Source organism: Hippocampus guttulatus, chromosome 7 (genome assembly GCF_054856545.1).
Source record: "Hippocampus guttulatus isolate MCC_2025c chromosome 7, RoL_Hgut_1.0, whole genome shotgun sequence".
Lineage (NCBI taxonomy): Eukaryota > Metazoa > Chordata > Actinopteri > Syngnathiformes > Syngnathidae > Hippocampus > Hippocampus guttulatus.
The window spans coordinates 21,240,444-21,312,532 of NC_141267.1; the positions used below are offsets into that span (position 1 = coordinate 21,240,444).

At 45.8% G+C, this 72,089-nt stretch overlaps 1 protein-coding gene across 1 annotated transcript; it reads left to right on the forward strand.

The window, feature by feature from the left end:
* The first annotated feature begins 36,114 nt into the window (after positions 1-36,114).
* On the forward strand, positions 36,115-41,752 carry barhl2 (BarH-like homeobox 2). The gene is made up of 3 exons (XM_086115625.1): positions 36,115-37,195; positions 38,456-38,681; positions 41,169-41,752. The coding sequence occupies exons 1-3, from the start codon at positions 36,613-36,615 to the stop codon at positions 41,527-41,529; spliced, it is 1,170 nt and encodes a 389-aa protein (XP_085971751.1). The 5' UTR covers positions 36,115-36,612; the 3' UTR covers positions 41,530-41,752.
* Positions 41,753-72,089: the final 30,337 nt, after the last annotated feature.

Consider the following 72,089-nt stretch of genomic DNA (forward strand, 5'->3'; position numbering starts at 1 on the left):
ACAAATAAAGAGAATTCATGCATCAAAATAAAAATGAGATGCCGTTGATTGCTTCAAGTGTTTCTCTGCCAGCCAGCATGTAGTGTCTGTGAAGGGGGGTGGGGGGGGGGGGGGGCTTGGTGGCAGCATGGGTGCGGGGGCCCGGGCGTCAGATGTGCGTCCAGTGCACCCTTTTACTCCTCAACATGGCTGCCGCAATGGTGGCGAGTAATGACCCGAAGGGCCACTTTGAGAAAACCGGGGTCCAATAATGCCGGCAGCCGCGGCCAAAAAAACCCCCGGGGGTGCATCTTTGAACACTTTGATGTTTTTCACTGCGACCGGCCTGTCATTTGTTTGTTTTGTGGCCAAAGCACAACACAAACGCACAGGGAGGCACGCGATCACGCAGAATGTCAAAAAGTTTGCGCGTCGGCAGCAGCCGCTCGCTGGCCTCCCGTTATGGTTGCACAACAAGTGGGCAGTCACTCATTACTGGCATGTGGCTGTGTTTAGAACTGACCAAAACCATTTTTAAAAAAATCCTGTCTATGGCAGTCAGCACACACCTGATGCCTTCTAGTAGGTCTTTCCTGACATTTTTTAATGCTTCTTAGCCACAACTGAAGACTTACTGCAAACAATGGAACTATTTGGAACTGCTTATAATTTGGTGGAATTTGGAAATCATGATTAAAAAAAACAACAACCATGGTTCCTTCAGACTGTAAGACATTTTACCAAATATGTGGGGGATTTCACTCGTGTTTATACATGGGCTCGGATGCTTTTCTTGGCCAGTTCTTGCCAGAAATCCCTGCGGCTCATTCACTGTTGCCGTTTGCCTCCCTGGCCGCATATTTTTCTCGTCTTTTCATATAAAAATGATTTATGCCGGTGCAAGTTTTTTTCATATGGCATTAAACTAGCATGAACAGGGGTGTGTAGACTTCTGATATGAAGTCATTTCATTATCCTTGACTAATCATAGCTATGCTAGTTGTTTGAATGCCAAGGGAAAGTCCCAATCAAAGTTTGCCGAGTGTGTCTGTTGTTGTTATTACGCCGCGCGTGTCCGTGCGCGTGCTGGCGCGTGTAAAGATGTCTCCCGCCAAAGAAGTCTCCTAATAGGTTAATTGGTGTTATTGTCCTGGTGGAACAGAGGAGGATTGTGGGAAGTGATGTCAAGCAAGGCTCTCTTTCCTTCCCTGCAGGAGTCAAACGCTCCCTGCTCGTCTGCCGCCCCCCCCCACCGCCAAAGCCTCATAACAATCAATTTCCCTCCTCGGGGTCCATGAAGCCAAAGATTTGACCTCACAAGCTTTACCCCCCACATCAACATCCTTCACACCTCAAAGAAACACACTTATTGCAACACACGGCATCAATACTGCCGATGATGCTGTGTTGTCATGGCAACTGACCCACTTTGCAAGTTTGGAAATCATGGAAACGACACACCCAAAAAGTGTAAATTATTTACAAATATTTTGAAGAAAAAATCCCTCACAAATTGATTCGGAAGAAATTATAACAAAAATGTCGAAACTATGAAAAAGAATTACAAAACAAAGTACTTTGCAAGAAGTTACAGAAATGTATGAAATGTGACACAATTAGGAAAAAATAAACAAAACACTCCCCAAAGATTGAAACAAATTCACAAAATGTGAAACATGAACTGAAAGAACAAACTTTCCAACTCAAGTTACGAGAGAATGTGAAAAAACATGTGACATGATACAAAATTCTACAGAATTTGACACAAGCAATTTAATAAATTTACAAAGAGTGTCACAAATTTATAGAACATGAAACAAATGTATATAAGCAAAAGAGAGTTATTTAGAAGTCGTTAAATGGACTCAAGGGAGTAACCTGGGCCACATGACAAAAAACGTTTGTTTTGTTATTAAATAAAAGAGATTCATCCCTCTTACATTGTGAATATTGTTTGTTGGAAACTGTTGAATTCTGTATTTTCTGTTGTCGAGTTTGTTAGCAGCTAGCATTTGGCCTTGCTGAGGGCGAGGCAACATGGAGGATACACGCGGGAGGTGCGGGGTGGCGTGGGGGACTGCATTAATGCAACTCGGCCGGAGCGGTCTACCTGGAGGGTAGTGGGGGGGTTGGCGCTTAAAAAGCGGGAAGGAAGCCAAAAGAGCGAACAGACATTGTTGCCTCGATTGATTTAGTCCATAGCCTTAAATGAGGGCACACCAGGCCAAGGGCTCCGCTCTCTCTTGCTGGACGGCCAACAGGAACCAGGCGAAAAAGTGCCAGGAAGAGGCGGTGCGCTAACTGTCAGGTTGTACAAAAGGGTGTGTATCTTAAAATGTTTTGGAAAGACTGGATTAGTCCAATACTTTGCGGTCAGGGATTCCAAACCACTGGTGTGCGTAGCATTAGGAGGGGGGTCTAAGTGCTCTGCACCTAAGGGTGTGCTCAGGTGTAAAGAGGTGCATTGTCAAAATGTAGAAAGAGGTCAGAATGGATTAGTCCAAGAATTATGGTGTCAAGATTCGTGCAGGGGAGTATATGGTGAGCTAACTGTCAGGATGTTAAAAGAACAGATCAGTCCAATACTTTCTGTTCAAACAGGCGAGTCCAAGAATAGCAAAACTGGAGTGTGTGAACCCCTGGGAGTACAGGGGTGCGCTAACTGTTGGGAGGTAGACAAAAAAGTGCATGTCTTTAAAACATTTTTTGGGGGAAACTGATGAGAAACACGGAAATTAAGCAGAAAATAAATATCCCGACCTAAGAAGCCACTGAGCCGAATCACCGGCATGTTAATTTCCCAGCTGCCGGCGTTAAATCAGGCGCTGCTAACGACCGGGTGACGACCCGTTTGCGGTCGGCAGCGATAAGCCCCCCCCCCCCCCCCCCCCCCAAAAACCCAACAACAACAAGACGATGTCATTAAAGCAGGATGTCGTCGACAAACTTCCCGATGAAGAAAGCGGGAGTTTTATTCCGCCAGGGCCTCGCGTGTCGCGGCGTCGGCTTTGTACCGCCACGCCGACGACGCTACGAAAGTGCTTGTTTGGGGAAGATTTAGCCGCTTTAGCTGCTAATTGCTGACAGAAGCTGTCAAGACGCCGGCTGATTCTTCTGTCAGGGTTACGGTGTTTAGACGGGAAAAACACAAAACGGCTTTCTTCTGCCGGAGGAGAGACAACATGACGCCGGGCTCGCACCCCCCCCTTCCCCCAGTCCCGTGTGGGATATTTACCCACAAGACATGAAACGGTACAGCACCGGAACAATGAGTGCGGGATTACAGGCCTGTCACGCTCCTTTGTCTCTCTTTCTGTCACCGAGTACCGTGTTTGTTTGAAGATGCTTGCCGTGTTTACCAACACACACAAGGCGAGGCAAGCCCTGGGAGGGGGTGCGCTAAACTGGGTTGTAAACGTGGGTACATGGCTTAAACAAGGTTGGGGAAGACTGGATGAGTCCAAGCCTTCCCCAAGTAAATACATTCGACCACTTATTTTACCTTCCAAAGAAAATGATGACTTCCCGGATGAGTAGATTAGTCCACCTGTTTTCATGATAAACGGGGTGTGTTAAATCTGTTGTATTTTTTAATATTCAAAAAGGGGGGGGGGCATAGTTAATAAATGTTTTAGGGATAGTCTGGATTAGTCCACGTCGTCATTCATAAATAGATTGGTCCGAGGACTTGTCTTAAAATGTAGCAAGTTTCATCTAATGGCTTTGATGTAACTTTTTTTTCGGGGGTGTACAGGGTAGAGGGGTGTGCAATGTCTCCGAGGTTGTAAAAGGAAGTGTGCATCTCTGAAAATTTGACTGAATATTTCAGATGTAGGGAATCTTACAATGATTTAATTGCCTAGAAACTGGATTTTTTTGTGATGCGTCATTTTGACTGTTGGGGAGGAGTGCGCTGACATTGTTGGGTTGTAAAAGGGGTATGTGTGGCGTAAAATCTTTTTTGGAAAGACGGGTTTAGTTCAACTTCCCTGGTGCGTAGATTCATCAACAGTTTTTGTTGTATTTTATTGGGGTTAAATAAAGTGTGCGCAGAAGAGATGGGTGCGCCATCCATCATGTTGTAAAAGGGGGTGCGCTGCTTTCAAAGTATAAAGACTGGACACAAACCTTTGCAGAAAAAAATGGGATTACTCCCTTGAATTAGATTGTGTTAAAATTGGATAATCTGATTACATTTAGATTGTGCGAAATATGGTGTGCACATCCCAGGGTGCGTGTGAGCATTCCTCATTTGATCATCGTTTCTGTGATGACTTTCATGACAACAATTAAGATCTGATTGTTTTTTTTTCTCAAGGTATTTTCAAAGAAGAGGGGCATTCACTGTCAGAATCTAGAAAGAAGTCTGTGGATCCAAAAAAAAATTGTGAAAGACTGGATTATACTAGGAGTTCCCTCACAGAGAGATTAGTCCAGAGATCGCCAAACTGTGTGTGTGCATCCCTGGGGGTGCGTGAGATTTAAAGGGCCTGTGATAACGATTACAGATTTTCACTTTTTGGGTCAATACATGAAACGGGAAAAAGGAACGGAACAACAAGTGCGGGATTACGGGCCCTTTGTCTCCATTTCTGGCATTGATTCTTGTGTTTGCCAACACACACATGGGCGCAAAGGGTGGGGGTGGGGGGTGCGCCCCTTCTGGATCTCAGCAACAGTAACGAGGCTTTGATTCGCTGGCAAATGAACAGACTGAGCTTTGCTTTGATTTTTCTTTGCGTGTGCGCTAATTGATGGGAGATAAAAGGTGGTGAGTGTGACTCACAAAGTATGGGGAAAAACTGGATTAGTCCAAGAATTGATCAGTCAAATGAGTTTACTGTCTATGAACAGGCTTTTATTTTTTTTAGACGTGTGTGTGTGTGTGGGGGGGGGGGGGTCACTCTGACGGTAGACAGAAGTGGCTGAATGGCTCAAAAAACATGAGAAATATTGTTCAAGACTTCTGCAATCACGAGATCAGTCAGCTAAATTGACTTGTTATAACTGCATTGTTTTGACTTGTGTGTGGGAGTGGGGGTGCGCTAACTCTATTGGGGATGAGGTCTGTGACTTTAAAAGTATGGAGAAAAACTGGAAAAGTAACTGCTCTGCAATCAATAGTCAAACCTGATGACTTTATTGGCAACAGCGGTGCTTTGTTGACTTTTTGAGAGGTGTGTGAGGGTGCGCTCACTCTGGACCTCGGCAACAGGAAGGAGTCTTTGATTTCAGTACTTAGCTTGTGCCGCCGTGGCGCAATATCCTCACTGAGATTAGCGTAGACCCTTACAGATGGCGACGGAGGGGTGGTGTGCTTGTGGGAAGGGGGCGGGCGGGTGGGGAGGGTGGGGGGGGGGGGGTTGGCGCAGCGGATCAGGCAGCCAGGTCACCCCCGGCCCGGCGCGGCGCACCCTCTGAGAGGATTTTGCGGTTATTAGACGGCTGCCAGATGATGGGGCCAATTATAAAAGAAAAGTGTCAGTCACGTCGAGGCGGCGCTGGCGTGATTAGCGGCTGGCCAGGAAATCAGGTGAGCGAGCGAGCTTCTTCCTGCCGGCGCCTTTGGTTTGCTAATAAGAGGGCGCGCGAGGGGAGCGGTCGCCAGCTGTGGCCCGCCGCTTGGCCGTGACCTCCGCCCGCTCACAAAGACGCGCAGAACGGCCCGCCGCGAATACCGCCGGAGGGGACGACCATCCAAAGCTAATAAAATGCTGCCTCGGCTGACGTACCTTTATTTTGCTCCGTGACCAGTGAAAAGTAATGAAATTTGCTTTTGGAAATGATGCCGATAAAAACTTGAGTTACATTTGAAAAATGGCCACAAAAACTTTTTTTTTTTTTCAATCTTTGGTTTGGATGCTTGTGAATGACAAGTTGTGATTGGCTATCTCTGGTCATGTGACATTTTGCTCCTTTACTCAGTCGACTTCAGTGTCACTCAGTTCGCCAATTAGATTTTTGTTTGGTTAACAAAAAAGTGCTTTAATTAATTCGATTTATTGACTGTGTGTGAAAGTTTACAGAAATGTTTCGGCAATGAAAAATAATTCAGAATGTGTCCAATTAAAAACAAGTTAAATCATTTCTTTTTTTTAATGTTGAACTTTCATGTCTTAAAATGTCTAAATGGTTGACAAACGTTGACCAAAAAACAAATAACACTGATCAAAAATATATATATTTTTAAATCAGAGATGTAAATAAAATTTTCCAAATGGAATTTCTCCTTGTGCGCGTTGTCATTTTGTATTGGTGTGTTTGAAGCACTTGTGAGTCGAGCTCGTTCCTTCAGTGCAACAGAGGCCAAACGCCGCTTCATTAGCGTTGATTGTTTTCAAGAGTATCTAGGCCGGGAGAAAGGAGGGCTTTCTAGGAAGGAAAAAAAATAGCAGTTTCCTCATTTAGCCGCCTGACACGGAGGGGGCGTGGTTGGGGAGGTGCGCGGCGTGTACGGCACTGGGACGACGCTATAATGAAGCGGGTCCAGACAGCGGCCATGACAGCTGTGGCAGGTGATGCATGGGGCCCATGCTAATTCCTTCAGCACCCCCCCCCCCCCCCTCACCCGAGTGATAGATCCTCAAATCTTGACCACACATCCCATTAGCCAGCCCCTGTGACAGCGGGATAAATATATTTTACACCCCCCTGCACCCCCAAATAAAAGACAGCAAGAAGTTGGGTGCGTGGGGGTGCGCCGCAAGGGTTTGGTTTCACAAGCAGTCAAAGGCACAAAACCTTACAAGTCTTCCGCAATATTTCCAGAAGCAAAGTTATTGATGACTTAACCTCGGGGGGTGCGGCACGTGGCTGATGGATATGATGCACCCCCCCTACACCTCCCTAACCCATGCGGAGCAGCAGGATAACAAGGCAGGCGGTGAATCACTTGCACGCAGCGGGTAAAAATAGCCGCTTGACATGCTCCAACATTCCCAAAGACCAGAAATTCACCACCACCCACCCCTTCCACACACACTATCACCATAAATACATTAGTCCAGGGATGGACGAAATTTGGTGCGCACGCCACTGGTGGTGCCCTTCAGGATGAGTAATAATGGCAGGTTGTAATAATTACAGATTTAATTACTGTATATTTCACAAAATGCCCTTTATTGACCTCTAACAGACTTCTTTTGGACTTTTGTGGGACGTGAGGGGGTGCGCTGAACAACAGGGTTGAAGAAGATGGATTAAAAAGTTTGAGAAATATTGGATGAGTCCAAGACCTCAGCTATGAAGAAATTCCCTAATTCTGGTGCGCACACCCTTATCGACAGGGTGCGCTAAAGCTCTTAAGGTTTAGAAGGGGGGTGTGAGGTATACATTTTTGGGTAGAAATGCCAGATTAGTCCAGGCAGTCCCAAATGACAGTTTGATGGTATGTTTATTAATTTTTTATTTTTTGCTTTTTGGAAGTGGGTACGTTATTTTGCTAACTCACTGGGGATGTGGAAAGGGGGTCATATCTTTGGAAAAACGTGGGGAAAATTAGGATTACCACATCAAAAGAACTCATCTCAGCAATTTTTACTCGAGTGGATCTGACGGCGCACCCCCTCAAGAAGGGAGGGGGAGGTTAAAAAAAAATGCAAAAAGAGGCGGACCAATGAGGCACTCAGGTGCGTTTATCATAAATCTGATATCGGGATCTGACAACTTTCCACCTGGAATACAAACGAGCCGGCCTGGTTGCGAGGATGCCCGGGCTGGTGGATGGGGGGCGGGGGGGTATTTTCTCTCCTCACTCACTCCAGCTCGCCTTGACAAATCGCCACAGAGGAAGCATTGGGAGGTGGTGGTGGTGGGGGGTGGGGGAGGGTGAGCAGGGTTACGGTGACAGACAAGGAGCACAATTATCATGGCGTGATGAAGGAGCGGTGGCGACCGGCGGCGGCGCACCGTTAATTACCGTCGTCCTTTTTTCCCCCTGCATGCCCGCCTCTAATGTGAGCGAGAGAAAACATGGTGTGACAAGTGTGTAAAAGAGCAAGCAGTAAATTACTGTCGGGAAAAAGTAAACGCAGGACGACGCGGCCCTGCCGGTGATTTACGGGGGCAATTAGGCAACCGCCCCGCCGAGATGCTGAGGACGGCAAGTGTGGCGGCATCGTGGCGACGTGGGCACAAGAAAGTGGGGGAATGTTCTCGGGGTGACCTTTAAGTGGCAGAGGGCTTTTAGACAACTTGCGCGCCGAGATAAATCGACGCGGCACACTTCCCATCCCTGTTTTACGTAAAGCCGGAGTGTTGGCAGGCATTACGGTGGCTTGGGGTCAGTCCCGTTTTTCCTTCATGACCACTCTGACCAGGGGTGGAGCTATATGGTGGCCAGGGGTGGCCATGGCCACACTCCTATGTAAGATTTTGATAACTGTGACTTGATGCAGGAAGGAGTTGAGGCTTCAGTCAGCAAAATGGCGTCGGCAGTCAATGGCAATTGATCACTCTGACTGGCTGGCAAATCAGCGCATGACGTAGCTTATGAAATCGTTCAGCAAATCGTAAAGCAAAGCAAAGGCAATGAAAATAGCAAGATAGTAAATTATGCTTGGCAAAATGTTGCTTTTTACTTTGACTTATTTTTGCTTGTATTATCGGATTGTTGGGCAAAGTTCTGTCGATGTGTGCATTTTATTTCATAAAAGCCCGACTGTGGGTGGTATGATCATCAATGACTTCTCTGTTATTGAGAGGGTTCTGAGCATGCAAATGGTCACCCCTCAGTGAGACAGTGTGTCACCCACTGAAAAATTTCTGGCTACTCACTTGGTTGTGACAGGACATCTCAAAGATGCAAAATGTGATAAAGGGTCTGGTTGGAAAAAAATCCAACAACAAATTGTGCTGTGATTTAACCCGAGAGGACATCAAAATCCAAATTCTGATCGTGTACAAAATCACATTTGTGCGAGATTAGCTTATGTTAGCCTAATGACGGGAAGCCAGGTTCTCTTCAGTGACTTCACAATTCCATGGTGTCCAATGATATTATGTTATGTTACTCATGCTAAGATAAGCTAAGCTAAGCTAATGTCCAGTGACACATTTCTTCTTTTCGCGCAAAGACCATTACAGTCACTTAGGAGCAAAGCGTTTGAAGCGTTCACTTGGCCTAACGTGACAAAATGTGCCGTGTCATGCCGGGACATTTTCCGAGTGAGCATTCGCACATATCTGCTGCTCGGATGCTAACAATGCCGGCGGCTAGCTGAGGAAGTGGGAGGAGAAAAGAAGGAAGCAGTCGGCGAGAGACAAATGGGAGGGGTGCTTCGCGTGGTCTATCCCGGCCATGTAAACCCGGTTGGGGGGCAAAGTGAGTGGGCTCTGTGGTTTCCAGGTCAGCGGCCTTGAGCGCCTCGTTTGGCAAAAGGTTCAACGAGACGGCCAGTGAGACATATGCATGTCCACTGTACCACTGCGCCGATACCCCTCGGGCGCCTTCTCCTACACCTCGGTGGATGTTGGACCACCTCGAGCTGTCAAAGCCCAAACCCCCCCACCACCACAACAACACTGCCAAGACTACAGAATGTGAGGTCAGGAAAAAAACTACTGGGAAAAATAAAAACACTTGATAATATTCTATAGGCATTAAATATGATGTCAAAATAATGGTGTAAATGTGTTACATTTGAGCCATAAAGATATTTAAAACATTAAATATGATGTAGCTATGCTACATTAGATGTATCAAATGATGTATATGGGCTAAGTTGGAGGTGTATAGATATTAAAATTGGCTGAAATATGTAACAGAGACAACGTACGTAAAAGGCACATTAGAGGCTAAGCTATGCTAAAAAATAATAACTGTACCAGCCCATGTTCACAAGTTAGCTTCAGCACTGTACCTGACCGCATAAATTACATGCTAAGCTCACCTCAAGAGTTTACATCTGTGAGCAGTGGCACAATATTTGTCCGAGTAGTTTACTGTCACGTTATCCAGGCAATGCGAAACCGAAATAAAAAGTTCAACAAAGGCAAATGATTTAGTGTGTATTTTCGCAAGTTACCCGTGAGAGTTGATAAAGCTAAGCTAAATGAAAGAGTTGAGCCGTGAGAAACAAGAGCATTAAGTTGTTACCTTTCCTTGGTACAATTTTGTTACATTTTGTGAAGCTATGCTCAACTAAGGGAAGATAAATTAAAGAGCAAGTTCATTAGCGAGCATTAACACATTGCCTGTCGAAGTATGTTATGTTACGTTATACTACGCTAAGACAAACAGCTGAATGTATCGCTCAGCTTTTTCTCTTTTTAATCCCTGCTGGCGGAGTGAAAGAAGCACATTGGTCCACATGGCTTGCTTTTTGGAGGGGGCAATTTTAAAAGGCTGGCGTGTGCGATAAAAGCGACAACAACGAGAGTCCGTGAACAAAATGGGCCAAACGGGGGAGAAAGGCCGAGTGTCATAAATAAAACAATAACAAGCCTCGCTAACGAGATAGCTCCCTCTACACGAATCCCGGCTAATCATCCCGGCGAGCTGGCGGATGATGAAGTGCCGCCACCGTCAGCCAACACCTGCACAATTAAATCGTCTACCGTTCTTTCCGTGCCTAGCGTAACGTAGCATTAATTTCACTCCTAAAAGGCCCGATGAGCGCGCTAATAATTACAGCGACTTGACTCCATGTCCGTTGGAAACAGAGCGGCTAATTAGGCAGAGGTAATTAATTAGAGATAAACGCAGCTAATCGGGCCCTGTTAGCGAGCGACTTGTGTTGGCGGCTAGCACTGGGACGGTTTCTAAGACAAGATGCTGGGCCAACAGAGCTTTTAGCCACAAGGTAATTTGTCGGAAATGAGCAACTTCACATTTCTCTCGCTCTGAGATGTGTGCAAGTGAGCCATTGCTAAATTGGCATGCTAGCGCTAACTGAAGAAAATGGATACAAATAAGTTCATTCATGAATATTAGCATACTCGGATGCTAATATATGTTAAGATAAACTAAGCTCCGTTATTTGTGGACATGAACAAAGTTCATTTATTGGTAAATCAAAACAATTCAGGCAGACTGTTTAAAAAAAACTAACAAACTAAACAAAACGAAAACCCGTAACATAAACAAGTGACTGAACATTTCTTGGAGTCTTGTTGTCATGACAGCAACAACAACAAAAATGACAACAAAGACATGCGTATCGTGTTTCCCTTTTCGAACAAGAAATGGGATTAGGGGAAAAAAAAACAGGTTGTGAAGTTTGTCTGCAAATTAGAATATGAAAGGTGCGTGCGCCATGTTGGCGCACACGTACCACTTCCCAGAGCACCCGGGTACCCTTCACGTCCAATCTTCACACCCATTGGCACGGCAGCGAGCGGGCAGGAATTTAATGGTTACCATAATCAATGTTGACTCTGCGGATCACAACGGGGGGAGGAAGAGGAAGGAAGAAGGAGGGGGAATGCCTTTGTTTGGATGCTCTGTGATTTGGATTTTTTTTGGGGGGGGGGGGCTGACTGACTAGTGTAGAATTTCCCAATTTCAAAAATACACCTTTATTCTCATAATATTACGGCAACACTTGCTTTCCAAACCCGGGTTCTCAAAACTTTTGGGTTCCAGGGACCAGTTGCCGGAGAGACATTTTCCCCAAAGACAGCTTCATAATCCTTCAACCAAATGAACATATTTAACATATGTACTGCTAAATGGAATAGGAATTTTAAAATGGATAATTTTTCAGGAGGGGTGGGGGGAATTAATGTTCCAATGAACTCGTATTTTCTACCCCAAATAATGTTCTCGTGCAATGACAGAATGTTTTTTCAAGGAGATTAAAGTTAGCGCTCAATGTGGGAAGTTAATTTACAAAAATACATACAAAACTATTCTCCTGATATTACGATAAGTTATTGCAACTGATTTAACGGACCCCCAAGCCGAACCCGTTTTGAAAAGCAGTGCAGTAGAAAGAGGCGGGGTGTGGAGGGGGGGTCACTCCCTGGACCCGCATCATTACCGGGGTGTTCTCTATTTGTCTGTCGCCGGGAAGCCTTGACGCCAACGCCGCACTGACAGCACTCTCATGCGTTTGTCGATAACGAGAGGCGTCCAGGATGGGAAAATTGGCGCCGCTCTGCGCCGACGCGACTTGAACTTTGACCCGGCGTGTCACTTGTCAGACTAAGCTTTTTTTTGGAGGGAGGGAAGGGTGGGGGCTGATTTGATCGCCGTTATTGATCCAGACTGACTAATGTGGGCAATACAAGAAGAAAATCTTCATTAGCCTTACAAGCCGTGTTTGAAGGCAAAATGATTTCTGAACAGTCCAGGCATCAAGGCCGATTCACTTCACAATGGCTGCTCTGTATGATCATTGTGACACATAGTGAGTGACCAGGAACAGATGATTATTTCCTATGGGTAAAATGTGCCAGAATTGCTGTTTATTGTTGTCCTATTTACCCCACACAGTGACACCGCCCCCCCCCCCCCCCCATACCCCCCTGTCCCCCGGCGTTTGACGTGTGTTGAAAAGAGAAGACGAGTGGGAGACACATCACACACTGGGATGGTTGCCCTACATGGAGGCTTTTATTGAAGCGGAGAGCTCACAGGATGTGGCTGACGGGACTTCAAGTGGTCACATTTAGCACACGTGAATGTCACAACGCATCCAACACAATTTAGCTGGGCGCCCCCCCCCCCCCCACACACACACCCACACCCCACCCACACCCTCAAGCCCTTCATGCAAGCCAATGACACTGTCACTGAGCTATTCACGGGACAATACAGTATGCACTGTTTATGTCTGCACAGCCGCGGAGCAATGCGATATTTTTCTCCCCCCCAGCAGTAGTGCAAAGCAATAATGGGTACACACTGAAAGGGGGTGGGGGGGAAGGTACCTACAAGAATGATGTCATATTCTTGAAAATAAAGTCCTAAATTTTGGGGAGAATTGTTTGGCAAAAACAAATAAATAAATACAAATAAAATAAAATACTTGTTACACATTGAAAAGTGTATTATTTTATTTGGAGGTGTGAATTTTGTCGAAAAAATGTATGATTAGAGACTTCTACTTAAAAAAAAAAAAGGGAACAATGATGAATTTGGTGCATTTTTAATTTGAAAATTAAACTTCACACAAGATTATAACTTTGCCTTTGTACTTTATGGTACCCACTCTAAAGGACTTTACTTTTCAAGGCAAATTTTCATATACTCATATCATATCGATAAATGCCAACAATAGTTATTTATTGATCCTTCATGCTCAGTGTAAAAAAAATAATTTTTCTTTTTATATATATATGGTTAAATGTTCTTGAAATGCTATTAAGTGATTGTTTGTTTTCATTTGTCTTTGTCTGTTTGTCTTTTGATGCTACACAAAAGAAAACGTTCAAGTGCGAGGACTCAGAATGATGCAAGACAGTTCGGTCGAAGCACAATAATTAACATATTGTTGAATGGATAGCGCCCCAACAACCTGTCAATCAAAAGCCAACCTGATTACAAAATGCCCAAGTGACCGGTCGGTGTTTATATCCATAAAGTCAGTCAATCGGCTGAATATTTGACATCAGATGCTCTAAATATATCGGCTGATAAAGCGCAGTCGCTCTAATCAAGTGGTTCTTTTTAAACGTCTAATTATGTACCATTTCTCCCTTTTAATCAGCTAATGACATAATAGATCATGACTAATTCAACGAAAACACGTATTACACCAATTAAAATGGAGTATACACACACACACACATAAGAGAGTGAGAGCATCTTTTCCTCTTGAAGGACGAGCTTGGCCTGCAGCTAGCGCTTAATTGCGCGAGCTATCATTACGCGGAAAGTCAACAATTTTAAAAATACACGGAGCACCTTTCATGTTGCTAATGGTAGCAGCCTGGCACGCTGCTACTCGCTAAACAGTGCCGCTGGCGGGATGGTGGGGAGGGGATGTGGTGGAAAGAGGGGGTTGGGTGGGGGCGAAGTGGAGCCTGGCAATCAGCGGCGCACTGATGCTGACAATTTTGGACGCCACTGCCATCTTGTCTCCGGCAGGAAATCGCATGTGACCCGCTCCGTTGTTGCAGTGAGGCTGCGCTAGCCGCCGCCGGCCCTGGGGGGGGGGGGGGGGGGGGGGGGGGGGGAAATGCTATAATGAGGATCTACTTTGCGGCGTGACAGTCCATCATGTCCGCACATGTGCCACTTCACTTTGCGGCAGCATCCACGCATGACCGTTTTTTTTTTTTAACCCTTACATACTGTTCAGGTCAAATTTGACCCGTTTTGACATTTGACAGGAATAAAAATACCCTCGATGGCATTCTTTTGAACCTGTAATTTGATGACTTTATTTTATTAAAATATTGAATATACAGTATAACACTTTGTATTTAACTCATTCACTCCCAAAGACGTTTTTAAACGTCTTTTCAGACTTGGTCCAGAATTGGCTGGTACTGAATGAGTTAGTTGAAGCGGTTCTGAGAACCTTCCACGGTCCCCACCGTATTTTCAGAGGTTTTGCAAAAATATAGATGTTGGCCACAGGGGAATCTATAGTTGGTTGGAGTTTGAAGTGACAGGATGTCATGGCAGACACACCCCTCTGACTCCCACTTCCTAAAAAAATTACTCCTCGACCTTTAATCAAAAGTTTCACAAATGAAAATAAGTTTCAAAAGTGACAACCATATGACCTTAAAAATTGTTTTTGTTCATGATAACTTGAATTTCTCCCCAAAATGTGCAGCTATCAGCTAGCTTGTGGACATCATAGTTGTAACATAGCTGTCCAACATACTAGCGGTTAGGCTGCGAGCGTGCTTGTCTACGCATGTAGCATTATCATGCTAGTGGTTTGCCCCCAGGTAGTTTTATACTGCGACGTCTCAAATGTAGTTTCTTGACTGTCCAGACTATTTCACACCACACTAGCAGTTAGCCGGGAGCTAGCTTGTGTCCAAGTGTTTTGACATATATGACGATTAAAGCAAATGGATGTTCCTAGTTGCCACACTGTCCAAAATGCTAGCAGTTAGCCACTTGTTTTCAGATGCTGTGTGACCCAAGTACGTATAGTTGCAACATTATCCAAATTATTGTTGTCATGCGGGGAATTTGCCATCGAGTAACTTGTTTACACACTGTTTGTGGCCTTGACTCAGAGGCCGAATGGGGTCCTATTGCGGTACAAAGAGTTGAGCTTAGACAAAATGTCTTCACGGATTTAGAGCACTAGCGTGGGTAGCCTAGCATGCATGCTATCGTGTTGAAAAGAGTCCAAACACGAGCATCTAGTCCACCTTCAGGCTGGCCGCGTGAACTTTGGACACTTAAACGCTGAAACGCGACGGATCTGTGCTGATAATGGTCGGCCTAATGGAAGCTGATCCTTGGCAATGGCTGGCAGTCCGGCGGCAGGCTAAGCTAACGCGATGTGAGCGGACAGTTGGCGGGGCGAGAGAGCGAGAGAGCACAAAGAGAGAGCGAGGAAGGCCGACGCTTTTCTCGGGGAGGTCGAAGGTGGGTAGCAAGAGACGACGGGCTGGGAAACGTTAAACCAACTTGGCAGTGCGAGGATCCGGGCCAAAGGGGGTGCGCGCCATGGTGTCAAGCCGCCTGTGACCCCCCCCCCTCCCCCCCCCCCCCCCCCCTCCTCCTCACCTCCACCCTCTCCCACCCCTACCACAGCCCCCTGGGCAGCTCTTACGAGGTGCGCGGACGCACGGAGGCGTCAGTACAGGACGGAACGGAAGGAGGCCGCGAGTCAGAGACCTGCTGGAGGTTGACAAGAGGCGAGGTCAAGCCGCCGCATAAACAAGCTGACGGGAGAAAGCCAACAGGGCCGCCAGCGACGCGTTGCCATGGAAATGGAAACGCACGGCAACGGGCTCGCTGGTGTACTGGACGCCTGCAGTGTGTCTGTACGTTCACAAGCTACTCCATGTGTGCACAATGCAGCATTAGAATGGACAGTCCGTAAAATAGGAACCTTTCTTTCTTTCATTCTCTTGCAAGATGGAAGTATAAAAACTTTCTCAGTCTGAGACCCTCAATTCATCACAAGCGATAAATAAAAAAGTGTAGTATGCGTAGCATCTTGGTGACTCATAGCGTGCACGCACACACACACACACATACATACACACAAATATACATAGTATCCAGATACAGTAAGTTTTGCAAACGTACTGAAACAACGAACAGTTGGACGCGTTTCTTCAAAAGTTCAAAGGTCAAATTATGCCTACGTTTGCGCAACGTTCCTGGCAGCTAAGGCAGGCCCGTTTGACTGAACGCGACCTTTTTTTCCCCTCTGTATTCAAGTCTTACCAAGTTTACTCTACTCTCAAACAATACGCCCCCGTAGTTGTGCTCAGGAAATGCTATTGAAAAAAAAAATTTAATTAATGATCCTGATAATCATCCGCTCAAGGAATTGATTTTTCCAATGATTAGGAATATGGCGTCATATTTCTGAATGAAATATGATGACATCCATGACACACATCCGCGGGGCTTCGAGTCTCTCTGCCTGCGCCTCGATCAAATCCATCAAAATCGTGTTACACCACCCGCATCACTACTTAGACCTGGTTTTAGGTCGTCTAAAATCTAGTCTCGTTTTCTTGTCACCAAATTCCTAGATGTGCCAGTTGGCGTGCAATAGAATACGTTGGAATGCCCATCGATCGATTTTGACGATTTAAGAATCTCGCCGTGCCTTCACGGCGATCGCAGACTGTCACTTTTTGTGTGTGGCCTGCGTATTATTCAAAATCAATCATTTGCCGGCTGCCATGACGGCTCGCCGAGCAGTCTTGCCATTGAAGATCAAGACTTTTCTTGATAACAGCGAGTTTAAAAGTGTCGCAAACTACACGAGGATGTTTTGTTTCGCCTCCTTCCTGCCGGCGCGCGGGGCTTTGCGCCGGCGGCGGCGTTGCGTTGTGCCGCGTGCTCGTTAGCGTTCTTATTATTATTTTTGATGATGCGTTTAAGCTCCTTTGAAGAGCGTCTTTGGGGGATTCTCCGGCACTCTCGACTTTGCCCGTCGTCTCCTCTCAGACAAAACTTTGTTAATTAGTGCGCACCTGAAGGCAGCGTTTTCTTTTTCTGACTTAAAACGTGCTTCCTCTCCTTTTTCTTGTTTTCTTCTCCTCAAAAGATGCCGTCGGCGGCATGCAAATTCAGGCCAAGCGTTTTCCCGCATCCTCCCATCCCATTAGTGGCCCCGGGTCGGCCCTCTCAGCCACCTGACGTCTTTGGATGCTTCCGCCCAGTATCGCGCGAGTTCGACGACGACTTCAGGCCTACCTAACACACTAAACGAAATACTTCACATGACGTCTTATTTTCAAATTACACACTACAATCAGTACCACTGGTAAACAAACCCTTTTGTGTCATTTGAACAAGGCAGAGCAATTGAGAAAACAGGCTTGATGGCTAAATATTAGCTAAAATTAGCCAAAATCCACACACGCTATTCATTTAGCATTTAGTTCATGAGTCAACATGGGCGGGAGGGGGTGGGGGGGGGGGGTCAGCCATAATGACCTGGAAATACACCAGCGATTCAGGGGGGGAAAAAACCCCCCATAATTTTCTGAATTTCTGGATGGCCACCAGGCCCCCTCTGAGGAGCTGTGTCAAAAAAAGCTTTCCCTTTTTAGTTTAAAATAACTTACTTTAACTTCCAGGATCCCTACAGTACAGTGGCCAACGGCATAACCCAGGTTCTTCCTTTGCACCAATTTTAAATCCAACTGATTGTGTGGTACCGGCTGCTAGCTAGCACGAAGCTAACCTGGCTATATATATTTTTTTGTCTTTGTGCATGGTTGGCCTTTGTGGACAGGCAGTTGAATTTTATGTATGTAACGTAAATAGTGTAGCTGCCCTAGCATATATTTCGCAAGCTCTGTGGTTTCCTAGAGGGGCCGTGAATGTAACAAGAGAAAGTACGTTGGAGGGCAAGGAAGAAATGACTGTAGGCTAACACCAGAAGAGCAGCCATGTTGGCTACCTGCTAACGATGCAATAAAACAAAAAATAAGCAGATGGCGGCTGACCATGGACAGAATACAAACCAATATTGCGTCCCTTGAAACAGGCTTATTTTACGGCATCCAACTGCTTTTTTTTTTTTTTTTGGCTCTCTTTTGCATGAGTCAGCACAGAAACGGTGCTAAAGCTCCTCTGAGGAACTTCACCTTGGTCCGCGGTCTCCCGGCTGGTGCGGTTGGATATTTACGGAGGCAATTCGGGGTTAAGTACCTTGGATGCACAGAGGCGTCCCAGATGGGATTCGCACCTTCTGGTCACAAGTCTGCTCTTTTAAACATGCCTGCTAATTGGGCAAACTCACACATAACACACACGTATTACATCACACAATGTGGATTTTCTTTTTTTTTTTTTTAATCCCCATCGGGTGATCAAAATAAGTTTGATCATGAGGAAAAAAAAAAGTGTGCAAGTGAAGAAAAGGAAAGGTTAATTTCATTGTCTTGTTTTCCGGTGCATTCGCCGCAGATGTTAGATGGTCTTTTTAATTTGATTTGAAGCATTTATTTTGGAAGCTGATTTTCTATTTTATTTTTATTCTTTATTTTTGTGGGGCCTCGGGGGCCGAGCCAGACCTTGAACAGCAAAAACCGACAAATAATTGACACGCCCTTATTGGCCATTATTAAAGAGGAAAAAAAAGGGACTAAGTATCTCAGGCTTTCCGTGTCGCTATACTATGTTATGATATGCTACGTTATGTTGTCGACATTAGGTTTCGTTATACAGTACTGTGTTATGTCATAGTATGTATGCTAAGCGGCGGACAAGATGAAACGAAATGCTTGACATGTTCTTGAATGGTTAGGGTACTATCTGGCTTTGGGTACATATTGTATTTATTAAAACACCATGACATGCAGCCACATAGCAACGGAAATTTGCGACAGAGCTTCTCGTGCATGACTTTTGTGCCGGCGCGCAAGTACGCGCATGCACCCGCACACAGCTGCTGGAGATACTTTGCGAGTGTGCGCGTGATGCGGCACGAGAGGACCCTTTAACCTCTGCATCTTGACTGAACTGTGCATAATTGGTTGGTCAGCTCGTTGCTAATTAGCGTAGCATTAATGTGCGCTGCCCAGGGCTAGAAAGCTGGTGCCAGGGGGAGGAGTGGCATGAACGGGGGGGGGGGGGGGGGTACATTTGAGCGCCACCATTAACGCCGGCCTGTAGGCGGCCCGCTGGAAGGTGAGAGCTCCGTAGAGCCGCTCCAGTCCCGCCAGTTCTGGACGGCACCCGCACCATCAACCCCCCCCCCCCCCCCCCACCCACCAGCTCTGGGACCTTCGACGTCCTTGCGAAGGAGCGCCGGTTGAGCGTCCAGTTTATAGCAGGGCTGCCCTTGGTGCTGTGGGGAGGAGGGGGAGGCGCATCAAGCGGTGACTGATGTTGGCATGAGCCGTGTTGCCAAGTGCTCTGCCCACCACCGACGTCTCCCCCCCGCCCCCGCCCCCGCCCGAATGTTGATTTCAATTAGCTCAGTCACATGCTCCCTTGCTAACGACCTCGCTGGTTCAAGGTCTTTGCCGGCCAGCAGCGCCCCAGGTCAAACGAAGCGTTTGCCGACATGTTGGCGCTGGTGGCCTGCCAGGCCCGCTTGGTCATCGGGAGGTTAGGGGGCGGGGCTAATGAGGACTGGTGGCCAGGGATTGGCCGGTGGGACTGATGAATGTTGGCGTGTGCAAACCCCGCTGTGAAAACACTGTCACCACCGTGAAGCCTTTCGCGGCATCAGTGGGTACATGTATTAAATATGATGTAAAGATGCTGCATTAGAGGCACATTGGAACCCCGCTACCCGCGAAGAATAGGGACTGGGCTGGCCCGCATACAGTGCAAATCCGCGTAGAATTGACCACCACTGAAATGCAAGAGGAAGGAGAAAAAAAAAAAAGATGGTTGAAAAAAAACTAATAAAAATGCGCCGATAAACATTCAATCTGTGTTGTCCGTCCAAAAATGGAGGAAAAAGGGGAATATGATATTTAAAAATACAGAAAAAAATCAGCAAATCCATGGGTGTCATATTAAAAATGAAAATCTCTCTCTCTCATTGTGTGTGTGTGTGTATATATATATATATATATATATATATATATACACACACACACACAAAAATGTTTTATTAGATCTGTTTAGTTATAAAATATGCTGTAAATATGGTACAGTAGGGAAATATAGCAAAGGTAAATATGGGACACTGGTGTTGCATTGACATTAAGTGTGAAGTACACTAAATATGGTACATTCGAGATGCAACATTGGAGCATTTAGAATATAAAATATGATGTAATATGGTCCATAAGAGGTGTATTTACTGTACGTTAAATGGGTTGTACTGTGAATATTTTGCATAAAGAGGTTTGTGAAGAAATTAAATATGAATCACTGTCCAAGTACAGTTTAGTTGTATTTAACTTTTTTTTGTTCAAGCCATTTGCACTTAATCTTCATGAACTGTGTTTAACTTTTTTTTTCGCTGCAAGTTTTACTGAACGATGTCCAATGCATTTTTAACCATACTACGATACAAACAGCATTTTAAAATTCCTAAAGCTGAAGCGCAGTGTTAATTTTCAAACTATGTATCGTGTTGCATTGCGGCTTCCAATGATGTTGATGATGACTATTTTGGCCTTCAACTCTTTTCGTATTTTAATGTCGGACATGACTGTGATACTTGGATAATCTAGTAGCGTTTGAGGAGGTACTCGGTGTAGAAAGTTTGAGAACCACTGGTGCACAGCGCTAACACTTTTCATGCACCCTGTAACCTGATAACATGATAACTGGAGTAGCGTTCAGTAAATAGGATACACTGGATTCACATGGAATTCCTTTAAAAGATTTTTCATGGCATCGTCATGAATTTCAATGGCCGGGAATCTCTTTTAATATCCCCCATATCGCCGGGGATGTGGCTGAGGTTGCTTCGGGCCCATTTAGGACCGCCGCTCCCGTCGCGAGCCGCAACGCTGAGCTCAGCTTCAGAGTTAAGTGCTCCTCCTGAGATGGAGGCGGAAATGCCCAATATGTGACCCACCAATTCATCATAGCAGGCAGTCAATTCAAGACATCATTCCCGCAGGCGGGCGCAACCGTGTTACGGAATGAATTTCACTCATCACCGCGGTTTTAATGCTCAGTTTCCACAGTTTGGCGTGTCGAGAAAGTACACCCCGACAGAAAGTGACGCGAACCCGTGGCAGTTTGACACATGGCCGTACCGTCATCTGCATCCTAAAGAAAGCTCTTTCACAAGGTTTTGTGATTGTGTTGAATGAAATTTTAGATAAAAGCACTGGAGGTATTGGCTACTTAGTATCGGTGCATACTCAGAGAGTGAATACTGGCACTGGTATCAGTCTGGGGAAAAAAAAGTAATGTCGAACGTCCCAGAAGATGATCCAAAATGAGTTTGGGCGGTCAATCTTTAGTCTTAAAGGTGTTCAATAATGCCGACCAAAATAATGCTGACGACTCCGGATTCATTTGACTTTGTAAGCTGTGACGCCAAAGGAATATGAACAATCAAAGATGAACTAGGAAGTGGCGGTAAATAAAACATGTCCGACAAGGACATTGATTGATTTATTATTTTTTAAATAAAAGTCAGCTCCTCAGATGCCAAGAAGTACGTTCCAAAATATTTTCTTGACAACTTTGACATTCTGTAGACAAAAAGTCCTCATGTGTGTACCGGGCCGAAGCTGTCAGACGCTGATGACCTCACATCTCCTCAAACAACAAGTGAAATGAAATTTGGAGACCTTTCGCAAATAAAACAATCCATATCCAATGTGATTATTATGCAAAATTATTCTTCAGGAACTGAAACGTGAATATTAATCGTGGGAAATCACCGTTTGGTGGACGCCCTGTCCCAAACGATACGCTTTATATTTCCATGAAGAAAAAGTGGCGGTACAATTTTGAGGGAAGTGAGCGCCAGCTTTCAAGCCGTCAGCGTTTTATGTGTCAGTGCTTCTATAGATAGACTTGTCAAGTTGGACCTGTGGGTCGCGGGGGTGTCGGAACCTCTTCACCGGTGTTGACCTCTAGACAGACGCTGTCAGCGCCCCCCCACCCCCACACACACACACACCTCACCTCGTCACCCCCACTTTCCGCACTAGCACCACCATAACCGAGTCATCGTGGAGCAGAATAAAGACGTCCGGCTCGGCCCCTGGCGTGACTGGTGGCTTGGCAGGTACTTGTGCTAATTGCCGGCTTCCGATTGGCCGAGAGGGCTTGTAGCTCGTTTGCGGCTCGTTGGCGGCGTGACGGCGCGCAGTTTATCCGCTTGACAGCTTAGTTAGCGGCGGCGGGACGTGTGAAATGTCACACCTTTTTTGGGGGAGGTTGGGGGGGTGCCAATTTTAGAGCATCATGCAAAAGTGGAGAAACCTTTGAGATGAAAACGATGTGCCTGCAGATACTTGCGCTCGTTACACAAACAGCTGAATTCTGTCGCTCGCAAAGTGGATACATAAATATACGTTTTTGTATAGTATATATATTGTATATATTTTATATTAAGTATCGATACACAAGCACTCTTGACATCATCCATTGTTTGCTTCCAGAATATTGATCACAGAATTATTTGAACTGCAATGTCAGTGCAATTGTATCAAATATCGCGATACCGCTGGCGTTGTATCGCATAATTTTCTGTTGTGATGCAGTGTAGATCAAACAAGGCAGACATTGTGATGCATCATCGATGGTTTCCTTCGAATATCGTGATTACCACACAAATCGTCGTCAAGTGTCGTGAGTGGTCTCGCACGGTTTTCTGTTTCCCGATATAAGTCGGATCAAACAGGCAAGGTTTGCGCTAACAAGCTAACATGACTGGGTGCTAGGCTAGTTTGTTAATTATTAATTAAAAGAAGAGCAAAGGAGCAGGGGGCACTCCCCGAACACGGTGATCCGACTCCCTGGAGCTTTCGCTGCTCTTGTCTGCGGCCGCAACGCAGACGGGCTAATTAGCTGGTTGCTACACGACGATGCTGACCTTTCAACTTCACCCACGCCGTCTGGGGAGCGGGCCAGGATCGTTTTAAGGGGGTGGCTACGTGTTCACATCACTCGTAACAAGTTCGATTTGTTTCTGGAAACAGATGGAGATGAAATCTCTCTGGGGCAGCTTCGAAACTTGCTAGCACCATGGACAGTGACAAGGCCTCATGTTAGCATAGCGTTAGCATTTTTGTGAGTTTGTCACCAACTATGTAGCGGTAAGCTTGTTTCAAATCAGGATGAGTGTTTTAAAATCAGGTTTCAAGCCAAGATTAGGGTTCTTAAGTCAGCTTTCAAGATTGCATTCGTGTTCCAAATTAAGGTTTCCAGGTTTTAAACTAGGTCAGGCCTTGGATTGAAAATAGGCTTTGAATTCAAATTAGGCTGTCAAACCTGGACGAGGGTTTCCAACGAGGGTTTTAAGACAGCATTAAGGTTTTAAAATAAGGCATCAAGTGAGGTCAGGGGTTTCAAAGTAAGGTTTGAAGCCGGGGTTTGGCCCGGCGTGTGACTTTACCGCTCGGTTTCTGCCTCCCATTTCTGTGCAGTTAGAGATCATTAGTGTAATTTGATGTTTTTGAGTGGATGGCTGCAGGCGGGATGATTACCCCGCCGCCCCGCTACAAACCCTGTCACCCCCCCCCCCACCCCACCCCGGCCCGTTTTGGGAATGCTAATTCACACCTTTGAAAGCGATGCGTGTATTCATTGATTTTTCACTCCCCGAGTCTCTATCCTTCTTAAGTTGTCACAGGGGCGCCAGTTATTGGGGTGGGGGCCATTTCCCCCCCCCCCCCCCCCCAGAATGCCAGCAGTTGTGATCTTGGCACGCTCATCTTCCTTTTCCTCCTCCATGTCGTTACACTTTCAACGTGGCACTACACAGATGTCCGATCAGCATATTGCGAATGAGGGAGGGGAGGCAGGCAGATTAATGCCTCGCCTCTACTTCAGTGTATCAGGACAAGGATTAGGGCGCTAACAGCTGCGTCCCCATGACTGAGAAGAATTACAAGTATTATCACCTCCATCATTAAAGAAGGCCGCGCCGCTTCAATCAATTCATCCCGGGATAACACGCCGCCAGCTGGACCCCCTGCGTGAGAACTTGACTTAATTGGCCAATAAGTGGCGGGGAAGGGTGCTCGCTATTTGATCAAATTACGCCAAATCGGGGTGGAGGGATTACGGAGGGTTGGGGGTGATGTAGGAAAAAGGGGGGTAGGGGTGCGGCGGGGGGGTGGGGGCGGTCGCTGCTGAAAAATGGCGGCCCACTTGGCAAGAGGAGGAGGAAGGCGAGCGCGCTATCCAGGTCAGGCTTTTGCTCGGGGAAATGTGCTCATTCATCATCACAGAACAGCCCCCCTCCAACACACACGGCCAACACCCCCCCCCCCCTACCCCCCGCACTCCACCCCTCCTTGGCCTCATTTCTGCCTGCTGTAAACTAATAACTTCCTGCTTGGGTATTATTTCTAATCAGCGAGGCCACCCCCCCCAAAACTTGAAGAGAATGTTTCGTTCAGAATGTACTCGATGGGGGTGTACTGGCTGAGTGTGTCGTGGTGATGGGTCGAGTAGAGTATATTAAAGGGTCACGATGGAGTGGTTGAAGATGTACAAAAGTGTCATGATCGGTATTATTTTGTTGTTTCGAGTCGTATTTGTTTTTTTTCTTCACGTCCCGTCCTGTTTGTTTGCTCTTTTGTTTCTACCCGTTCTTGTTAGCCCCGCCCTTTTGTCTCGGCCAATCAGCTCGCCCAGCCACTCGTGTCTGGCTTCCCCCTTCCACTTGGTCCCCGCCCACTCCTATCTTGATCAGCAGTTGAGCGTCGTCGTAGTCGCGGGTTAATTGATACCGTCGGTGCTTCTCATTTTTTAAGCAGGCAAAAGTAACGGGACAAATTAACAATCATCAATCAAACTTGAAAGTTTTAATGTCGGGTTGCAAATCCCTTGCAGTCAATGACATTTTTCTGAATATATTTATCAATGCATGTACATAAAAGAAGCGTTAGCCTGGCCCAACAACAAAGAGTTTGAACCAAGCAAAATAACCACATACGGTATTTTATATTTTCAACGCAAACGTCTCTCTTTCATAAAAATTACCATTCAAGGACGGCGCAACACTGCTGCACGAGAAACCGATGTGGAGTACAACTCATTTTGTACACAAAATAAATCAAATTTCTTAATAAAGAACCATGTTTGTCCTGCATGTCATTTCAAATACGCAAAAAAAAAAAAGAAAAAAAGAATGATTAGGGCAGTATAAGATCTGGTGCAAGGGCAACATATCTGCCATCTACTGGTGATTTGGAATATTTCAATTAAAAGTTATGTATTTTTGGAGTGCGGTATTTTGAATTTATTTGTTCAGGGTGTCGTCGTCGTCGTCGTCAAAGCATGTTATCCGTGGTGGTTCAATTCTGTGTTTAAGATTGCGCGTCTTCTCGTGTTGAGTCACCACTATTTCCGCTGATTATTCAAATGTTTCAATTAGCATCCAGACACAAATAAACGTGCTCCAGTAACCAGAGGAGCGTTTCGGCCACAAGAGGAATTTACATGAGGGGAAAAGGCCAACGTTTCGCCTTTACTGAGAGACATTTTCACGACGGCATCCCAGTCATCGCCTGCGGGGGTGTTGGCTAAAGGTGGCAAGGTGGGAACGGAGTCACCTTTCTGGGACGCTAGGTTAGCCACACGCTAATTAGCACCACTGCCCTAAAGTCATAGAAGTCACACTGGGACATACAGCGTTAGCATCAAGGTGTGTGTGTGTGTGGGGGGGGGGGGGTCCTCGTAGTTTTGCTCTGCATGCGTGTAGCCATTCCTCAAGATAATTCCTTACTGGTGAGTGTGCGTTTGCCATGGCGGCTGGCATTAATTCAGCGTCGCGGTCCCTCCTGCGTGTCGACGAAACTGGCTCAGCAGAATTAGAAAATTCACCGCGTTGTAAATACGGAAGCAATTTAACGAGTTTTTAACCTCACCACCCTGCCACGGTTATGAATGAAGAGCTCGTTATGTGGGCTGTCGGAATCGGTCGCGAAATGAAAGCATTTGCGAGGCAACGTTTTTTGAGTTGGAATCGAAGATGTGGCAGATGATGTGGTCGATAGTGTTCTAGTTCACAGTGAAGTTGCAGTTGAAGATCTAGAAGACGGAAGTGTAGAGGGTCGAGTGTTGTTCAGGGTGAGGTCATAGAGAAGACAAATCAAGTGCAATCCAGATCCGATCCAAAATTCGCTGCAATGTAAAAGCGATTCCGTCGCACACTTTTTTACACTTCAATCTGATTGAATGCTTTTTCGTGACGTCAATGTAACTTGCCGGTCGCGCGGGGCTAGCCAATGAGCATCGCCAGTTGACCTCAAGATGCTCTCTCGTTGGCCTTGAGGTCACTCCAGGTGTCCTACGAGGGTGAAGCGTTCGCTTGCGGAGCAGGCAGGGATAAGCCAGGTGCAGGGGGGTGTGGGGGTGGGGGGTGGGGGTCCATCACCATGGGAATTGCAGTATGTCGGCTTCAGAGTACACGCAAACAAATACGCTCATGCGCACACACATGGACAGAGCAGGGGGTCCAGCTGGTGTTTGGTGCTGGTACCAATCAGCTGTCAATAGGGTTGCATTTCCACAGGACGCACCCCCACCCCCTCCCAACCTGGATATTTACTGCTAAACTACCATGACTGCCAATTGATAAAGAAGCAAAATGTGAACAGGAAATGGAGCTCGTCACGACTCCATACGAACAAATTGCAAAAGATTGTTTGTTATGTTAGCATTAGCATTGGAGTCGTAATCGCTGTTTTGAGAAATAGGGAACAGAAAATTACAATGGAGCCATCCCGCACTTCATTCACCGCCATTAACGACTTTAGATGTCAAAAATCCGCTCTGATGTATATTTAACTTTAAAAAGCCAAAACAAAATGCAATTGGCTGATTTTTTTTTTGTTGCCGTTTTTCCTCCCTGTTGTAACGAGAAACAAATTGATCAATCTGTTATCAAAATTTGTTCTGTCAAATATCGGAATTGGCCTGGAAAAAAAAAATCCATATGGACCCGAATTGTGAATGTCGATCCGATGTGTCGTATGAAGAAGATTGGTTTGGCGGTTGCCGAAGTCCCGCTCATTCGCCGTAATTAGCGGCGGCGGCGCGTGCTAACGAGCCCCCTTTGATCGCTCGCTGATGAAACTTTGATTGTCCTGCCACGGGTCTTTGATTGTCTCGGATGGACTTTGATTGCTGGGCGATGGCTGGGCGTCTGTTTGCTCTCCTGCTCTGGGAGGAGTTTGACGTATCAAAGGCGTGCGGGTGCTTTATGAAAGTTTAATTGTGTTATTGATTTAGCGGAAGGTTTGACGCCCGCAGTGTCAGCTCCCCTGGCGGAGCTTATCGCATTCAAATGCTCGTCAGCGCCTCGCCCTCCTCCTTTCTTTCTTTCTTCCTTTCTTCCACGCAGAACAATCGCCACGGGCCAGCCTAGCGGGCGCGGTTTAATTGCCATTAATTAAAAGCATAAATCTTTTTTCTCTTCACTGACTGCTGCTCTTAAACATGCCTTTTGCGTCGCTCCGCTTGTCAGGATCCCTCCCGGCGAGGCAGGGTTCATCCCCCGTATTCCCTCCACTCCCCCCCACCCTCTCATCCTCCACTCTTAGCGGCACAACCAGACGGTTCCGGAATGGTCTTTTTAGCACGTGACGCATGTTTAGCAAAGAGCCGTTCGCTTCTTTATCGACGTCTAATGAGGTCAAGCGAATGGGCTCGTATGCTTTGCGACAGCGCGGAAAGAACAGCCGGCGCGGTCAACGCCGGCTCCCACAGTCGGGGCCCGGCCGCCTAATGAGACGGCCATTAGCCCTCTCGCCGTTAGCGGCTAGCGCGCTGGACTGGATGGTGGAACGGACGCCCAGTCGAGGCTTTAATGGCACGTGACGGCTCCATTTAGCGGAAGGAGATGTGATTTTTGTGTGGGCGAGGCCGATTTTCACACGAGTTCCGCTCCACTTGTGACACGTTTGTGCAGTTAGCCGTTACGGCCCGCAGCGAAGCTGATGTCAACGACGTTAGCATGGAGGAGACAGTGCTTTGGTGAAGATCCCCCCCCCCCCCCGGTAGATTTATTTTCAGTTGTATGAGTTTTTTCCAGTTTGCGAATTTCTTTTCAGTTGTGTGCATTAGTAAATTTTTACAATGTACAGTATTCATCGATTTTTTAAATATATTTTTTATAAGAGTATCGACATTTCTCAATTAAATATTTTACAAGGTTCTATTTGTTTGCAGTTATTTTCATTTATTTAAAAAACACATTAAATGTTTAAAATCATTTTTAAACAAAAAGGTTTTTGAAATTATGCAATTTTGTTTTCACTTTCAAAGTGTGGTTCTCATTTTGATTTAAATTGTTTCCATCTTTGTAAGTTTCCTTAAACTTGTGTAATTTTATTTGGAAACATATGTAATATTTTGTAAATAATTAGTATTTGTAATTTTCTTCTATTTGGTGAATTTTTTTGAATTTCTTTTTCAGTTTGTAAATCCGTATTCCAATTTAGGGGGAATATAAAAAAATTTTTTATCTTGATTTTTGTAAATTTGTTTCAAACTTTTTATGTTTCAATGAACTTTGTTTGTCATCTTTCTCTTGAATTTAGTTTCGCATTTTGTAAACATTTAAAATGAAGAGAATCCCAGCATCTCTCAGCCTGTCTGTCCTCATTAAATCCGGCAACGCTGCATTCACGGTCACGGCATTTGGAAGGAAAAAAACAAAAAAAACAAAAACGAAAGCCGCTCGCTTTAGCGCAGGTGATCGACGTCCTTCCGCGTGCACAAGCTCGACAAGCAACTTAAGCAGCGACACTTAATTGGGACATTTTCCACTCACAAGCCGATGTTGATGATGAAGTCCCGAGGAGGCCGAGCGGACTCGGTCAGACTAGCTGTCAATTTGACCCGCCCCACAGCTCATTCCTAATCTGGCGCATGAAGCAGGAAGTTCCAATTAAAATTAAAATAAGCCCTTTAACGGCCTCTTAAATTGACAAGCCCGCAATGATTTTGCAATCGGTGCCTGTCAAAGGTCTCGGAAAAACTCGGTCTGATAAGGCCCAACGCTTCCAATTAGGGGCCGAGCGGGGCCTCAGCCGCTAATGATTTCCACGTCCCTAAAGATGCGGCGCCGACACTTATTGCAAATTACCGACAAAAGAGCCGCTTGTATTGATGAGCGGGCCCAACAGCCCGGCGTCCGCCCGTCACGCCGCGAGGGTCCGGAAGCCGTCCGCCCGGGCCCCCCCTGATGCAAATGCTAATGCTAACGCCAGGGAGGGGTCATCAATAACGTCTGGCCTCGTCTAATTATAGACGCCATCTCTCAAGGCCACGGGAGGCCGCGGGGCAGCGGCGTAATTGAGCCGAGGAGAATCTCCTTGGCCGCCGTTGTTTACAGTCCTTGAAACGGAGGAAGAGAAATGGTTCCCAGACGGGATTCCCGGGCGGGGGGCCGTGTTTGCTATATGTGGGAAGCGGGGATATCGGCGGATGATGATGCGCTCCCGGTCGGGCGGGGATTTCGAGTCGAAGGCCAAAGCTGTTTGCCGGCAGGGTCACCTCGTTTATTCTCCGCAAAAACAAAATGGATGGCGTTTAGAGGCGGAGAAACGGTCGACAATTTTTTTTTTTTTTTTACGGTGTCCCTATCTCTAAGTCGAGATGGAAAATCATTGCCTGGCGTTTAGCTCCAAGTGAGGTGGTGAAGGTTTTGTGTTCTGTTGTGGAATTTTTTTTTTTGTGACTTTGAAATTGTTTCATGAGGAGAAAATTTGGTTGCGATCACAGAAAATCTCTTTCAGGTCACCTGGAAACGGGCTAAATGACAAATACCGTCACTTCAAACAAAAGTAGCAGTATGGCCACACGAGACTTTTTTGTGGGTCTTCTCATCATAGAAACACCGACCAAATTTCATGTTGCTGAGTGAAACCGGCTCCCAGGGCTGAATTTTGAAAAACTTCCGAAGCTACTACTCATGTCAGTAAACTTTGCTACTGTGCCTCACCCCCATTGAAACGACTGAAATGAACAATCTGTTCAAATTTAGTATCATTTACATGTCGAGGTTTTTCAGACAAAATTTCAAAAGGTGGACAAAATGACCCTGTCAGCTTCGAACCAAAATGTCAGCTTAATGTCTGGCTCTTTTTCCTCAGACGTTTTTGTGGGTCTACTCATGACAAACATGCCGACCAAACTTCTTGTTGCTGAGTGAGTTCAAGGGATAAAATTTCCAAAACACCCACGTTTCTAAGTACAGCAAATGGTTTCAAGATGTTATCCGGGTATGGCTTTGGGCACGTGCTCCGGTGATGCGACAAGAGACGAGCGCAGTCACGAAGCGTTAGCGGCGTTCCGCGCTGACGAGGGCAGCAGAGACCCCCGCCGGTGCCAAAACGGCTCGGCCGGGAGAGCTTTTTGCCCTTTTTAGAAAACAGAACTTGAGATGGGGGGGGGGGGGGGAGAGGCCGGCGGACACGAGACGGCGAGAAGGGAGTGGAGGGGCGGGGGGAGCACCTCCGGCGTGGAAAGACACAGAAAGGATTGAGAAGATGGCGGTGAGAAGTGAGAACAAAAACGTGATCTTTGCCATCTCTGCATTTTAACACCGGCCAATCGTAGTCCAGTTTCTCTTCCAAGGTTTACTGGTGAAATGAGAACGGCAACACTTCCTTTGGGTCGATTTGGTCCTGATATTGTCACAGACCACAATATTTTGTGGGTCGTGAAAGGTCAGTCAAAATACCATTAGAATTGAAAAGATTTTGAGAGAGGAAAAAAAAATTGGACTTGTGACAATTTCCAATCGCATTTTGCAAGGCGCTGCTTGATTTAATGAGACTGGTCAGAAGAAAAGATAACATCAAAAAACTTAGTTGTCTCACAATAGAGAAATTCCCAAATCATCAACGTTTTACTCATTTCTTTCATCAGAGATGCAAATAAACTTTTCCTGAGGATTTTTTTGAGATGATTCTGAATCTGCCTGTTTTTCTCAAACACATCAGGTTTTCATAATAATAATAAGAAGAAGAATTAGACTATATATCTACTGAAAAAATGTATCTGGATTCGGATTTTTTTTTGTGCAAACACTTGACAAAATAAATAAAAGTGACTAAATTCCATGACAAAATCATTGCCTGCCGTTTAGCTCCAAGTGAGACATTTGACAATTCAAGACAAAACTGGTGTCAAAAACTGCTCCATTGGCATTTTTGTGACTCTGGAAAGTAATTCAAGTGTCTGTGACGCACAACAGCGGATTGAGTTGCGTGCGCATTTTGGGTAAGCACTTACAGAACACACATGACAACGCATTCTTATTAATTTCGTTATGATTTTGGGAATGGGGGGCTGGGGGTGGGAGGGGGCGGGGCAGACGTTTGTTGTGCGTTTGCTAAGTGGTTACAAGATCTTCCATCTGGCCAATTTCTCCCCTACAGCATACACGGGCCTGCCCCCCCCCCACACTACAACCCACCCCCTCCCTCAGCCTTTGCATCATTTGAACGTGCAGATAATAGGCTTTGACTTGTGGCTGCACGTTTATGGCTCTTTTCATGTGGTGGTGCGCGGTGACAGGGCAGCCAGTCAGCAGCCAGCCAGCCTGTCAGCCTCTCTAATGATCCCCCCCCCCCCTACCTCCTTCACCACGCAGCCCCCTTTTAGTCTCTTTTCTGTCTCATTGGCCGTTTCCTTCAAAAACAAAATCGCTCATTTGAATTCTCCCGCCCGGGGGCGTTTTTGGGGGTCTTCAAATATTGTTGGAAAGTGAGCGGATTAGGCAAAATATGCTTTTTTAAAATGTTAATATATTTTCTGGTTCACTCTGGGCTCCTCCGAGGCCAATTAGGCGCTCTCTGCTGGCTGCATTAATGTCAAGCTGACATGGCGGCTGTAATTACTCGTGCGCTTGAACCCCCCCCCACCCCCTTCTTCTTCTCTCCTCACCCACTCGTGGCGAAGACGAGCGCCTGGCGGTGACACGTCGGCCGTTTGATCATTTAATCATCGCTCGCTTCCTCGCAAGCGCCGGAGTTCACCTTGTGTTGTGCATCGGCTTGCGGGTGGGGGGGGGGGGGGGGGGGGGGGGGAAGCAGCGTTGCCTGGCTTGTCGATGGGGGTCATTAACGGAGAAGTAGAGGTGCGCAATGTGGACCAAAGTCTTGCCACGCCAAAGCTCTTATCTGACTATTTTGGGTGCGCTCACACTTGACTTCGGGGGGCAGTGCAACACAGACAAAGATATACATGGAGATGGTCACACCTCCTTAGGTTAGCCATTCTTCACAGAGGAAAAAGAATATGTGAATGTTATTTTCTTTACATTATCAGTCTACATGTGTCTTTTTAAGTATTGTTTTTTTTTTTTTTTTGCCGATACGTTGCGTGGAAGAAGTGACTTTCCGAATGTGCTGTATCACCAGCAGATTTTTCTCATGACAAAAAATAAATAAAATTTAATGGTAAAAGTTGACCAATTCAAAAATATTTGAAGCTTGAGCTTGGCTTCTCTGCGTTTCACAACAAAGAAATACGAGTTTACAGAACCAATTGTCCCTTGTATTGTTCCCCCAACTGAAAGATACAAGTTACAACAACTCACCAAATTGTCTCGGAGGAAACCATTCGCTTGCTTTATTGTGCCAACTTACAACGTTGCCATAAATATCAATCATCTTTGTTTTAAAGTTAATAGCTTGCTGTATGACAGGAAGTGACGCATGGCCCCACGGTCAGCCCTTTCGGGGTAATACGAAATGGCACCCTCGCCGCTCCCTTCGGTCGCCCCTTTTCCGATTACCTTGGCGAAGCGTGAACGCCCGCGTCAGGAGCGTGGCGGTAATTATTTGTGCAATGCCATCAGCACGGATCAATCAGTCGGGAAAGCTGCTGGCGCAAGGCGGCGAGCCGCGCTTGATTGACAGCTTTGGTAATGATGGGATTGTAACCCCCCCGCTCGCCCCCACCACCCCCCCTTCAGACACACGCGCGCACACAGTCAGCTTGTCAGGACCACATTGGGAGCACGCGCCGATCAATGCGCTCGTCATGTCGGAATTATTTGCCACGTTGGGAACGTCACTTCCGCCTTCATCATGTTTGAAACTCAACTCGCCTGCGCCTCACGTCACTCGCGAATGTCACATACCGGTGAGTGACACGATTCATTAGCGGTTAGAAATAATACACAAAATATACGCGACTGCAAAACATCCTCTTCAGACATGTCACTGAGCGGTACCATCGATATCAACCCTCAACTTTACTTTATTTATAGAGCACTTCAAATGCAGCTACAGCCGCATACGAAGTGCTGTACATCAAGTAAAAATATTACATAAAAAGTATGACATGAATAACATAAAAACTGTAAACACAATAAAGCAGTAAAGCAATGTTGAGTCTCATGGTGAGTCAAAAGCCAAAGAATAAAAATATGCTTTAAGATAAGTTTTTACAATGCCAATCCCGGGGGCGTGCCGAATGTTTAGAGGGAGGTCATTCCAAAGGGTGTTTCTGGTCTGGAGACCTGAGGCACCCTGACAGGTACGTAAGGGTGGAGGAGCTCACAGAGGTCAACTGGGGCAAGACCATTTAATGAGTTGAAAATAAATAAACCCGTGAAGGATGGCCAGAACTGGAGTTGCATGCTCCTCTTTGGAGGCGAGTAACAGCGATATGGACCAACTGGCGACACTTGAGAAAGGCAGACTCCAAAGTAAAGTGCGGATGGCAGCCCCAGAGCAGCGAAAGAAAAACCTCATGGGCAGCAAATACAACAAAAACAGCAGGGGCCCTGAAATTGAACCCTGTGGAACACCATATGACATTGGGGCAGAGAGCGACTCAGAACAAAATAAGACTCACAGAAAAAGTTCTGTCTGCCATCTATGATATAAAACCCCAATAGAGCGTTGCTACTAATGCCCTCCTGGTCCTGCAAACGGGGCAACAGAATCGTGCAGTCTACCATATTGAGTGCTACAGCCGAGTCCAGCCCCACGAGACACAACATTCCTTAGCCATTCCATTTGAAGCAGTGCTATCAGAGTTGGGAATAACAGATATTATTATTAGACGCTATGATGATAATAACTAGATGATTAACGAAAAACCTGCACCCTTTCCAAAGGCTGAACTTGAAACCTTGAGAAAGAAAATGGTTTTCGACAAACTATTTAGGGATGGTCCTTATCGTGCTCAAACGTGGGTAGGCTTGTACTCTATCATACCAAATAAATGAACTAAAATATTATGACTAATTTAAAGTGTGCTTGAAATGTGTCTTTGCAATAACTGCTATTTGCAATGATTAAAGCTTTTATTAACCACCGTGACCCAGTTTCCCACCAGTGGACGGGATCACGTGCTTCGAGCATGCAAAATAAACCCAGAATGTTTGCATTCATGTTTTGTTCTTCTAAAAAACGGATTGAATCCTGATTGACTTCGGTCTTGTTCAATTGCTGCTGTGAACGACCTTTAGACGCCTCTTTTGGATCATGTTGCAATAATAACCAGTTTGGGGGGGGGGGGTTTCTTGTCATTTAACAAACTGGAGCCTCCCCTTCCCTCATGCCCCCACCCTCCCGAATCTTGATTGACAGGCTAAATGACGTAGATGCTGCTGCGCTCGGAAGGTTGCCAACGGTGTGAGGTGACAGTTTTTACGCCTTCTCCGCTGCAGCAGCAACGTGCTGCCGCTGGGCCACGACATGCACATAAATTTAAAAAAGAAAAAAAATCATCATCATTGCCAACATAATGGTCATCAAACACACGGTTGGATGATCTGTAAATGTATTTCTTGACTCGTTTACAATTTTCTTTCTGATAGTAGTGTCATTTTTGTGTTGCTGCTTTTTTAAATGTGTAATTTCACTCATCAGATTTGTTGCAATTAAAAACGCCTTTTTGCTTCGCTTTGTCGCCTCCGTGTGGCGAAAAGCGTCGCAGCACCTTGGGTTGACTCGTCATTCCCTCCGTTCTCATTTTTTCCCCTAACATCTTAATAATACAACACCTCCTTCTTCATTAAGTAGTTCTTTTTTTTAATTCATCATTTTTAATCGCGTGTTCCTTTGATTTATTTTTGAAGTCTTCGTTCATTTTTAACCGACGGATTGTCCGATGAGATGCGTTTTTTTGAAAAACTACAAAGGCATCCTTGCTCGGTATGAAACGATCATTTTTACAGATTACCCTGCAGGACGGACGGCATTTTAATGTGGATAAATGTTAATAAACGATATCTTGTCTAGAACGGATGACTTGGAAAACCTCAATCCATCGATTTAAGGGAAATAAGCGTAAACAACACACACATTTGTTTGTATTCGTTTTCACGAATTCCATTACAGTGTTGGGATACATGCATCAAATAAACAAGATGTTCATTTATAATAAACTGCATTTGACGTCGAGCCCGACACTGAAGGAATCTAAAAGTCATTCAAAATGAATATTGCCGCAGGATACCAATGAATAGTAAATTGTAAAAACATTGTGTGCAAATGAACCAAAGTGCTTGTCAGCTGATCTCGTGCGCTCATTAGCGGCCCAAAATGACTCGACTAATTATAAAAATGACAAACTTCATTAACGCCTTCGCCCCTCCGCGCACACACACACGCACACACAAAAGAGACTTCTTCAAAGGAAAAAAATGAAGTGGGGGGGGCGTGTTCCTACCACGACGTTGGAATTAAATCTCGTTTTGTTTTTTTATGTTTTAAGACAGGGGGAAAAAAGACAAAAAGTCCTATTTTTTTTGAGTGTTTAGAAAATAAAAGCTCGCCGCTGAGGCCTGCAGAGAGGAGGAAAAAAAAGCTTCATTTCTCAGCCTCGGCATCGAGAATCCGCTTCAAGAAGCTGCGTGCTGATTGGCCCGCGGGCTCTGGGCGTCAGCCAATGAGGAGGGAGGAGCAGGTGGATGAAAAGAAGCAGCAGCAGAAGGTGGAAGAGGAGGGGGGGAGGAGGCTCTTTCTTTTTTGGAGTGCTACGAAGAGACAAGCAGTGTTGCCGTGTTTATTAGAAAGGAGAAAATATTAATCGCACCCCCCCCCCACTTGTCCGTGACGTCACTTGAGGAAGTCATTGTAGCGCGCGAGTGCGGCGATGAGCGGCAAAAGGTTCGAGCGAGTGCGGAGTGTGATGCGACAGCCGGACGGAGCACGCCAGCGCTTTGACGCGCAACTTTCACGCAACTTCCAATAAAAAAAAATAAAAAAAATTGAAAAAAAAAAGAAAGCTAAAGAAGAAGAAGAATTGGGTGTGGGGTGGGGGGGCCGACCTGCGCCTGGATGCTGTGGAAGTTCACCTGCTGGATTGTGGACTTATTTCCCCCTTTTTTCCTTTTTTTTTTTTTTTTTTTAATTATCATCATTATTTTTTGCGTCGGCGTGACAACTTTTCGGGGTGGTGCGGGGAGAGGCGCGCCCGGGCTGTTATGACGACCCCCTCCCGCTAAAATGGAGGCATCGAGCGGCTCCAGCTTCGGCATCGACACCATCCTGGCGGGCGGCCGGGCCACGCCGTCGCCGCCACCGTCCTGCTCGGACGCCGACACGGTGGCCGGCACGGCGCCCTCGTCGCCGCTCTCCGTCACCGCGGAGCACCCGTCGGACCCCGACGCCAACCTCCTCCTCCACCACCACCATCACCACCACCACCATCACCACCAACAACAACAACACCATCACAACCAGCACCAGCACCACGGGCCGCCGCCGCCGCAGTCGCCGCCGTCGCAGCCTCCTCCGGCGCCGCCGCCGCCGCACCACCACTTGCTCCTCCCGGCGGCCGGCGCGGGTTGCAGCGGCCCGCGGAGCGCCACCTCGTCGTTCCTCATCAAGGACATCCTGGGCGACGGCAAGCCGCTGGCCGCCTGCGCGCCTTACAGCACCAGCGTGTCCATGTCGCCCAGTAAGGCCGCCGAGAGCGCCTCGGCCGCGGACGGTTTCCGGCCCAAGCTGGAGCTCCAGGACGAGGGCCGGGGCGGCAAGATGGAGCGCCGGGAGGAGATGCTGCTGCACGGCGACGTCAAGTGCAACGGTACGGATGCTCGCACGGGAGGATGCGGATGCTGGGGAGGAGGGCCGGGGGTGGTGTTGGTGCTGGCTGTGGCTGTGTGTGTGTGTGTGGGGGGGGGGGGGGGGGGTTGCTGGTGCATGCATGGGAGAAGGAAGAAGCTGTGCGCGGAGCCTCCCTGGTGGCTCAATTAGAGAGATGATTGTTACTCCTCCAGGCAGGAGGAGAAAAGGGTGTTGAGGGGTAACGCGGGGTGGGGTGGGGGCTACAAATACATTGACATATTGATTTTTACAACAACACGCGCCTCAGCTCAAGTTCATTTATAAGTTGACGCAGGTGATTTGATTGGGGGGGGGGGGTCGCGGAGAAAGTGGCAGGCAGGCAACTGGACTTTTCGTTTCAACAAAAGCACGCGCGCAATGTCGCGAATATGAAACAGTTAAAAATGTGACCGATGATCTGATCTCAGTTCACCTTTTTTTTTATTTGCCGTCAATATTTTAACGTCATACGAATGAATTGTTACGTCAGTGAAAAGAATCGACATGCACGCACCACAAATTGGATTGTGACGAATGTCAGAAGACGTTTGAGATTGCATTTAAAAGGGCTTCTTTGCATGTTTCGGACGGCCCGACAAAAAAACAAAAACAAAACACACGAGTCCGACCTTCCGAGAGGAAAAATGTTCATTTTACAAGAAAGAAATTGATGTTTTAAAAGGAAAAGAAATAAATGTAAACGACTAGAAACAATGGAATGGAAGGAAATTTATTGTAAATTTAAAAACAGTTCATATTTAAGGAAAACTATATTTTAAGGAAGAAAAGTCCAAAATTACATTTCTCCAATGAAACGGAAATATATCGGTCACTTCAGAAAAAAAAACTGCATTCAAGAAAAAAACCCATCTTGTGTAATTTGAAAAACAAAATAAAGATTTCAAGAAAAAAAAAAGCAAGATTGAATATTCGCAGGAAGAAAATATTATCAAGGTTCAACGCGTTGGTACATTTTCAAAGAAGGATGTATTTACGAGAAAAAAAAAGATTCGGAAAACCTGCTTTATGTTGAACGTAAAGGGCAATATTTTCAAGAACGAAACCATTTTAGGGCTCCACACCCACCCCCCCCCCCCCCCACCGCCCCTTTCGAGTGATAGAAATCCCGACTGCACGGTCTGCACCCCCCCCCCCCCCCCCCCCGTCTTGGGAGGCTGAAACCCCGCCCCAGAAGTTTTCATGGCCTGCCCGGCTAATGTTGTGGTCGGCGTGCGTGCAGGGAGCAAAGAGGAGGGCGAGCGCGAGATCTCGAGCAGCCGCGACAGCCCGCCGGCGCGCACCAAGAAGCCCCGCAAGGCGCGCACGGCCTTCACCGACCACCAGCTCAACCAGCTGGAGCGCAGCTTCGAGCGACAGAAGTACCTGAGCGTGCAGGACCGCATGGACCTGGCGGCCGCCCTCAACCTCACCGACACGCAGGTCAAGACCTGGTACCAGAACAGACGGTACGCCAACGCGCGCGGCGTGGGGGGGGGGGGGGGGGGGGGCTTGTATGTCACCCAAAAAAAAAAAAAAAAAATCGGATTGAATTTTTCTTCTTCTTCTTCTCTGCACTAAACTTGTTTTGGCGACAAGACGTGAAAGTTCGGTTCGATTGATGATGCCCAGTGATTGATTGTGGGGGAAGTAGCATTCAATCTGTGTTGACGCCGGATTCGGATCGATGCTGTTGCTGGCTCTTTTTTTTAAAAAGACGACACGATTAATTCCAATGTCCGTTATTGTTATGCAGAGTGGAAGATATTCCGTAGCTATCCCCCCCCCCCCCTAGATGCTTTCAAAGATGGACTAATTCCACGAGAACGCCCGAAATAGCCTTCTCGCTCTTCTCACTTGAATTTACGGCGTGCCCACATGCACGAATCCCCAAATTGCGGTGATGAATGCACAATGAAGTAACCGGTGGCGGTAACGTGGCTTGCTCGTATCGTGCAAATTCGAGACAACAAAATCGTCGACATGGCAGGTGTGGTTCCTACTGCTACTCTGATGACATGATGAAGTTATTATTTTCATAATCGGCCATCAACGCTTCTTGTGAGACGGAATCGTTGATTTGCAGAACAAAACGATCCACCGCATGCGGCTGAAAATGCAAATCTGGATTGCAGCCGAGGCGCAGCTTCGTTCAAGGGGTTCTTTTTCAATCCTACGCTCCATTGTATGACTTTTTTTTTTAATATTATGAGCGTTTTCATGATTTCCTCAAGTAGGCTAAATGTGTTTTTATGCATGGTTGGTTTTCCCACTGGCAACCGGAAATTGACCACACAAGCTTTTTTTTTTTTCAGAATACATCAAGATCTCTATGATTATAGCCAAAATGATCAATCATTATCCACATTAAATATTTCGAGGTTTGGGGGGGGGGGGGGGATCTTGCATGTTGGACTGGATATTTTGCCCATATATGGCCCACATCCAAAAGTTGACCACCCGTGATTGAAGCTTCTTTGGAGGGGGACGTGGAAATAATAAGGTTTTTTTTTCTCAATTCATTGTGCTCATTAGAAAAATACAGGTGGATAGGATGTATGCCTAAATATGACGCGCCCCCCCTACACACACACACACACACACACACACACACACGCGCGCGCACACACACAGGTTGGCCACCGATGATTGACAATTTTTTCATTGAAAATGACAATGGAAAGCATCTCCCCCAATTCATCGTACAGAAAAAAAAGACCAACGACCCCGCCCCCCCTGCCCCTGTCAAAAAAAAGTTCATTCCCACGGTCGATCGGTTGCATGCCCATGTATGGGTTCAAGATGTTGACCTCCACCGATTTAGCTTTTATTAAAAAGAAAATAACATCAGTATTAAAAAAAAAAAATCCATCATGCACATTGAAAAAGAAAACGCCGCCCCTCCCCCTCCCCGCACAAAGCCCAAATCCCACATGGGCCATGTGTTTGCACTTATTTGGACACACCTAATTTTGACGTCCCCCCCCCCCCCTTCTCTACCATGTGAAATGAAATTAATTATCCCTACCACGCACATTTTACTCTGGACACCAAAACTTTTTTTAAATCCATATCTTTATGTAAATTTCCCAATCGATAGTGTACATGCTCATTTATGGCCCGACCACCGAAAGTTAGCCACCAGTGATTTAGGAACTTTTCCAAAACGACAATAAGCATTTTATGCCCATCACCACTGACAATACGTCATGAATATTATTATTTAAAAAAATAATAAAAAAAATGTTGAATTGCACAGCGTACTGGATTTCTGCCCACATTTGACCCGCATGCCGGAAGTTGGTTCCAGCTGATTTTGAAGCTTTTTTTTTCTCTAGTGTGTGTTAAAATCAACTATTTTCCTCCCACAATTCATCTTGCATTTTTCTATGCATAACAAAAATATTTGTTTCCATCCATAAACTATCACATTTTACGGTGCACCGTGTACATGCCCATATATGGCTCGCATGCAGGAAGTATTTGGGAACTTTTCATTTGTATGAAAGTGCCACTAATTAAATATTTCATCAATATTTTTTTTGGGGGGGGGGGGTCAAAATGACCTAATCGCATGGTGGACTGGATTGCCGGAAGTTGGCTCCACCTCATGTTAAGATGTTTTTTCTTGAGTAAGCACGCCCCCCCCCAATTTATCACGCAGATTAAAAGACAACAACAACAAAAAAAAAAATTCAAATTGCATCAGATCATCAAGCAAGCTCTGCGGAAGCCTGACATTGAATCAGGTGTGCCGCAACAGGGAGACTTGGAAAACATGCAGGACAGCGGCCCTCCAGGACCTGAGTTTCACACCTATGGCATACCGTATTTCGAAATCCGTATCCAGTACCGAAGCGCGCGTGTGTGTTTTTTTTTTCAAATTCAATTTGTTGTATCGTTATCATTTATGATGTTGATTTGCGCCCGGCCTCACGTTGCGTTTGGGCCCACAGGACCAAGTGGAAGCGTCAGACGGCGGTGGGCTTGGAGCTGCTGGCCGAGGCTGGCAACTACTCGGCCCTGCAGCGGATGTTCCCGTCGCCCTACTTCTACCACCCGAGCTTGCTGGGCTCGGTGGACGGCAGCACGGCGGCGGCGGCGGCGGCGGCCGCCATGTACAGCAGCATGTACCGGACTCCTTCCGCGCCGCACCCGCCGCACACGCACCCGGCGGCCGCCGCAGCGGCGGCGGCGGCGGCGGCGGCGGCCGCGGGCATCCAGAGGCCGCTGGTGCCCCGCGTGCTCATCCACGGCCTCGGACCGGGGGGACAGCCGGCACTGAACCCCCTGTCGAGCCCGTCGCACGCGCGGTAGGGACGCAGCAAAACAAACTAACTAACTAAAAACACTAAAGTCATTCAAATCCACGCGCGGGGAAAAGGAGACAAATGACTCGGGGACACGTGGACTGCTCGCGTCTGATTGTCCGTTTTTTCTTTGTCTTTTTGTACAAAACCCACTTAACATTAGCAAATAAACAGTTCAAAGTTTATTATTAGATGGAGACGAACGGAATGAATAAAGACGTCATGCAAACGTACAACTCTCCCTTTTTTTGGCCCCGAGACTAAAACCCCCCCCCCAAAAAAAAACCCTTTTAGATTGGAAAGGGAAAAAAAATCAAAAGTGGAAAACTCGCTCGCTAACGGGGTGGCTGACATAACACGGATGCGAGGGGTTGCAGTGACTGCGCGTGCACGCGCCGGCATTGGGAATGTGGCCTGGCAGCTGCTCACACAACCGGAACGCATTTGTGCATTTCTGCACCTCTCAGCGCGACACACCACAAAGAAAAAAAAAAAAAAAGCGACAAATTCTCCAAAAGACAGCAGGGTTGCACGGGGAGCCATTTGTACCCCCCCCCCCCCCCCTTTCCCATCAGGGACCATTTTGAGGCCCGTGCTAAACTGCATCCGACGTGATTATGCTACATGATAGCAAGCCTTTGAAGTTTTATTGTTTTTTTTTTTTTTTGAATGGTATGGTAGAGCGGATATGCGTCCCGGATATGGCCTCACGCATGGTTTTTTTTTTTGCACAGTAACAATGACGTCATTTGCATTTGGACTTTTTCAATTTTGACAACGTTATCTTTTTTGGTTGGTTTTTGAGCTTGTGTGCACTTGCAGGTTTTCATCTGAGAGGGTATTTTTTTCCCTCCCCCATCATGACAACATTTGCATATTGCCATCCATCAGCCCGATAAGAAGTCAACATATTTCAACTTAAGTGCACAAATGGTCAGCTTCATCATTTTAGCACATCAGTTCCTTTGACATTTTTTGATGGGGAAGATCTATGGTCACTTGCCAACTCATTTGTAACGCTTTTTAGTATTAGTCTTCTTCTTCTTTTTTTTTTTTACAGGAACATACTTTGCAAATTCACGAAAACAAACATGTTTACTTGAGCGTAGATAAATGAGTGATCATTTTGCCACTTTGATGTTTTAGTTTTAAGAACTCAGTGGCGGGCCGTGCATTTCAACCTTAGGCCTTCAGTGACGTCACATACATACACAATAGAATAGGCTCGTCAAGCAGCACTTAATTTCAGGAGCATTTAAAACCATCAAGTATGCGTTCACAATTAAGAGCAGGAAACTAAATTTACAGATATTGTCAAAAATGAAAAGATGATTTAAAAATACTAAATAAAATGCCACCCAAATTACGCTGTGTGATCTTAAACAAGTCTGTCCAATAAATTGCACAATGTCGCAGTTTCATATAAGACACCAACCAACCAATAACAAACTATTCTTTGAAAATTAAGTAAACAACAGATCATTTGCTTTTTGAAAATCGGCGATACAACAGCAAATAACTGAAAATGTTGCGCAGCTGAGATTGAACGCACTTTTGTGCACGAATTTGACTACAATGCGCCATTATAAATGGCAGGTGAGCAGATTTGATACATTTTTGTCATTTTATTTCGTTACCGTTAATTTAATACGAACGAAATAAAATGACAAGAAAAGAAATGTAAAATAAAATTCATTTACTCACCAATGTAGTGCCTGTTCACTGAGCTGCAGATCTACGCGAGTGTCCCCAAACGTTTTTTAAACGCACCGTAGTTTGTAAGTGCCCAGCCGTGCTCTGACGTTTCCTTGCTGCCTTGGTAAAACAATCCAGTGTGGCTCCAAACACCCAAATCGGTCCGTTGCAAGCAACAGGCATTCCCAGCAATACAATTTGCAGCGTTTCTCAGAGGCTGTGAGCCACGGCTACCGTTCATAATTGCTCGTCTGAAAATGACGGACAAACCCTTTTCCTTGCTGGGACGGGCTAGCTAGCGCATGAGTTGGGCGACCTCTTCGCATAATATAGCTTTTCGTGGAAGGTCCGTCTTGAAAATTGTGTGGAAAGTAGTCCTGCAACCAGATCAACGTCTTCGCCATCGGCCATTTTGGATTAAAATGCTGTGATAGCACGAGCAGGCGCTAATCCAATCACCGAACGCGCACGGCCAGTCTCGATGTAAGGCCTTCTAGCTGGCCCTCGGACTCGTGATCTGATTGGCTATTGCAAGCTGACTGTGCCCGTTCACTCACAGCGCACAGGGGCCTGCTCTGTTTCATGTGAAGGCCCCGAAGCAAGTTTAATTTACCTGGCAACACAAGCTAGCTGAAATATGATTGGTTAAAAACTCTACCATAATAAATACATTATTTATCGAGTGGCTTTCAATGTTATTTAAAATAACATTGAAAGCCACTCAACTAAGTGGAAATAATATGACGTAAAGAATAAAGAGAATAATTTTGTTTCCATATTTATGAAAATAAAATAACATAAATTAATGCTATTCTCAGAAAAGTACATTTATTAATTTTTTTTAAGTAAACGCGCGCAAATTTGGCCATTTTGCGGGGCGCAGATCCTGCGGCAGCAGCGCGTTTTGCGCGAGTTGCTCATATGCATGACTTCTGCGCCGTTATGATTTATTTATTGCTCTCCGCGGGTGGATGGAGAAGGGGCGTCTGTGTAAATGTGTGTGTGTATGTGTTCGTGCACGCGCGCTTGATTAACAGCCTGCGAGCCAAACAGAATTAATGTGGCGGCGTCGAGACCTGCTCATCCATTAAGGCAGACGCCTTAAAAAAATAAAATATTAGAAGTCAATCATTTTTCTGAGGAGTTAGTTGACGTGCGTGTGTTTTGGTTTTTTCTCTTTTTTGCTGTAAAATGGTGGCGCAAACAAAGCAAGTGGCAGCAGCGACTTGTTTAAAGTGGGTCACACTTGAGCGTGAGCGAAAGTGACAGCGTGAAGCTGACTGGCAGGTTGAGCTTTTCACACGGGAAACACTCTGTGCAGTCCATATTTTCAACATTATCCCTCAGATCCTTACACGTTATTTGTGAACTCTGATTTTTTTTGTCCTCTTTGAGAAATGATGGTAAATACACTGAAGCTTTAAAATTAGTTGGGGATGGGGGGGGGCAGGCCCAATATGAGTGTCGTAGTTACGAGAAGCCGATGACAAATAGAAAACTTGTTGGTGGTTATGAAGTATTGAAATCAATAATACATAAAGCGGATGAAAGGATCAGATCAAATGGATCACAGATTCAAAGAGCTAAAGTGAAACATGAAAAGGCGGCAGGTGTGTACGGGCTACCGTTGAACAGGAGCTGAATGTGGATTGGTTCGGTCGGACCGCAATCCCAAACCACTCCCAAGAGGGTGTGCACACTTGTGCAACCCAATGAATCGCAGTTGTTTGAATTTGAGTTCTCGTCTTGAAAAGATTTCTTTTTTCAGGTTCAGGAGAGGTCAAAGGTGGTCAAATTTTCAATTTGCGGGACCCAAAGATGGTCAGAGATGTGTGGAGACTTTTTGTCCACTGTGGATCTTGAGGTCAAGTTTTTCCAAAACTGTAAAAAACACCAACATTTTTTTTCCTAAAAAAAAGCTATATCTACAAATGATATTTTTAATTTAAAAAGTAAGCAGATTGCTCAACATTTCATAAATCATATTTTTCAATCAATGATGTTGTTTCTCTTGGAGACCCCCCCCCCCCCTCCCCCTCCAACCCCTAAGAAAGAAATGCAATTTTCCAAGACATTTTTTTTTTGAAGACATAAAAAGGGCGGAACAGTGGGCGAGTGGTTAGCAGTGCAGAGGTCGTGAGTTCAATCCCAGCTCCGGCCTTCCTGTGTGGAGTTTTTGCATGTTCTCCTCGGGCTTGCGTGGGTTTTCTGCGGGTACTCCCGTTTCCTCCCACATTCCAAAAACATGCATGGCAGGCTGATTGAACACTCCAAATTGTCCCTGGGTGCGAGTGTGAGCGCGGATGGTTGCTCATCTCTGTGTGCCCCGCGATTGGCTGGCAACCGGTTCAGGGTGTCCCCAGCCTACCGAGGATAAAGCGGATCGGAAAATGGATGGACAGACGGCTAATTTTCTCAAAATTTTCATCAATAAAAATATCATGGGTTTTTTTCCCCTCCAACGAAGAAATGCCATTTCTAGACCTTTTTTCGAGTCACACTTTTACAAAAGTCGGGTCGATATTCCTAGAAAATTTGTCGTTTTTTTTTTCAAAAGAAACGTCATCCCTACAAATATTTAAAAGTGAGTTTTCCTAGTATCGAAAATATTTTGTCTTCAAGAAAGAAATGGACTTTTCTAGACATTTTTCAAATCATATCGATGTCAAGATATGTTGCATTTTGGGGAAAAGTTAAACGCCAAAGGTCTCTTAACCGATATGTCGCTAAATCGAGAGAACGGAAGTCCAGATCGTGACCAATTCTGCCCTCAAAATCGTCACGACGACTCCTTCAGCGTGACATCGAAATGCGTGCAAGCTGACGGCAGGCCGGCGACGGCTTGCGTGGCTCGCGAGCGCACGGAGGGCAGCAGACGTGAAGAAAGCGGATTAAGGCCTCTTTTCCTTTCTATCTTTTCTCGCTTATTGACAACAGATGGGCTTTCTTGGGAGGGATTCTCTCTCTCTCTCTCGCTCGCTCGGCTCTCGTCTGCGCTCGCCTGCAGCGGGAACCTCGCGAGGCTCCTTTTAATTGCTACTTTTCTCGCCGCTCGCTGATGTAACGCCGCCATATCTTTTTCATGACAATAATGAGCTAACACTTGCTCTGCTTGGCCTCTCATTATCACATCTGCCGACATCACTCACTAAATAGCGTCTTAACCCCGCCCCTCCGGGTCCCCCCCCCCCCTTTTCTCCTCCCTCTCTTCATCCGCCCCTGCAAGCATCCACCCAAAATATCTCTGCAGCATCTTCCGCATTGTTGCCTTCAGACAACACAACTGACCGAGTGGACTAAAAATGTTCAGATGGAAGGCGAAGAAACTCTGCTGGCAAGAGTCAACCGTGAACGCTTTTATCTCAAATTCAATAACTTAAAAAAAAAGACTTTTTTTTTTTAATGTTTCTTATAGTTTGCCGTAAAGTACTTCAAATATTGTACCTACATTTTGTCAACACGTGAAACACACAGCCTTTTATTTTATTTACTGATCCCCCCCGAATGCAATTCGGATTGTTTATAATTGATTTTTTGTTGATATTTTTTTAAGTATGTTTCCAATGTATTTGTTTTGAGCAGAGATCTTAGAATCCCTGGACTTTTTTTTTATGTATATGTTACGACCAAAATTATTTACGATTTAAATGGCGATTCAGTGAATCTTGTATCCTTATTTTTATGAATTAAATCAAGTAGCCGACAATTTATGTATCATTTAAAAATATGTATTTTAAAAATACATATTTTTAACTTGAAGTAACTTGTTTTTTTGTTTTTTACAAATATTTAATGATATTTTTTATATTTTATATATTTAATTATAATTTGTCATATATCATTAAAAGGCACACCATTCACATTTTTGTCATTTTAATCTTAATGCTATTGATATCCAGTCCTTTGAGAAATTATTTGGTACATTTGTCTTTAAAAAAGTTGGTTTGTGCATGAAAAAAAAAATTGCTCAAATAAGTGATTCGCCAGCTCAGTCAGGGGTGACGCTCATCAAAGCTACAGCAGGCCTGACCAATCAAAAGCAGACGTGATGATCAAACGATCAGCTCAAAGGTCATGCACATCAACTTTGTCTTTTTGATTCGGCTCCGTTTTCCTGACACGTCTGCCATACAAACGTAAAACGGTCGGCGAAGAAAAAAAAAAGAAAAAAAGTGTCCGGTGGGGCGCCGACCTTTGTGGCCCCGGCAAAGACGGCGGGCGGACGGCGAGCCGCCGCGCTGAGTGATGGCGTACATCGCGGCGGCTGAAGCGGGCCTCATCATTTGGGCGAAGGCGGCCAGTTTAGCTCGCCGGCGTCGTCGTCGTCTTTGTCATGTGACGGGACAGCTGATGGCAGCGAGGCTACGCTTGCTTTCAAGTTGCAACCGGGCCAACTGCCAACAGGGGATGGAGGAGGATGGAGGGCGGAAAAAAAAAAAACGTCTGTCAGCAGCGATGTCAAAAGCTTCATTTTTTTTTCTTCCTCCCGCAGAGCAATTAGAGGTTTCATCGCAGCGGAGTGATGTCAGGATTCATTACGGCTCAGCCGCGGCTAATTGCTTCAAGGTTAAAGTAACAGATCTGACGCCGTCCCATTTTTAAGTGACAGCCCCGCCGCGCGTTCTGCTGCCGTTTGGCGGAACGCCGACGCGATGACACCCCGACGCCGGGAGGGGGAGGGAGGAAGAGGAAGGAACGGATGAAGGCTGACGAGCCAGAGCACATCAAAAGGCCGCCATTGGTCAGCGGACCTCGGAGAGTCCCCCGCCGTCACTTTGCCAAAACTACCCAATTCCAGAGGCAAAGATGACGGAAGACATTTTGCGACAGGAAAATGGAAAACATCAGAATATTTCAAGTCGGAACGTGGTCGTCAGTCACATTCATAGTCGATTTTCGGGTTGTTTTAAGTATCTGTGGTTGGTACCGGCGTCCTTCTTGAGCACCCGATAGCTTGAAATAATGCCGTGTTGCCTTGGCTTACGTTTGCCGCCCCCTTGTGGTGGCGCGCCCGACTAACTCAAAGCATCCTGTCGAATATGAGCTATTCGATGCCAATCGCAAAGATGCCATAAATGGCAACCGTGCGTCAAGACCCACGGCAGAAATCCTGTCGGAATGTCACAGGCAAGGAGGATATGATTGGCAAAGAAGTATCCTGGCACTCGGGACACCAAATGAGTGAGAATCCGGGATCATTCCCATCCACTCTGGAACTTGATTTGTCCTTTTTGCGGCTCGCTCGTGCGATTCCCCACGCGTGGCAAATGTGTCGTCTGCGGCCGTTACAGCGAGCGGCGTTTTCTTCCACCGCTAGCTGCTAATTGCTAACGTCGCAGTGCCAACCTGCCTTTTGGATGACTTCCACAAAGAACACAGACCGACGTGATTGGCAGGCGATGAAAGCAAGGCAACGGCTGGATTCAAGTACCGTATTTTCCGCACCATAAGGCACACCCAAAAGCATTCGATTTTCTCAAAAGTCGACGGTGCGCCTTATAATATGGTGCGCCTTATATAGATCAATATTCCGATTTCCCGGATGTAATATTTTATATGTTCCGTAAAGCGCTTTGTTCCAGCTGCAGCGGTTGTGAAAGCGCAACATCAATAAAGCTGTATTGTATTGTATTACCTTTAATGTAGCTCCATCTAGTGGATGCAGAATGCAACCGCAATCACTACTGTAGCTTTTATTCTATGCGCCTTATCATAAAATAAGTTTTAAAATCGGCCATTCATTGAAGCTGCGCCTTACACTTCCGAAGCAACTTCATTTTCGCATCGACACCATCGATTTCAAACACCAAAGACGTGTTCTGCCATGTTGGATTTTACCACGAAAAAGCCAAACTTTGCGGTCCTTTCATATTGCTTAGCTCGAGAACTTTGCGGTCGGGATTCATAACACGTGCGGAAGGAACACGGCAAATTGAGCCGCAACAAGAATAGCTTCCAAGAAGGTCCAAAGTCCAAATGATGGTCCCGTTCGAAAATGAGCGCTCACCTTCGCGCATCGAGCTAGCACTGCGATGTAACCGCCACATGAAATAAAATCTCAATGCTGATAAGCGCTGTGGGAATAAGTTGCCATTGATTCCAGTTTACGGTGAGGTGAGGCGTCCGTTTTTTTTAAATTTATTTTTTTAATCCACCCTTGTTCCCTCGTCTTCAGACCTCCCCGTAACTTCCTGACCCGAGCAGGGAGAGAAATCGAAAGCGGTTAGCATCGGCGTCGGGGCGCGGCAACGAGCGCTTGTTTACCGCTGCGCTTCTTCCGAGCTCCTCTCCGAGTGTGGAACATCTGATCCTTTGCACCGATTGTTTGTTTAACCGCTGCTGGGAACGGGAGAAGCACCCCCCCCACCCCCCCAGGTCTGAGTAAGTGTTGATCTAAGGTGGGATTGGAAACGGCCTAATGAGGAACTCTTTGGATAATTAGCCGTAGCCGGGCGCGCTTGTGCATAATTTGAGTTCTTCGCCAGCGAGGAGGAAGATGACGGTGAGGAGGAGGAAGAAAGGGAGGAGGGCGGCGGATGATGAAAGCGCCCAGAGATCGGGGTTAATGAAAATTAGCGTGTCAAGTTCGTCTCTACCTCGCTTTTTTTTTCTTCTCGGTTCTTCTTTTGTTCTTCTGACGACGCCTTATTGTTGATGTAATGGAACAATTAGTGTTGGCGCGGTTCACGGCAGGGATAAGGTGCTGGCTGGCGGGCAGGACGCTGCCTGGAATTAGGCGGCGGGATGATGACATTCAGAAGGAAATGGAGTGGGGGGGTGGACGTATTCGTGGCTGCGCTCGTTAAGGGAAAACCACAAACAAGTATGGGAAATTCCTAAAAGTTTGTCAACAAAAACAGAAAAAAACAGAGCCTGCATGCAATAAAACTTTTTTTGGGGGGGGGGGGGACATGCGTATCGTAGTTTTGCGTTATCCACGATAATGCTCATTTGACTTTTTCCAAAAAGGGAGCTCGAGACTGATCTTTCAAGGCCCACAAAATATTGTTTTTGTATGACTTCGCAAACACAGAACCGACCGAACGAAAGATTTGACGCTCTTCTTTCATCTCACACACGCAAAAAGTTTTGTTTCTCCCTTATCCCGTGGGTGCGTTTTACCCAAATCACCTATTTTGGACCCCATAAAATCCCCGCCAAAAAAACCCACTCTGTGACGCTCATAATTTTTGCAATGGTGATGGTCTCCAACATCTGAACACTCCTTAACTTCGATCGAATACCACCGACGATGAAAATGCACTTTTGATGGCAAAACAATATACTTGTAATAAATTACCGGCGTAACAATTTTCCATTTGACAAACTTTACACACTATCTGCATGCTATTTAACAATCGTGGTAGTAGTAGTAGTAGTAGTATTGAGTTGTGTGTGCGCATGCATGTGCATATGTGGGGGTGTTAATTACGTACTTACATCATGGCTTGGACTTCTGAATGTAACTCATTTCCGTCATCTTTTCTCTCTTTTGTTTTGCGACGCTCTTTGTAGTAGAGTTCCCGTCACAAACACTCTGATCTATCGCATAGATGGCACACTTTTTCTACTCATAGATTAAAACATTTTGATGGCCTACGACCAGACAAACAAAGCAGCACAACCACCCTAAATCGGGTTTTTTTTCTTCACAAAATTGATTAACTTGACCCAACAACAGCGGACGAGGTGCCGCGTTCAAAATAACGATTGTTCATCCAAGACGAAATACGCTAGGATGGCGATTGTCGGCGTGAAGCGTGTGAATGAAACTCAACATCACCTTTGTAATAAGACGGCGTCCTAACGGAAACTAGCATCAGATGAGACGAAAGATGATGTTCACCTCGCTTGGGTCACGTCATTTTTGTTTCGAACGCGAGTCGGCGTTGCACTTAATTATCTTTTTTTTTTTTTTTTTTGGAAAGGCGGACTCGGCGAGGCGGGTGTGAAGACTATCGCCGTGCGAGCCCGGGCCTGCCGAGGCGCTAAGTGCTGCTGGACGACATGCGCGCTCAACGTTTGCATCGAAGACGATCGAGACATGACGTGGTGGGTGATTTTTTGATTATTTTTTTTGAAATTGCAGCAATTGTGGCCCCAAAATACTCATCTGTGGCCACAAATTATCAAGGTTATAACACTTTCGGATTCTTCATTACAATTATTGTTATTTTTAATTTGAATTGGACTTTTTTTTTTTCAATTTGGTTTGTTTTAATTATTATTGTGATTTTTTTTTAAATAGCTTGCATGTTAATTCCACATGGTTGCCCACAATTAGGACGTCTTGTAAACGTAAACCCATTTTGTGGCCTTGATTTATAATTTGTGTTCCGGTATATCCACCACAGTATTCTGGCCACGTTTTATTTTAAAAAATGTCCCCCCCCCCCTCCGCATCATTTGTGGTGCACCGTACAAAGTGGTGAGAAATACATCGACAAAAGCGTGTTGCCAAGTGGATAAGGACCAATGTTACACGGGCTATTGCGTTCCCTCAGCTAGCCGCAAATAAACTACGCAGACAAAACTGGTCTTTCTGCGCATTAGCGATGCTTTTGCGTTATTGTGCCCGCAGCCACACAAAGCGCCCCCCCCCCTTGCCCCACCCCCCTCCATGGTTGAAGCGATTTGCTGCGCACAATGCCACAGCTTAACCAGCTAGGTCAGGTCAAGTTGACTCATACAATGGCAGACTTTAAACGCGGCACCCACAGCGCCGAGTGTCGCTCGGACAAAGTGGGGCAAACATTTCATCGAGTCGCGGCCCGCAGTCCATAAACGTCCCGTCCAATCTGCTCGCTCGCGTCAGCCTCGTCTTTCATCGCCCGTCTGCTCTTCTCAAGGCCAAATGTGGAAACAAATGCGCCACTATATATGGGGGGGAAATGGTACACACATAAGGAATTCTCAAACCTATCAAGATTTTTTTTTAAATGTGTGACAAACCCCACAAAAAAATAGCGAGAGAATCCGTTGCGTTGTGGCAAATGGAAACGGCAGATGGGAAAATAGCGTGTCACGCGTCAACAGCTGACCAGAGATCTTTCGTCGGATTCACTGTCATGACTAAGCTCAATGACGACAAAATTCGGTCCAATGACATCAGAGGGCCGATTGGTGGACGAGTGCTCCGTGGTTACGGGGTCCAAATGTCAAACACGGCGTTCTCCGTATACACCAAGCATAAGCCGGCAGGCGGGCAGCTAGCGCGGGAGATGAAGATCTGATTTGTCACATTTGAAACGCTTAATGTTTCAAGCGGGAGGAAGCGCGTGCAGCGTAATGCGTTCATTCATCTGCATAAACAGCACCTGTCTCCTCCTCCGGCGGCCAAACTTTGGCTGCATCCTGCACCACGAAAGGCCCAGCCAGCCAATTGTTTTCAAGTGTCGGCCCAGCGCCGCCAGTCGTTGCAATCGACAACTTTCATTTCATTTCATCCCGTCGGTGAGACGAATAGGTGACATGCTAACAAAAAGAGCAAAAAAAAAGTTTGGCTGCATCCTGCACCAAAAAAAGGCCCAGCCAACCAATCGTTTTCAAGTGTCAGCCGAGCGCCGCCAGTCGTTGCAATCGACAACTTTCATTTCATTTCATCCCGCCGGCGAGACGAATAGGTGACATGCTAACAAAAAGAGCGAAAAAAAAAAACGGCCAAACGTTGGCTGCATCCTGCACCACGAAAGGCCCAGCCAGCCAATTGTTTTCAAGTGTCAGCCGAGCGCCGCCAGTCGTTGCAATCGACAACTTTCATTTTATTTCATCCTGCTGGCGAGACGAATAGGCGACACGCTAACATAAAGAGTTAAAAAAAAAGCGGCCAAACTTTGGCTGCATCCTGCACCACGAAAGGCCCAGCCAGCCAATCGTTTTCAAGTGTCAACCGATCGCCGCCAGTCGTTGTGCCGACAACATTCATTTCATTTCATCACACCGGCGAGACGAATAGGCGACACGCGGAAAAAAAAAAAAAGACGGAGGATTCAGGATTGACACGCAAAAGGTAATTTATGCTGGCCCTTTATTTACCGGCATGCCGAGAGTCGCTCTTGAAGGCTAATTTGGAGCGCGCTTGGCACCTCTTCTAAGCTATGAAACGTCGTCATTTGACAAAAAAATAAAAATAAATCCTCGAACAGGCATTGATCAGCTGCTTAAGTGCCCGAGCTTTTGTTTGTTTTTCTGGCAACAACGCTGTCAAAAGCTTCTGTCGCCGCTTCGCCGAGCGTGTTCTGCAAGACGTCCTGCTCGCATGACACCCCCCCCCCCCTCGGCGGCAATGGGTGGGGGGTGGCGGCGAAGGGAGGGCTCGGGTTTGATGGTTAAAGAGGGGACGGCATCTGGCGTGACAATTATGGGAATAGATTACCTGAAAGCAAAGTGCTGTCACGTCCTGATCATTTCCTGCACAACAACAACACGCTCCTCTTGCTTCATTCCGCCATCTGCCTTGCCTTTGACTCGCATTGTGATAGAAGCGCACTTTCATTATCCAATGATTTTTTTTTTGTGCTGCTCTAACATCGTACGCAGAGCTAATGGTCACTTGGTTGGAGTAGCCTGCTCTCTTTGGGCAAAAAAAAAAAAAAAAAAGAAGGTAGAATGGCGGCTAAGTCGACGGAGAAGAAAAGGTCCAATTAGAGATGATTTGCCCAAGAGGCTTTGGACTGCTTTCGGCAGGCGTATTATGAGTTGCGCTTTGTTCGACCTCGGCTGAGCGCGCTCGTTCACTTTCATCTCGGCTCCCGTCGGCTCTCGTGACTTTTTACTTTTTAATGTGGGTTAAAACAAACTAAACGTAGCGGCAAAGTCAGCAACGTGACATAGCGGATGTTTTCATTGTGGGGGAGAGAGGGGGGGGGGGGGTCGAGGAATACAAAGATTAACAACAAGAAGATACACGCGTCGCTTACATGTGTTGCTAATGTTGTCGTCCGTGTTTTCTGGCGTTGCTATTTCATAGGTGTCAAACTCAGGTCCCGGAGGTCTTCCTGTTGCAATGCACCCGATTCAAATGATCAGCTCATCAGCAAGCTCTGCGGAAGCCTGACATTGAAGCCGTTCATTTGAATCAGGTGTGTTGCATGGCGCAATTCGCGCATCCGCACCAAGCGTACGTTTAATAACCGCCATCGATGTCAGGAGGGTTTTATTCAAACGAAGCCACCGCGATCGGCTCTTGTCGTCAGACTGTCATTATTCCGCGGTAAATAGATCGCGAACTGTCACGTCAATTTCACGTCAGCGGTGCCAAACACGTCCCGGTCGCCAATTGGGCTCTTTAAAACAAAAGTAAAGATCGTCTCAAACGTTCAAAAGGGAAGCCGTTGAAAGCTTTTCATTGAAAATTGCAAAAATCGACATGACATTCAAACAAAGTGTCCGCGGCGGCTTGGTTTGCGGCTGGCTCGGGAGGAAGAAAGGTCCAATTAGAGATGATTTGCCGGAGAAGCTTTGGATTGCTTCAGATGACGTACGATTTGCTCTTTTGTCGACCTGGGCTGAGTGCGCTCGCCGCTTTCATCTGGCATTTGGAGGGCGAGCACTTTAATCAACTTAATGCTAGCGATAGCGCCTCTTGGCCCGACTCAAAAAGAGGAGCGCAGATGGACTCCGCGGAGGCTTTTCCGTCGTCCCCGGCAAAAAGATAGGGGGTCGCGCCACCGGCAGACGACGCTCGGGACACGCCGCCGCCGACGGTGGGGGCCGTGCCGGTTCTCGTCTCGCCCCCCCCCCCGCCCCCCCTCAACGCCATCTGACATAAAATGTCGGTGAGGGACCTTTGTTTATTTCAAAGCTGCTTTTTTTTCCGCCCCCCCTTTGTGGACTCTCGGGCCTTGAAATATGTGTAAGTGTCCTTTTGCAGACATCTGAGGGGAGGGAAATCAAAGGCGAAATCACAGTCGCAGCGGCGGTTGCGCGGACGTTTCTTAAACCGCCACCTGCGCGCAACCCGCCTGACCTCAAATCCAAGCAACCTTCCGACGGTGGCTTCTCTGTGCCGGAAAAGAACTCAACTCAACTCGACCGTATTTATAGAGCACTTTCAAACAGCCATGGCTGCGTACAAAGTGCTGTACGTGGAGCAATTTAACATATACAATAAACGGTAAAACAAATCGGTAATAAAGACGGTAGAAAGCACCAAAAACAGTAAAACCGAGAACAAATCTAAGTCATGCTAAGAACATCAAGAACGCGCTTGGTTTGAGCTTCCCGCTTCAGCTAGATTGACGGCGAGCTAACTTGCGTTCAACTTGAAGGATTCATCGTGCCCACGGATGGTGAAGGTGGACGTTTGTCGTGACCCGGTTCATTCGAGTAACAACAACCGCCATGTTGTCCAACCTCCCGACTGCTTAATTTTTGATCCATTTTAAGTTACAGACCGAAATAGTTTATTAACTCGAGCTGACAGTAGCGCTACTACCTTTTTTTTTTTTTTTTTTTAATGCTAAGGAAGCGCTGCAGAGGGCTCAGCGAAAGACGCGAGGGGCTGGCGGGCATGACATTGTTTTTGACTCGCCAAAGTGCTGAGCTCAACAGCACAGCCAGCGAGCGAGCGAGCGCTAACGAGGGAGGCGGGCGGGCGGGCGGCAGGCCGGCGGGGCCCCGAAGGAAGGATCAGCGAAGCGGCGCGACTCGTCTTGAAAGACGGAGCGACTTGGACACAGAGGTCCGCCAGATGCTTTTCATCCTTGGCATAACCAGTCCTCTGCAGTATCAATAATTTACTTGGAAAAGAGCGACAGGTTCACTCCTTATCCACGATATCACCATTTTGGAGTGCTCTTTGAATGTGGAGTAAATTTTAGGTGGACTCGTAGTTTTGCGCATCCAATGTGTGCGTGTGTGTATATGTATATATAAAAGTTTTTTAAAAACCAATTCTGACAAAGTGGCAGAGCACATGTTGGCGATCACCAACACTTTTTAAAAAAAGGTATCATTTTTGACGCAATACAAATTCATTATTCATCTTTTCGGAGAAGTCATGCTAGTTTCGGTTTAAATGATTGGTGATCAATCTAGGCTTTGCATCCCACGGGCATGTTTTGGCACGGCTCGGCCAGGACAAGTGGAACATCCTAAAACCACAAAACCATTTTGCCAAAAATCCACTTTAGAAATGGCACAAATATTGACAAAGGCTAATTCAAGGAAACTATTAGCAAGATCCATAAACCACATGAAGCGGATTTGATCAATGAATGGAGAAGATGTAAAATATACTCAGTTCAACAAATAGTGTCTCATTCATTTTTTTTTTTTTTGTTCAAAAAGTGACAATCGTCTATGTTGTAGCTATGCGACAGGAGTGACAAAATTAACGATTGTGCTCGAGTATTTTCTGTTTCTTGTGTCTTGCTTTTTCAGCACGAGGCAATTTCATGAGCGGGAGTGCGAAAATGCCCTTAAGATCAGTAAAGCAACCACTCCAACAATGAAAAATCAATACAGAGTGATTAAGAGGTAGGGAATGAGTGAACGATTCCAAACAACGTCATAAAAAAAAAAAATAAAATAAAGGGAGGTGTGCGCCGGTGTGATTCTTCACCCCTGTTGTGATCCAGCGCAGCTTTTGTTTTCATCTCCGAATCACTCGGGCTGAGGTCTCCTTTAGCTGGAGGTGCGCTCTCTACGGGGTCAAACCGCAGATTAATAGGTGCGCTAATGAGCTCCCTGAAGTCCCCCCTCGCAACCACAACCCCCCCCCCCCCCCCTGCGTGCCCATGATGTCCTTCTGTGATGGATGGCGGCGAGCATCACTCACGCTCAACCATTTGTGCCAAGGAGAAACATCAGCGGGCGTGATGAATGCCTCCGCCAAGACGTCCTCCTTTGTATCCGCTGTCAGCGCCGTCTCCTTTTGTTTGACGCGCAGCTTTCAATCCGAGGGACTTTTACACGTGGGGAATTTGTCCGCTTTGATTCAATCGGCCCTCCTCCAAAAAAATGCAAACGGCGGGACGGGGAGTTTACCGAAACACTCCACGCTAATTCCGGCGTCAGTCACTCAGAGATGACTTTGATGAGGCGGCGAGGCCGTTATTTGGAATCGGGTGAAAGAATTCACGTCAAGTTGAAAGTGGAGGTTAAAATGAAAACCAAAAAAGGACGATTATGGAGAAGAAGGAGTCGCTCCCTGGACACACGCGACATTGCGCGGCGACCACAGAACCTAACTTCACCAACAAAAAGGGAGAAATGAAGTGAGGTGACAGGAAACGAGGCGCTACAGATTATTCATGTGAGCGCCACTGCGCGTTGGAGTACCAAGTAGATTGCAGCTGAGTCAGCGTGACGGCGGGCGAGCTTTCCTCCAGTCGAGCTCTAGATAGCTTGTGGTAGCCCACCTCATTTATTTTGAAGTTGACCCTGGCAGCGCGTTCAGTAGGACTCGCCTATCAAAAACCGTGGCGGTGGCTAGCTTGACTGGCAAACGGCAACACTCACGGGGAGGCAGAGGTGGCCCAACGGCTAATATGCTAACGCAAATGTGTTCAATATCAATTGCTTGTTGTTTAGTTGATGTTGTGTAGCCCTGGCATCTGATGTTTTAACTAGATACAAAATAATTAAGTATAATTTGTTACAAAATTGACAGATGTTAACCATCAATCCGTGTTTACTCAACCTTCGCAAAAAAAAAAAAGCACGTCAACAGTACTGACCACCATTAGCCGATATTCAGACTCCCAAATCATTCCCGCAGCAAATTTCTTTCTTCCCTCCACTGTGCAGGAATTATTGTTGCTAACATGGGGATCACTCTTGGTGACAATGCAACATTTTGTTTTTGTTTAAACCCTTTCAGGCACCCTGTAACCCGATAACATGATACGCGCTGTCCACTGTAGTAACCGCTGTCCCCGAAAGGGTTAATAGTTGCTACAATGGTCAGAGTTCACATGCGACACTGTGGCGCGGACACATGCTAGCTAGCTCGTTATTTGCCACGGTAGCAAATTTTATCGGTTGTCAACACGCTGGCTGCAAACGTTCATCTCAAGACAGTGCATTGTTAATATCGTGACATTATCTTGAATTTGGTTGAAGAATGACGTGCAGCGCTCTCGTAAATGTGACATTGTTGTGGAAGTAGCAGCCACTCTTTCGAAAGCCCCTTTGCATCTCCTTACAATGTTCTCGCTGAGAAATTTCCCATCGAGTTGTCTTTTTCAACATTGGGGAAAGTCTCAACAAAAAAACAAACAAAAAAGCCTTTCCAGTCATTGAAAATTTCAGTGGTTTAAAGGTAATTTTTTTAAAACCACAGTATAGAGTACATAGAAACTACTGACGTTGTCATATCTAGACTAGACTGACACGCCGCAAAACATTTAGGCGTAATCACACTTTAGAATCGACCAAATATATATATATATATATGTGTGTGTGTGTATATATATATATATATATATGTGTGTGTGTGTGTATATATATATATATATATATATATATGTATGTGTATATATATATATATATATGGATGACAAATGCAGAGTAAAGTTGAGAAACAAGGTAGACTAGGTCCGAGCTAAAACGTAGCAAAGCGCATCAGAAGCTAAACGAACAAACAAAATGGAGGCATACGACTTTCAACATCTTCTGGTGAAAAGGAATTACTTTGGAAAAGTGAAGAGAACTATAAGGACTCAAATATGCAGTTTTCGAAAAATGCAGTTTCCGTTTTTGAACTTTGGCTCTGATTGAACATCACGCCCGCCGAGTCAGAAGGGAGCCTGTGGAACTTTGTTACTGCGCACAGGCTAGCATGTTAGCAGAGCAATTATAATGACCCAAACAGAAAGACTTATTAGACGGGAATGCCAACTTGGGATGGAAAACCCAAGTTTTCACACCTTGCCACCGCGCATCCCTTATTGGTTTCTCTCTGACGAGCAGCGGGGCACGTTGAAAATCCTGAACAGTGTTGCCCCGCTCATCCAGGCTAGCTGATTGACACTTGTGGGAGGCGAGGCCTGAACAGCTCCCCCGGTCAGAAATGCGCGGCGGCCGTCATTAAGTGACCTCACACTCGCGGGGAACGGCGATTGAGGAGGAGGGGGGGGGGGGGGGTAGGAGGACAGATGGTCTGACGGATCTCGGGAGGTGATTGCTTGACGCTACGCCATGGAGCGATGCTAATGACCTCTGTGCTCTCGCATTAATGGCCTCTGTCGCCGCCGATGAAAAGCTCCTTACCTCCAGGACAGGATCCCGGCCGGGCTTGACATTGATAAGATCGCCGCATACTTTTAACAAGATTTCATGATTGTGACATTGGCTTTTTTGTTTCTTTGGTTCTCTGACAACCCCCATTCCTTATGTTTTTCTTTTTCATTTAAGAAAATTCAGTGAGCCGTTGGACAGTTCGTCAGGCTTTGACATTTTTTTTGGGACGGATTGAAACTGTTAAGTAAATTTCATTGTTCCATACTCGTGCATGGGCAATGACAATAAATGAAATTCCATTCCATTCTATGAGTCAGATATCTAATTTTTAACCTAACACACGTGTGAGAGGACATTAAATGGCTATTAATTGGGGTTTTTTATCACGGCTTTTTAATGGATGGCAGGTACGCGCTTCAAATGGCTACAGTTGACTTTAGCGATACTGTATGTTAGCATAATAGCTAAAAAGCATTCACGGCGCATTCCCCTTTGTGTCAAGTGAGGTCGTAAGTGGCGCGTTTTGGGTCACTTGCTCGCTCGGCCGCTGCCAACGTGCTCGTGTGTGTCCCCTAGCCCGTGTCGCGAGCCCGCCGGGCAAATGTGTTCATTTATAAGGTTGAGTGGACCGGTCGCTGTTTTTTTTCTTCACGTTAGATTTTCATCGGGATGCTCCGTGCGTAATAAGGCAGTTGTTTAAAATGGGTTAAGAGCAATTTGGATCCGGTGAACGGTCAGTTTCCACTTGGCCAGTCGAGTGGACGTTGCGGCTTTAAGGGCGGGCCACAGGCTGCCGCGATGCTGCACTCACACTTCATCGGGTTGGAAAGTCACTCTGTTGCAAAACGACGGTCTCTGAATTGCAATGGGTTATAAAATTTGAAAAAAATAGGACTTATTTTTATTTTAAGTCATGCGTCTTTCTCAGAAAAATTAAAACAGCATCTTGAAAATAGGGCTCCATTTGTGAAATAAACAGCATTTCTGAAGCAATAAAACATATTTTTTCATTGGAAAGAAAAAAAAACAACAACCTCACACCGAGGGACAATTTAGAGTGTTCAATCAGCCTGTCATGCATGTTTTTGGAATGTGGGAGGAAACCGGAGTACCCGGAGAAAACCCACGCAGGCACGGGGAGGACATGCAACAACTGGACCACCAGGTTGCCTATATATATTATATATATAAAATCTAATTTATAAGAAAAAAAATCTAATTTTTGAGAAATAAGTTCACTGACTTTTTTCTTGAAAAATAGTACTTTTCATCTTGAGAAATTCTGTTCGTCTGGAAAAATCTCTTTTTTCAATTCTTGAAAAAAAAATAATTAAAAAAAACTTTAATCTAAAAAAACGAAATACGGGTACATCAATTTAATCTTGAAAAATGACTGACTTTTGAGGAAAGAAATCTTAATTTTTTTTATCTTGTAAAAAAATCCTCGGAAGATCACCTTTTATCCAAAATAAACATTTAAACTAGAAAAATCTGCCCTTTCATCTGGAAAAATCCAGAGTGCTAATTTTTTAGAAACATGATTTGCATCCATCCCAAAAAAATTATTTAGAAATTTGTCATAATATTTACGACGGGATTCCCATCCTCTCATTGTATTTTGTCCTTTTCTGCGCATAGCCTTCCATGATTGCGTTTGTTCGCCGGAAGGCAAGACGTGACTGTCTTCATTCTCGTTGCCACTTGTCTCCTTGAAGTTTTCTTTTTAATGGCTGAAAAGAAAGGCGCATTGCACTTCAAAAAAAAAAAAAAAAAGAAGGAGAGGAAGAAAAAGGAGGAGGGTTCTTTTTAATCTGGGGAATGAGTGCTTGGCCATGCAGCCGTCGGATCCGCAGAGAGCGAGAGAGCGCCAAGCGGGGCCGGCCAGTGTATTAATATTTAAATTCCCGTCCGGCTAATCAATAGAAGGGGCTACTTGTGCGCAGCGCTCCCCTCAGACGGGAAGCCATAATGGGGAGAAAAACCTGCTGATTAGCTCTCCGCACTGTGTCGTGCCGCGCACTCGAAAACCCGACGGAAGGCAAAACCCAAAAGAGCAGCGGCGTCGCAAAATGGCCGCCTCGCCCGCGCCACTCCCTCTTCTGGCGACGTTTAATAAAACGCACGGCAATCGAGCCAACTTATATTTGATTCTTCTTTTCAGCGTCCGTTGAAAAAAAAAAAAAAAGACGAGAGAAAAATCCCCCGGCTTAGGCCTTTTTTGTCTTTTGAAAGCTTTGAACTCTTTCAGCCTTTCGGGGCACTCTCCGTCTTGTTGTGCCGTGTGCATTCACTGTAAAGGCGTTCAATGCCGCCAGCAGACCACCACCGGCTCGCATGTTTGCATAATTTAGCGAGGGGGCAAAATATCTTCATTTAGCTGGAGGAGACCTCCGGCGACCCGCCGACTTGCTTGCTCGCGCTCGTTTAGGAGCAAATTGCACTTCAGCGGGTTCGCACGACGCGGCGAGCACCTTTAAAAAAAAAATATATATATACAACTTTATTGTCATGATGCTATAACTTTTCCTGACTTGTCAATCTACAATTAAAAAAAAGATTTTCCTTCTGTATTGTTGTAGGTTTATACTGAATTTTTTCCCTCAAAATCCAACTTTTAAATTTTTTTTTTCATCTAAAAAAGAAAATAATTCAACTTTTTGGGGAAAAATTTTCTGTATTTGTTTTTCGTCAAAAAAAATGCTACTTTGTCGTAATGTCATGACCTCGTCGCTCTAAAAAAAAACGACTTCATTCACTGAATGTTCGGACTTTTATATACATTAAAAAACGTTTTTCTAAAAAAAAAAAAAGAAAGACTTTTTTTCCTCCCAAAAATACAACTTTACATTGATAATATTCCAACTTGAAAACAACCTGAAAGTTCCTGCATGTGTCTTAAGCAGGGCCCAGCACCGTTAGTGTCATATGCAAAATTGACAGAGGGGGCAAAATATCTTCACTGGACAAGAGAGAACCCCTCGACCTGTCGGCTCGGCCGCGCGCAGTCGTTTAAGACCAACTTTTTTTTTTCCCCTTGAGCGCTCGACGGTGTTCTCATAACGCGGCTCGGAGACGTCTTGAAGGCAACAGAGGGGTCAGGATTTCGTCGCCATTGTCCTCACTTAGTTAAAGCATCAGCGACAAATAAAGAAGGGGGGAGGAAGGCTGAAGAGTGTGTGTGTGTGTGCGTGTGCGTGTGTGTGTGTGTGCGTGCGTGTTGCGGCATGAGGATAATAAGCGGTTTTGAAGGGCCGGCAAAAGAAAAGGCGAAGGAGCCTGAAGAGGTGTTGAAAGGCAGCAAGGCCAACGCTGAACTGCTCAGTTCATTTTCCGGCTCAGTGGGCGCCGTAATCCATCTTTGGCCAGCTGCTAACAAGATGGAGGCTCAAGTTGACCTCCACAATGACTTAATCAGATTAGGACGCACAAAGATCACATCACGACCCAAGTTCAGCAGCCACCTTGATGGCCTTGTGTGGTCCCGTTTTGGGGGCCTCATGTCCAATCATTATGAGAAGTCGTCATCGTCGCCTTTGCCGTTAAGTCGACGACGACGACGACTCTTTGGACGGACGGGACCTGCGTTGAAAAAAAAAATGGCTCGTAAAACTGTTGAATTTTTTTTCCAGGGGGAAAGATCTGAATATCATATAACATCATCATCCGTGGGAAACATTTTTTTTCCTTTAGCCCATCAGGTTACAGCAGGGGTGTCCAACTCATTTTTGTTATGGGCCAGATTTTAGTTACAGCTTCGCTTTGAGGGCCGTTATGACTGAAACCATATAGAGAACTCAAGAATAATGGTTTATTCATCTATTTTTTTAAGTTGCTGTAATGAGAGGTTTGGTAACAACAAAATGCTTACAGTGTCACTCTTATTTATTACAAATGAGAATTTGACATTTTGGTTGAGATTTGCGCAAGCATCATGAAAGTTGACATCTTTGACTTGCTTCAAATTCAATAAAAATAGAACCCTTCCCCCCCCTATAAAACTCATAAAATGCCCAGAAAATGTTTTTTTTTTCTAGATCGTGTCTTGTATTTTCGAGAAAAATATGGCCACCACTTCTAGAAAGACAAAACTTTGCATGCACGTTTTGGCAGAAGACGAAATGATGATGATCGGTCTTTGTAACTGTCAAGCGATTCGAGGAGCTGTTAAGACACATGCAACCTTCACGGGTTGAGCTCCAGACGTCTTAGTCCTTTCAAGTCCGGATCGTCGGCCAAAGACCAGGCCGGGGGCCATTTTGCGATGACGGCGTGGTCATTAAAAAGTGTTTTATTGTATTTACATCTTAATTAGGGCAAGTAGAGGCATTTTTTTCCCCTCGACGCGGCTATCGCTGGAAAAGCTTCCTAAGTGCTGTATAATTGACACGTTTGTAGCGCCGCATTCAAACAAGTCTTAATGGCGAAGGGGGATTACCCGGGGACGTACACACAGACACACACACGCTCACACTGGCATGATTGTCTCCCGGCAGATGGTGCCGCAAACTGCGTCACCTTTGAGAGAAGTTAATTAAGGCGGCCATATTGTTCAGGCTGGATATTGAGCAATCAAACGGCGAGCCGAAAAGGCCATTGAGTTATGAGGAGGGTTCACTTGATTCCCAGACGCTCCCGCCGGCTGCGTTCCCACGTCGCCCCAAAACTTGGGTGCGCGCGGCACGTTGCTTGTGCTTCGTGGCACGCGGGGAGGGACGCGCCGACTATTGACTTGTCGTCATCATCTTGCTGGGAAATAAACATCAACTTTGCTACACTTCCAAATGTTATTTTTGTAATTAGCATAATGCATTACTACGTAGAGTTCTCAAAGGAATCAAATTGAATAGGATTAACAGAAGAACAGAAAGAAAGCATTTGATATCTTCAACCATAAAATCCTGCTGAAAATGTTGGAAAGAGATGACGTTAGACGGTGTAAAAAGCTACTCGACAAACTGACAACAATTTGTGCAACTCGGGTGATGCACTTGATTGGGATGCTGCAGGGGTCCGTATTAGGTCCGAAATGGGTCATTTTATCCAGATCAAAAACAATGAAAAAATTTTTTTTGTGCCTGGCGACTGACTGGCAACCAGTTCAGTGTAGTACGCCTATTGCCCGGAGTCAGCTGGGATTGGCTCTAGCACCTCAGCCACACTCCCGCCATTCCAGTAACCCTGTTCAGAATAAGCGATGTTGAACATGGATGGAATGGATTAGATGAAATTTGTTGAATTCTAAATTTGCTCCATCAAAAACGTGGCAACATTTTTCAGTTTTTTAAAAATTGGGAAATAAACTTGATCATATTATTAACATTCGGAATAATATTATTAACATTCGGAGTTTATACGAGCAATATTATGGCTTTTACTGAATAAATATTTTATAAAAAAAAGGTTCCAATAAAAATCAAAACTTAATTTTTGTAGTGTCACAATTTTTTTTCCAGAACAAACTTAGACTTTTTTTCTTCTTTTTTTAAACCTTCAACTCCGGTGTGGTGTTGCGGCGGGAGGGAGGCATCAACAAATGACTGGAGTTGACCTCACTGGAAAAACTTGCAGGAACATGCGGTTTGGTGGCACTTCAAAGTTTCCCAAAGAAAAGCAAAAGCTCGCTGGCTTTGGATTATGAGAGCGCAGCCCGCTTGAAAGCGTCCGACCTGCTGGGCGCAATATAAAATGGCTCCTTAAGCTTATTGGAGGTCCATGTTGCTTCACATTGCGGGAACTCGCTCGCCGCAAGCCACTTCCGTTCCACTTGAGCTTTGCTAATTTTTTTTTTTTTTAACCCTTCGCCGCGTGTGTGTTCGTATATGTGTGTGTGCGTGTGAGAGCGAATGTGAGTGTGTGCATGTCGCTATCGTGCACCTCTTTTTGATCTGGTGCCACAGCACCACCGTTTTTATTATTATATATCAGCGGGCCACTTTAGCCACTTCCTCTGGAGTTTAATCATCTGTCTGTCCTTTTTCCAATTGCTTTGCTCTTAAAAGTCAACAACACACATTCCAAACACAAATAAAAGTAAAATACAGTAAAAATACTCAGGTACATGCTAGGTTTGTTCGCATTTGACAGATTAAATGGGATATAAGTGTTGATTTTTAATAAATGGTGTTCTACTTTCCCGAGTCACAAGAGGTCTGGAAAGAAATGATCGTTATTAATGCTAATCATTAGCTTTTCAGCTACATGCTATTTATAGATTCTTTGTCTTAACAGGGTAGCAGCAATGGCTTGTTTGGATGTGAGGGACAGCTTTGAGGTGTCTTGTGGGCAGATTTGTGAGATTATAAATTAGCATGTTAGCATCAATAGCTTGGTGTGTCATTTAAAGCAATCATCGAATTTCCTTGATGTATTTGTGCAAGTAAAATTTAGCATGTTAGGTAAGTTGGCCTCAACAGCGAGTGAGGCCAAGCTTGCGTCTTAATAGTTTATGCTACCACAAGTGAGCATGTTGGTATCAATGTCTTGTTTTGTAATTTAAAAGCGAGCGAGGTTCGTATATTTTATGCTACCACAAGTGAGCATCAGTGGTTGTTTTTGTCACTTGAGCACATGGACTCCTTAGCATTCTTGGCGTTAGTTAGTCTGTCGTACAACTTAGCATCAACGGCTTGGTTTGATGTCTCATCTGAAAGCAAGCATAGAGGCTTTCTCAATACATTTGTAAGCATGATGGCATCAACGGCTTTTTAACGGCGTTTGCACAAAATAGCATGTTAGCATCAAATGCTTGCATTCACCCGTAGTGACTCGTGATACAAGATGACTCCGTAATAAGAGTGGGAAGTGAGCGTGTCGCCGTCCCACACTCATTAAAGCCTCCGCGGCGCCGCAGGGCGCGAGTTCACATTAGCGGGTGGGAGAGAGATCAGGCGGTTCCATGACGATGGAATGATTGCGCCGCTCCCGCATTGGCTAATGACGGCCGGGCTTGCCTTTTAATGAGTGGCCCCTTTCTTTAAAAAGAGCACATAATGCCAACAATTTCCATCCTGACAAAGATTGTCACCGCAAATGCTCACCGGGAAATATCGCCTCACCGCCGCCCCCACCCCGCAAGCTAGCTAGCTGATTCATCGTTGTCTTGCCAATCATGTTGATTTTTGAATGTCGCAGAGACACAACTGTGTGTGTGAGACAACTTTAAGGTGAATAGAAATGATAAAAACTGTTTTTTTCCCGATAACTGTATTCATTTTAAACACAATATTGAGTGATGTGCCACACAAATAGCATGCGATCTCATTTCATTTCTGAGTCAAGATTTTCTCCATTTTCCATTTAAAGTAATTTACGTGCTTAAAATAGTAGAACCAAAAACTTCGTATCACAAGACTGAATGACATACAACACAACGCATTTTCTCAGTTCTCCACTGAAAGTAATGAAAGCTGCTTCAGCAAACAAAAGATAAATAGAAATGACACAAAAATATAATATTAGTTCGGGTGTTAACTGAGACTATTTTTAAAAAGGAGCTGCTTGAGCTGCTTTCTTCATGTATTTGTCTCATAATAGCCACATAAACGTATATTTGTATTCATGCAACTTTAAAACAAAACAACATATCACCAGGTGCGATAATAACACATTTCATAATTTTTTTTTTACATCCAAAATGTGTTTGGGATTTCTTTTTTTTTTTCATTTTCAGACACAACGTTCCCAAGTGGGGAGTAATGGAAAAACAAAACAAAACAAAAAAAAACCCAACTAAATTGCTAACAGCATTTGCAAATGTAGTGGAAAATTGCTCTTTGAGGTTTGGAGCTGTAACAAAACAATCCTAATAATAAGCTCCTGGTGATGACGCGTGCGCGTGCATGTGTGTGTGTTTGTGTGTGTGTGTATGTGTGTCGAACCCCCACATCCCACCATGAGTGCATTAGCATAATACGACTAAACAAGCTAGCATCCAAAATGTGTCACGACAAAACTTGAACGCATGCTCGTGTTTTTCACATCACAGCATTCAAACAAAAAAACAAAACAAACAAAAAACAAACAATGCTACGCCGCTATTTGCTCCCCCCCCCCCCCCCCCGCCTGTGTGTGTAAATGACAGCGAGCGCACATTTGTAGCTCGCAGGTAGCGCTGGGGCTACACGCTGAAGCTATGATATGTGACATGTGTTGCAAGCAAGTCTGTGTGTATCTCCCAAGGACCTGTCAGAAGCTGCAGCGCCGCACTTAAAGCCCCCTTTCATACGCACTTTAATCCTCCATTTAGGTCACACTCCCTCCGCCAAGGAAACGTAGTATCACCCTCCTAGTATTTTTCATCGTGTAAGTCTCCAATTTTGATCGCAAAAAACAAAACAGCGGGGGCGAACTGGTGCCACACCTCTAATCTTTTCACTCATCGCAAATTGTCAGGCCAAATTTTCTGCAGACGTTGACAAAAAAATAAACAAAACCATGAATTCATCACTGTCTTTGATGCCTGCCCCTGCGTTATTTTTCCCTTGTTCTTGCCAAGTTCAAAACATCAGCCAAATGCGTTAAACGCGGGCAATCGGCGTAATCGTCGGCCGTTACGCCCCGTGCGCCCGTGGCCGCTAGCCCGCAGATGCTGTGCCCATTATTCACTCAAGGTTGTGTCATTGCCGAGAGCTCCGGCCGAGGCCTTGTCCGATACGCTTTAGCTCAACGGCTAATCACGCGCTTGGCAAATTGCGCTTTAAAGAGCGCGCCTTGGTACGCACTCGTCGTTATTTACGCCGAGATGTGCTTTGTGCTCACGGTCAAAAGATCGGGGAAATGAGGGCTAATGTCTCCGTGTGTTGTTCACTCAAGTTACAGGCCGTTATATTTTTAAGATAGGATAAGATAAGACAACCTTTATTTGTCCCACACTTGGCTTATTCCACTCGGTAGCTATACCAGGATGAACATCACTGCAGTGACAACATGGACATGATGGTTATGTGATATGTTTTCAACATTAAGATGGATCCTCTCAGAAAACCAAAACAGACAAAAAAAAGTAGCGCTTTTGACTTTTTTGCAGAAGTAGTTAAATGCAGACTCTCATCGTGACAGACCCCAGACTGTTGTCGTGAGAAAAAGGGAAAGAAAATTACATTTTCAAATTACATTACATAAAAGTATATACCGAATGTTATTTGTTTTTAAAAAGTTTAGGGCCGGCAACATTGTCTTAATATGATCCTAATCTGGCAAATTTAACTCACTAGCTACAAATAACAGGCGCTAGCTCATCGTCCCTCAGTAAAATACCTAATCCGTCACTTGAAATGCATTCGGATGTCATAAATGTAGATAGAAGTGACATCATTGCAGGTAGCTCATGTGAACTATGAAACTGTTATCACATTATAAAAACCATTTAAAAAAAAGAAGAAGAGATTTTTGTTATATCGCAGCAGGAGCAAAAACAGGAAGCTAATGTTGCTATTGTCTCGTTTACGTCGTTAAAAACCCACACCGGCTGGTGTCTGTGCTGAGAGGACACAACAGGGATAAATGACAAACCACCAGGCTACGTTGTGACCTACAGTACGACTGCTGCCTGTTGGCTGTCGACGGGTGTTTTTGTGCGAGCGAAACTTGTAAGAGAGGAATCGCGTTAGCGAGATAGCCCACCGCCTGCAGCCCACCGCTGCTGCTGAGTAAGCCCGGCAGAATTAATGGTCCTTGACAGTAAATGTCAACAGAATTTAAATTACACGGCCCGCTCCCTCTCATGAGCATGAGAACGTCTTTAGCTTCTCTGGGCCGCCATCAACACGACCCCCTGGCTTTTTAAAGGCGAGGGGTGGGGGCGGGCGGGGGCTTTCAAGATGTCTGCAAAGAACCAGCTCAGTATTTTTTTTTCCCTTTTCTATATATATTTTTTTAATTAATTGCGGAACCAGCAGCACGGCGACCGAGCAAGCTAATTAGCTGAATTTAACAGCAGCGATCATTCGGCTAGTCGACAGAAGTGCTGCCGTCACGGGCCGCCACGCTATGCTGGCAGTCAATCAAGCGTTACCGTACTCAGCGGAGAACTAGAAATCATCTGTCGGAGGGTCAAACTGCAAATGAGTTTTACAAACTACATCTTCTGAACTGTCATGTGATGACTAGCGAACCGGAATTTAATCTTAACTATCCAACCAATTTCTATCGCGCTTTGTTCGGGCCTTTCCCGGCTGGCAACCTAAACACCTGACTCATTCGTAATGTAGCAAAACAACAAGAGGGAAGACACAATGATGAATCGGAGAGCAACTACGCACCATGTGCAGCTAAATTGGTCATTTTGTGTTCGCAACTGTCATTCAGAGGTGGCAAATCCAGATACAGAAAGAAAAAAAAACCTGCCACAGTTTTGGCTTAAGCCATAGGTGCTTGTACTCAGCCGCCGCTTCGTCGTTTGAATGTTTTTTTTGAGCGCTACTAAATTCAAAGCACATACACGAGACAGACGGACAACGCTAGATTGCGCAACGTTTGAGGTTTCATGACTGCGTGTGGGTGAAGTGTGGTTGCAAAATTTGCCATTTTGCTTTGAAGCGCCTATTTAGTCCATTTCCAGGTGTCCCCAAGACAAACTCAACCCTGGAGATTTTGTCCACTTGGGTGTTCACTTTGAACCTCGTGTACTAGACAGGCAGACGACGCTAATTTGCAAAGCCTTCGCGTTTTTGTCGTTGTGTGTCAGCTAAGCATGGCAGCTGGCATTTTTTTAGGATTTTGTAGGATTTCTCCTAAATTCAATCCGCCAACATTGGAAATATTCCCAATGATAATCTGCAAAGAATATGTAGTATTGGATCGTATTTTTATCAATTTTTTTTTTTTTTGTCATTGTGAGTGTGAGCAAAGATTGGCGTCAGTTTGACATTTGGGTTGTTGGCCTTTTGATTGTCTTTCAAAGACGAACTTGTTAACAATGGTAAATTTGGTAACTTCTGCGCCTGGAGCTGGAGACGCAAATTACAAATGTTAATGAATGTAATCAGAGTGTAGATTACACGTCAACGACACCTTTACCTCTGGAGGCTCTAATAAGCTGATTGACCTTTTCCCGTCGCCGCCGCCTGTCTTCAAATCAGGAAGAAAGCGTGTCCCCCCCCCCCCCCCCACTTTTAGCGAGAACTGTGACTTTTTTTTTTTTTCCGGCCAGGGAGATTTGACTTTAATGAGCACGCGTTCCACTCGGCCGCCAGAAGCGTTCTCGTCGCGCGGCGAGCAGACGGCGGGCAAACGTCTGGCCGCGTTTGTTTCCCCGTCGCGTCCGACTTTCATGCGGCTATTTATAAATGGCAGTTTGAATATCCGCACGTCGGATGGGATCGCGTCGCCGCCGCGCCGACCATGTGTTCCGGCGCGGCGAAGAGAGGGCCGCATTAGGACGCATAAACATCAAAATTCCAGAGTCGCTCCTGTTGTTTGTGGTTCCCAAAGTGCATTTGTTTAATGCTCTTAAAAGCTTGTCTCGCCGTGTTTTCGCTACGCGTGTCTCCAGCACAGAATCACGGCGATTGCCATGAAAACCAATGGGGAAAACCCCCCCCCAAAAAACGTCCGGACACATTGTGCAATCCGCATCCTTGTTCCTGCACCGCAAAAAAAAACAACAACAAAAAAACCCCCGCAAACCTAGGCCTTTGTTGGGGACTCACCTTATCATATCATCATAAGTTACTCATGACGTGAATACAATCTACATAACAAGTTAGAAGAAGGGCGGCCCGGTAGTCCAGTGGTTAGCACGTCGGCTTCACAGTGCAGAGGTACCGGGTTCGATTCCAGCTCCGGCCTCCCTGTGTGGAGTTTGCATGTTCTCCCCGCGCCTGCGTGGGTTTTCTCCGGGTGCTCCGCATTCCAAAAACTTGCATGGCAGGCTGATTGGATGCTCTAAATTGTCCCTAGGTGTGAGTGTGGGCGTGGATGGTTGTTCGTCTCTGTGTGCCCTGCGATTGGCTGGCAACTGATTCAGGGTGTCCCCCGCCTACTGCCCGGAGACGGCTGGGATAGGCTCCAGCACCCCCCCGCGACCCTAGTGAGGATCAAGCGGTTCGGAAAATGGATGGATGGATGGAAGTTAGAAGAATTTATTGATCGGGGCTGACCGATTAATCGGCCGGCCGATATCAGCCGTCCCGCATTAACACGTCACAACATAAGACGAAAATAATGACATTCAAACAAATATTTTTTTAAAAATGGTCGAAAAAATGAGCCGATTTTTCCCCATTTTTTTTCTCTCCATCGTAAAGTTTTTCCATCCTCTGTCAATTTGAATGACTGTCCTGTTTTTGAAGGGATGAAAACGAAAACCTGGTTTTAATTCCGATTTATCGATCAATCAACAGATACATCCGTAAAACCTCAAGGCGGCCTTGATTTGCGATGGACTCCGTTCGAGTGTTTGCAGTGTGCGAATGTTTTGTTTTTTTCGCGGCGGCAAACCGAGCGCGAAGCGGAAGAAAAGATGACGCTGATGGAGTGTGAGGGGCCAGTTAGAGACGAGAGCATCTGGCCTGTCCCCAGGTCATTTCGCAGACGCTTCTTTTTGGCCGTCTTCGTCTTCTTCTTCCCGCCGATGCCTTTTTAATGGGCCGCGGACGCGCGCGCGCACGCCGCAAACGGCAGAGTTTTGCATAATCTCCCGCATCGCGGCTGCCCGCCGGAGGGACGCGGAGACGATTCGTACTTTTG

What these genes read in the sequence shown, in the direction of transcription:
- barhl2 (XM_086115625.1), top strand. Translation starts at nt 36,613, where the DNA reads ATGGAGGCATCGAGCGGCTCCAGCTTCGGCATCGACACCATCCTGGCG. An exon ending in CGGCGACGTCAAGTGCAACG is followed by an intron (nt 37,196 to 38,455) that starts GTACGGATGCTC and finishes GCGTGCGTGCAG; the next exon opens with GGAGCAAAGAGGAGGGCGAG. An exon ending in ACCTGGTACCAGAACAGACG is followed by an intron (nt 38,682 to 41,168) that starts GTACGCCAACGC and finishes TTGGGCCCACAG; the next exon opens with GACCAAGTGGAAGCGTCAGA.